The sequence below is a fragment of the Carassius auratus genome, chromosome 1 (genome assembly GCF_003368295.1).
Source record: "Carassius auratus strain Wakin chromosome 1, ASM336829v1, whole genome shotgun sequence".
Classification (NCBI taxonomy): domain Eukaryota; kingdom Metazoa; phylum Chordata; class Actinopteri; order Cypriniformes; family Cyprinidae; genus Carassius; species Carassius auratus.
Window position 1 is genome coordinate 26829002 of NC_039243.1, and position 72089 is coordinate 26901090.

Here is a 72089-nt window from a genome sequence, read left to right on the forward strand (position 1 = left end):
AGAACCAGCATATGATTCTCAAGAATGGTGACAGAGAGCATGATGGGATCCATAAATAAATTTTGATTGGTGACACCCAGAATGCAGTGCAACACGTTTTTTGATGGTCACCATTGTTGAGGTTCTCAGGCTGATTCTTGATGTCTGTGTGCCTAAATACTTTTTTTTTTATGTCCAGACCTTTTGCTGTTCAAACATAGGACAACTGTTGTAAGACAAAATTAACTCAGAAATCCAGACCAAATGCTGTCAAAACAAGCAACACCACCTGATCTTACTCTTTGTTGGCTTATCTAGCTGCAATCTCACAATTACAGCAACCAAAAAAGTATTGTTTAAAAGGTTAAGAGTCAAGATCCCAACTACAGCAAACACTGACCACTGAAATGGTAACCAAAATTTAGGTTATTCTCCTGCAGTGATTCTGTCACCAGGTGCCTTCAGTTACTCTGTTTTGGGGGCTTGACAACATAAGCTTTTGAACACGATGCCTGTATCATCTCCATGTAATCAACTAAAACATTAATTTGTGGATTACATTTTTGCGCTGTGTTTCTTAGTCACCAACTACTGGCCTGGTATGCATAACATAGTGTTCATTAGCATAGTGTTTTGTTTATCTTTCTCAAAGAAATGTTTTTTTGTGTGTGTGTGTGTGTGTGTATTTTTAAACTTAGCTTATTTTTTGTGCTATTTAACTCATTTTGAATGGTTGATTTCTAAGTATCTAATTTGATTAATTCTAATGAATTCTTATGTGTTAAATGTAATTAATAATATTGCTTGTAATCTGTTGCCACGATTTTATTAATTAAATATAGTGTATTATTTTTAACAGTGTACACCAACTACACACACATTTCCTATCATGTATGCCTATGAAAGATGGTCAAACCAATCACAATAGGTATGGGGCGGGTTAACTTGTGCAACCCCACCTCTATATGCAGGCTGCAGCTGGGTGCTTCTCGTTTTATCCAACAAAACCGATATTTTTGAATAAATTTTAATTATTTTTTTCATGTTATTTTACTCATTTTGAATAATTGCTTTTAAGCATCTCATTTGATTAATTATAATTAATTCTAATGTGTTAAAGGTAATTAACAATATTGCTTGTAATCTGTTGCCACAATTTAATTGAGTAAATATAGAGTATCACTTTTTACAGTGTATGTTGCATAAAATGACATTAAGCATAGACAAAAAACAGCCTGCATTTCTAGTTTTATTACTTCAAATGCAATGGTATTAGATGACACTTAAACCTCTGTAAGTATAATCAGGCGTTTGTATTAAAATTCCAGTTGTATTTGAGTTGTATCTGAAATCATTTTAATTTGGCATGCAGTTATAGGCATTGTCAGGTTACAGCGCCACCTTTGGGCAAAAAAAGAAAAGAAAAAAGAACTATGCTAGTATGTTATATGTGTACTATTCTTATGCTAAGCTTTGTGACAATAGTCTTATGGCCCTTTAAATAATTTTAAACCAAGCCATGTCCAGAACTGTTAATTATTCTGATGTTGCTGTTTTGATCTCAAGTTTTTTTTTTTTTTTTTTGACAAAATTGCTTGGGGAACTTGGGTTTTCATGTTAAAGTATTGCAAAAAAAAAAAAAGTATTGCAAAAAAAAAAAAAAAAATGATATATATATATATATATATATATATATATATATATATATATATATATATATATATATATATATATATATAATAAAATTATAATAATTGTAATGTAATTACCTCCTTTACCATTTTACTATATGCAGTTTTACTGACAAGAATATGTAACATATTTTCTAATTTACTAGATTATTTGTTTAAGATTTTAGACATTCTTCAGTAAATGATAAATGTGCATTATTTGTCATATCACAAACTGTCCTTACAACTTTAGAATATGTACACTATAGTGATTTTATTTAAGTAGAAATTCAGCACATTGGACAGCTCCAAGTGCTAAACATGTGAGACACGAATTACTGCATCTTCTATTTTACTTTGACATGTAATGGCTACTTTTTGAAATGAGACTCAGTGACTTACCAAATGCAGCTGACAAGTGATTTTGATAGGGAAGCCTTTTAAAATGAGACCAAGAGTCTGCAGACTTTCTTGAAGAGTTCACCCAAAGATTTGTTGAAAATTGACTCACTTTTTCGTCATCCAAAATGTAGATGAGTTTGCTTCTTTGTACATTTATATAAATGTAAATGTAGCATGACATCACTTGCTCACCAGTGGATCTCTGCAGTGAATGGGAGCCATACAAATGAGGTTTCAAACACTTTAATAAAGGACAAGTAATCCACATGACACCAGTCCATTAATGAACATATTTTAAAGTGAAAAGATGCATGTTTGTTAGAAAAAACAATCCACAATAAAGATATTTTTAACGTATGCCTAACTGTTGCTTCTAAAATACAAGACCTTGGTCCATAATATGGGTACATAACCATAAGAAAAAATTTGTCTCAGCTGAATCAGTAGAAAAAGTGCACAGATCAAATAAATATTTGTTGCAGGTATTATAAAGGACAAACTCCTCTACATCTTTGATATGCTGAATGTGAGTAAATGTTTGGCAAATTTTCTTTTTTGGGTGAACTGTTAAAATATAAGAAAAGTGACTGTCATTGAATGAAAGAAACATCCAGACCAGTTATGTTGGTTATTGCTGAATTAGTGAAAAATGCCAAATATTAAAATGGATAAACTGGAGAACCACAGTATGCCAGACTTTTCATTTAAAAAAGAATGAACTCAAATCTTATTTTGATTGCCATAAGAACACACATAAAACTTCACTAGTGCATGAATTAATGCGAGCTAGATGCCTTTGTGCAAATACATAATGATAACCAACACACAAAAGCATACAAAGGCTAAAGGGAACATTTTTGTTTGGTGAGCAATAATCTACAAGATGTTCATGTTTCAGTTTGATGATGTGCAAAAGCAGCAAATGTGAGCAGGTTGTAAGTGGTCTGAATGAGGCCTGTGGGTTTCCTGTTTTGACCTGTTTGGATGTTGCTGCATCATATCTTATTTTGACCAACTACACTAAAACAACGAAAAAAGAACCACACAGATTTTACACTATTCCTTCAGTTCAAAGCTCATTAATTTACTCATTGCATGTCAAATGCAAAGCGCATAATATTGGGCTTATCTGCGCACACAAAACATCTTTAATAATATAGAAATCTCTTTAAATAATAGTCTCTGTACATATCTGTCCGATGATGAAATGTCTTATTTTCATGGTCAGAAAGAGTCAAGTCAAGTCAAATCACTTTTATTGTCACATCACCACAGCATGTGTGCTTTAGTAAGTGAAATTCTTGGAAATGTGCGCCAGAACTTGCAGAAACAATTTACATATAACCATACCAAAGACAAATCGGAGCAAACAAATGTATATTAGGTAATGGATAAGCGGTTAATACTGGTCTCAATCTTCCTGTGTTCATACAATAACCTAATTTACTGCTGAAACCTCATGATGTGGGCCGCTTTAGGTAAAACTTTCCACTGACCTGAACCAATCATATGAGAGCATACATCTGCTTTGAGACCCTCACCAGTGTCAGTTATTGACAATCACTCACTAAGAAGGAGAGGCAAAGACTTGCTCTCATCGTACTTATATGTAAGCAAAAATACACTTCTTCAGCTGTTTTTTGAATGGTAGTAGAATTTGAAGAGCTTCATGTAGTTGTTTTGTTCAACTAGAACTGGGCATATGTCTACGTTTCAGCTTTATTCACAACAAGGCCAAAGAAAGTAGTTATGCTTTCATTATGGGGGAACCCCCAACTGATCCCAGGGCGCCGCAGCATAAATGGCTGCCCACTGCTCTGGGTGTGTGCTCACGGTGTGTGAGTGTTCACTGCTGTTTGTGTGCACTTTGGATGGGTTAAATTCAGAGCACAAATTTAGAGTATGTGTCTCCATACTTGGTGTGGCCGGTGGATTCGACATATGATCTTGCGGCAACCACATGTGATGACCCCTTTTTCCATGGTGAAAGCTGATCCAGCGATTCAAAGAGCGAAGTTGATGTATTTTCTCAGCGACCAGCACAGATCACCCCTAGGCATAGTGAAGAGGATATCATCCTCTTTTGGATTTGACAACAAAACAAAATGCATCTCCACAACATGGCAGAGGCAGCAATATTACTACAGCGAGAATAATAGTTATATCTCTTTGAATAATTAAAGAATATCTCTTTGGGTTTGAGACTTTAGTCTTTGCCACAAGGGATCTTATCTATGCATGAACAGCTTGTAACTCAAGAGAAAGGAAAATTTATAAATGCATCATATGACCCCTTTAAAACGTGTCTGTGATTATCATATAATGCTTTCATTATGCATATAATGCATATTTTGCATATATGATGATTTTTTTTAATAAGCAGCAAAGTATGCATGGCTGCAAAACCTGAAATTTTGAGTGCTCTTTTACAACTCCAAAGTAAAAAAATAAATAAAAATACAAATAAAATAAATTCCTGCTCATTTTAGTTGCTAGTCAGTAGTAAGATACATTCCTTTTTTTCCTTTTTTGTTTTCTTTCAGACTGGTGCACAATCGATTCTTAAGGACATTTAAAATAAATTGGAAATCAAGTAGACGTATATTAAAAGAAGGTTTTCTTTTAAACCCTTCTTCAAAAGCTCTTTACTGTCTTTGTTTACTCTCAAAGATAAGTCTTTTCTCATTCTCATGTAAAATGATAACCATCTTAACCACAAATGTTTCCATTCAGTTTACTGATTGTGTGCATATGAGAGAGATGTAGAGAGGACATAGGTTGGTTTGTGTCTGGAAATGCTTTTGTGGTGAATGCAATGTCTGCAAAGGCTTGATTTGCAACTGCAGACTTCATAAATACCCTTTGATGGATGAGTATATATCAATTACAGCACAGTGGACAGCACACAGTGCTGAACAACTGAACAACATCTGCATTATTGTATATGTTGTGCTTCCTGTTTGATTGAAGATGTATTAAGATAAGAGACATCTTCATTAGGATCTCACAGACATATTTAACAATTTACACCACATGTTCAGATTTTAATATTATTTTTAATCATTTTCAAATATTTGCAAACCTCAGCCAAATATAATCACCGGACTAGGATTTTAGACCCACACGTTTATCAACTAATTAACTAATGGTCACTGAGTAAATTTAATGTAGGCTGTAGTTTGTTTTTGAGGTTTTCTAAAATAGGAAAAAAAAATTATATGGTTTTCAGTGCTTACTATAATTTCCTGTCCAGCACATGTTTTACCATAAAAAGAATGGGGCATATTCATGGCTCTTCGCTTTCCTTTAATTTTCAAAAACATGTTCCTTTTATCCTCCTATAAATCTATTTGATCCATAAGGACCAGTTAAGTCTTGCTAACTGTCACGATCTCCAGCTGGAGTGCCCATGAACACCAGAGAGCGCTCCACCCCTGACTCTTGCCATCCTATCCATGTAGACTACCTGTACAATGATCCATTGCCCGGACTCAACATCTATTGCAAACACCTGTATCTATCAATCCATCAGTCTCACTCTATTTAAAGACATTTTTTCTGCCCATTCTTTGCTTAGTCTTGAAAGTGTCTCTCTGCTGTTCTTAGCCTTTTATTCTGGTTCCTTTGTTTTAGTTAATATCTTTACCTGGTTTCCTTGTCATCCTTATTGTCTAAAGTTTTCTGCCCTAATTGTTTGGACTGACTACCTTGTTTATGTCAGCAGAATGACTCTCTTCAATGAGAGGAAACCTACATACTCAATCCTAGTCTGAACTCTTAAGAGTGGAGGCCTCTGCCTAGCCACACTCAGCCTCAAAGGCACTACTGTCTAGGCGGAGCTCTGGGGAGCGGCGGCTTCAGCAGAATGACTCTCAAATAAGAGGAAACCTACAATGATCAACCCTGGCACGGGAGCTCTTAAAGGGTTAGTTCATCGAAAAATCTAAATTATGTAATTAATAACTCGTTTCAAACCCGTAAGACCTCAGTTTATCTTCGGAACACAGTTTAAGATATTTTAGATTTAGTCCGAGAGCTCTCAGTCCCTCCATTGAAACTGTGTGTACGGTATACTGTCCATGTCCAGAAAGGTAAGAAAAACATCATCAAAGTAGTCCATGTGACATCAGAGGGTCAATTAGAAATTTTTGAAGCATCGAAAATACATTTTGGTCCAAAAATAGCAAAAACTACGACTTTATTCATCATTGTCTTCTCTTACGTGTCTGTTGGTACAGAGTTCAAAACAAAGCAGTTTGTGATATCCAGTTCGCGAACGAATCATTCAATGTAACCAGATCTTTTTGAGCCAGTTCACCAAATCGAACTGAATCATTTTGAACGGTTAGCATTTCCAATACCATTAATCCACAAATGACTTAAGCTGTTAACTTTTTTAATGTGGCTGACACTCCCTCTGAGTTAAAACAAACCAAAATCCCGGAGTAATTCATTTACTCAAACAGTACACTGACTGAACTGCTGTGAAGATAGAACTGATGATGAACACCGAGCCGGGCCACATAACAAATAAAAGATTGACTCTCCTCGAGTCAAGAACCGTTTCTGTCAGAAGCGTCCGATTCGAGAACTGAGGAGCTGATGATACTGCTTTTCGATGAACTAATCCTTTAAGAGTGGAAGTCTCAGCATAACAAATATCTAAAGCGAGAGGAGACCTGGCTCAGCACCAGAGGCTGTATGTGAGGCTCAAAGAAGGAGTCTACAACTAACAACACTGCCCATGCTGGAGCTCTGAAGAGCCTAAGGCTTCAGCAGGTTGACTCTCTTAAACGAGAGGACACATAACACTCAACCCTAGTTTGAGCTCTTAAGAGTGGAGGCCTCAGCATGATGAATCTCTAGAGAGAGAGGAGGCATAACAACACTTAGCGCTAAAGACAGTTGGCTAGGCTCACAAAAGAGGAGCCTTTCGGTGATGAGAGGAAACCTACAACGCTCAACCCAGGCAGGGGAGCTCTCAAGAGTGGAGGTCTCAGCATAACGACTCTCTAAAGTTAGAGAAGACCTGGCTCCACTCATTGCCAGAGGCAGTAAGCAAGGCTCCAAAACGAGACTTCAAACTCATATCACTGCACACGATGGAGCTCTGAAGAGCGAAGACTTCAGCAGAATGACTCTCTTAAAGGAGAGGAAGACTAACACTCAACTCTCTTAGAGAAGTTCTTAAGAGTGAAGGCCTCATTATGATGATTCTCTAGAGCGAGAGAAGGCCTAACAACACTCAGCACTAAGGACAGTTGGAGAGGCTTTTCTCTTGAATGAGAGGAAACCTACACACTCGATCCTACAAAATCTACTTTCGTTACTTCAGACTACTTCAGACTAGATTCTCATCATTGGTCAGGCTCCAGGATCCCTAGTTTTGAGGGGGTGTGGGTGGTCACCATAGTGTGTGGACAGAAGGCCCCAAACGCCTTCTTCCCAAGGCCTTGCCTAGACTGGAACTGTCCCTTGTGCTTGGGCGCAGACGTAGACCGGCGTGGTATAAAAGATTTATACGCTGCCGAGCGCCCCTTTGTGTCCCTGAATTTACAGACCACCACCTCAATGGATGTGCCAAACAATTCAGAGGGCGAAATCAGCGTATAGAGAAGAAAACATTTTTCCTTTTCCCCGATGACAGCCAGGTTCACCCACAGGTGCCTCTCCATGGCCACCATTGCCACCATTGATCTACCAATCGTGGCAGCTGTCTGCTAGGTGGCCCTGAGAGCCAGGTCTGTGGTGAGGCACAACACTGCCAACGCCTCAGGGGGAGCATCTGATCCTGGTCTAGGTCCTTCAGAAAATCAGCATGGTATGCCTGCAGTACAGCCATTGTATGCAAGGCAGCACCCGCCAGACCTGCTGCTGCATATGCCCTACCAAGATGTTTCTTTCAGCTTCCTGGATGGCAAGGCTGGAGCCTTCAACAAAGATGTCATCCCATCTGAGAGATAGCTTGCAAGCATCTCTTTGATAGGGGGCATCGACACATATCCTAAGCACATAACACAAAGTTTGTGTACGCCTAATACGCCTAAGATTAGACATTTTACTTACACTAAAGAACAAACAGCCCTGAAGACAAAAGAGAGGATGATTTGTTCTACAAGTGCCCTCCGCAGTTTACATCCGCAGTCGCTCATTTGCTCACGTCATAGGCTTCCACCTGCCAATGTCAAGTCACGCTGACAGCTTTCCCAAAGTGACCTCTAGAGGATGCAGTGTGAAGTGCCCTTTCGAACTCTTGTTCAGTGCAACTTTTCAGCTATGATTGGCCATTGCATTCTTAAGTTCAACATAATTGTGTGTGATTTATTTAAATGCTCAGAAGTCAATTTAACGCCTTATATATAAGCAAAAAAAAAAAAAATATATGTTTTGCAAACGAAAATTTAAGTATTGAGGAAAATAAATTCGCTTTTTGCAAACAAAAATTTAGAATTGCGAAACATAAATGAAACAGCGCAAAAGCAATGATTTTGCAATACATATTTACCATGGTCATATCTATTAATTCATTTGCAACACTGATTTTATCTTGCGTGTCAGTCTAGTTTGAGCTTGTGATACCATTTTCCTTTGCGCTTCACTTTTTTGCGTGTCTTGCTTTGTGGCACTGTTTTGATGTAAGGGTGGAGTCAAGGGAACATGCCTCCCTGGAAGTGACATCATCGGCCCGAGACGCAACTCACTGATCCAGATACTGTCATGATAAGCAGAAACTTTCGATTGATCCTTTCTTTTTATTCAATAGCATTAAAACATTGATGTTTTCGTTTTATTAACCTTATTAACAAATGTATATTAGCAGCATTGGCTCAAGTTAAAGAAGTTGTTACCATGAACATCTGCTGTTTATTTCTCTCGATGTGCAAACTTTTGCTGTCACATAGCATAATCAAAGCTTTATTGACATGTCAGGCTTTTACAGTAAAGGCTATTTTTTACAAAACTCTTCAATTTTCAATTTTCATCTGAACTAATGTAAACAAAGAACGCTTCAGTGCGCTGGCATCCTCCCACAAGTTAAGAGATTTTAAACAAACACTTGCAGTTAACCAAATGAAACAATATACATTTTAATGCTATAAAAGTTTTGCATTGAATAAAAACTATTGAATAAAAAGAAACAATCCACTCGAAAATCTCCCTTGACTCCACCCCCATGTCAAAACAGTGCCACAAAGCAAGACGTGTAAAAAAGTGAAGCGCAAAGGGAAAATGGTATCGCAAGCTCAAACTAGACTGACACGCAAAATAAAAGCAGCGTTGCAAATACATTAATAGATATATCTATTAAAATATGTATTGCAAAATCATTGCTTTCGCGCAGTTTTCATTTTCCAATTCTTAATTTTTGTTTGCAAAAAGCAAATTTATTTTCCTCAATATTTTAATTTTTATTAGCAAAACTTTATTTTCTTTATTTTTTTTATTTTTTTTGCGTATATATAAGGCATTAAATTGACTACATATCAGTGCTGTAAAAAGGTGTCTGTCTTGGCTCTGCGCCAGCCAGCAAACACAGATTTTAATTTTGGGGGAGTTATTGTTAGCCAGCACCTTGAGCTGAGCTGAAACACAATTTAGACATGTTAAAACAGGAAACCACAAGCTTGTGTTTATATGCACTAGTAACTGAATGGAAAACTTTGTGGTTACAGCCAGAAACAAATAAATTTCATAACCCAGGTCAACAAACATCTTTAAGTCAGTGCATTCTTTCACAACAACACCCTCACACATACAGGAAATTCGTAGATGGAGCGATGAAGTTACAATCATCGTACTTGTCTGTAAGTCCATATTTGTTATTTTAAGGGTATGCTATACTTATGCTAAGCTTTGTGACAACTGACTTAAGTTTTTGGTGATATCATGTTTTTACAATTTCTTCAGGCAAAGTTGCTCATTATACTTGGGTTTTTTATCTTTTTCAACTACTTTTTTTGTACATGTAGTTTCCATGACAAAAATGTTCCGTGTTAGGTAAAATTTGTTAGCCTGAATGCACAGTAAGTCGTTTTGGATAAAATCATATGCTAAATGCATAAATGTAAATGTAAAAACATCTAATAGAGTTTCACATTTACTGGAAAATTGGTTTTAGACAACAAGGAAACTAACTGCATATTAGACATTCTTCAGTAAATAAGAAATGTATGCTTTCTTGTCATATCACACACTGACATTGCAATTATAGAAAATAGTGAATTTAATTAGAAAAGTTTTTTTTCACCTTTTGGATATGGAAAACCGGAAATTCAGCACATTGGACAGCTCCAAGTGCTGAAAGGATTAAATAAAGCTCCAAGTCCACTTTGATGAATGACTCGTTTGGACGCATATTTTCCGGGATTTTTGATAACACAAATACTGATGAATGGGACAAGATCTGGTTCAGCTAGAGTAGGCAATAAGTGTTATCACTATGCTAGAGACATGCTAGCTTTCCCAAGGCAGACAAACTTAGAGTGGTTACAATCACCCGGGTTTAAATCTTGTTCAAATTGATTTGTTTTTGATGCCATATTTAAACTTAAGCTGGCAGACGGCTATCTGGTAAGGGGCATGACATTTATTCCCAAACATGCACAAAGTGGAGCCAATCACAACAGACACTGGCCCAGCTGACCAATCCTGGCACATTACGTATTTCAAAAGGCGGGCCTTCATTTGATACAGGAACTAAAAAAGAATGTGTTTTTCGAACAACCTAGTATCAGAGCCTATTCTGGTACACCCCAAAACAAATCAATACTATGAAAAAGAGCATAACAGAACCCCTTTAAACCACATCTGCATTATAACCTCACAGACATAGCAAATAATCATATTCAGCTCTTATCTGACAATTAAAAAAAAAATCACACATTACTGTGTATTTGCCCTTATGAAGTGCATTTGCCACATACTTTATTGGGGATGACCTGTTTCAGAAAATTAAGCATTATAAAATTGACCTTTATTCCTTGAAATGCAGGAATTGCTTTAATGTCTTTATTACTTTGGAACATAATGGTAACTTTACTGAAATTATTAGAAAATATATACTGTATCACCTGTATGTGACTGACAAATGCTGCATCTAGAAAATGCAGTCTTCAAAAAATTATACTTCTCCATTTGTTTTTATTATTATTATTATTTTTAAACGTAAATACTAAATGAAAAACAATGCTGTTACTGTGAATATTTTGTAAGGCAGCATCAATTGAAGTGCTTTATACAGATATTTTATGCTTTTACAGGTGTTTTGCTGTTCAGTCAGATTGATTGAGAAAAAATGGAGATGAAAGTCTGACCAGGAGACAACATCACTCTCTTCTGTGATCGCTCTGTAACTTCTGGTTCCCACATTGTATGGTTAAGAAACTGCACTCATGTAAATCATCACTCTTTTTTTGAACAAAGTTTTTGAATAATATAAAAAACAAAAACAAAAACAAAAAATAAATAAAATACAAAATAAAAAAAGCTTCAGTATTTACAGTGTTGTATCAAATATTATTAAAACATTTAAAATAACTCTAATTTGGTTTAATTTATTGGATTAAAATCAATCAATCAATCAATCAATAAATAATGCATCCTATGTTCATCTCAATAATCCATCCTTCCATCAATCCATACATACATGCTTCAAGCCTTGAATTGGATTTTATTAACATTATTTTGTTTTTTATCAGTATGCCCTTTTGTGCCATTAAGTTAAATGCATAAAACATACTGTATAATTGAGGAACAGCAGCTTAATGCAGATCTAAATGTAACTCTAGCACTGAATCACAATTACTTTATTTGTTGTGCAGCACTCAGTTTTCTGGGTTCTTACAGCTATGAAGACAACAGGTATAGCATTAACATGAGTAAAATGGGCATCAATATGCAACAAAATGAAGAGCCTGTTGATCAACAGGATGTTACAATGGTTTCTCTCAACTGTTTGCTCGCTCTCTCTCTCTTTCTCTCTCTTCTTGTGGTCAGCTGTAAGTACCTACCTCAAATGTTTCCACAGTACCCTAAAACAGACATTTGTCTGTCTGTTATATATATTTTGCAGAAACTTCATAGCATTAATTCAATTTAGATTTGTCATTAAATGCTCCAGAATCGACTTTTGTGGTGGATTAATTAACAACAAGTCAACACAACAGGAAATAATTACAATGCAAAGCAAAACAGTCTTCAACTAGTAGCTAATATTCAAAGTCTGTTCTTTCAGGTGCACTCAGAAATGTATCTTTATTAAAAAAATAAAGAAATAAGTAAATCTACATATAAAGTAGAAAATATGTCTAAACATGAGATAACAGTAATAGCATTTATATTACATGTAAGTCCTGACACTGTTATTATGATAATATGAGTAATATTAGAATGTTAAATTTGTATATGTATATCTAAATTTCATATTAGTCTGTATATATGCCTTTTGTTTCAGTATAATATATCAAATGATAATTTTATCTTTTTAGGTGGTGTATATATGGAACTAACAGTAATTTATGTGAGAATTTGGCTATTGTAAGTTTGTCAATTGCAAAGATTCAGTTACATATCATGTGTTATGATAATTATTAAAGAAAACAGTGATCAAGATGTATATCCACATGAAGGCTATTAAACATTATAAAGTGGTCTTTAGGGGCCACAGAATGTAAGAAGTGGTTTGTTGTTTAATGTGTGAATTCATTCTTGTTGTGTGCACAGGTTATATTTCCAGTAAAGAGAGTCCAGCATCTCTAGAAGTTCTAGTAGTTCTTTAGAAGTGTTGTAACAACTAAAAAGTGTCCAGTGGTATTTGTGACTGGTATTATTTTTGCTAACGATATGTTTAAGGAGTAAGGTAAGCTCTTCTCTCAGAAAGAAGCACAGGAAACCACACCTTGTGAATACATGTGTGCATTTTAAAGTGCAATATCTGAGCTGCTTGCATAGAGCCCACAAGTGTAATGGAACACACACACACACACACATATTACAAAAAATTCCATCCCTTAAGTTTATCAAAAATCTTTAGCAGAAATACCTCCCACCGCAGCTAATCAAATAAGAGCGGACATCCACACTGAAGACCCTCACCTTTATCAGTCACTGAGATGGAACGAGCAGGAGTTACAGTCATCATACATGTGTGTACGGCCATATATGTGTTTTTAAATTAGATATTTTATGACATTGTATTGATTAGATTTTCAGTCCTCTTTCATTTATTTTAACTTGTATTTTCTTTTGCATGTGTTTTGTTTCAGCAGAGAGCCTTACCCACAAACCATTTCATCAGGCAATTATACAGAAATACTTTGATGACAGACTTTGCTTGGACATTTCAGAATGATCATATAACAACATATCATATGCGGATCAATATCGGTCCGCTGGTTAGTTAGGATTTACCATCCTGGCCTGGTCTTCAATGGCAGGGCAGAGACAGCATTTGCTTGAGCAGACTGATATAGGTATATATCGTAAACATTGCATGCTGCATTACAAGATGCAACAGGGGCTTTTTGATGCAACAGGATGTAAGAAGTGGTTTTCTTGTGTGAATTCAGTGCTAGCTATTCACAGAGTCCAGCCTTCTCTTTTTTTTTCTAAGGTAACGTTTAAACCACAAATGTTTCCAGTGGTCATTGTGATTGTCCTCTTGCAAATATTCACTTCTTTTTTGGTCATTTTAACAATCTGTATATAAATTAGTTTATTTTACAGTTTTTTTTTTTTTGACAAGTTCACATTTTTTTTTTATATTGATTTATTTTTTAATTAATTCAAATTATGTATTTTAAATTGAGTAAATATATAAAATAAATATAATTTTTATTGGAGCATTCAAAATCCATGATAATCTAATTATTATATATTAATAATTATTATAATTTTATATATTATCATACACACATTACATATTGCTAAATTAAACTGACATACAATGAAAAACATAAAAGATTATATTAAGAACAATAAGGATTGCAATCTCATTAATATAAAGACATGACAATGTTTGTTTCTGCAGAACCGTGTAATTTTCCTCAAATACATTGAACATAGCAGCATGTTTAATTATGGCTGTCATCATGCTGTTCACTGTCTCTGGTGCTGAATCTCTTTCATTCTATTTAAATATTTTCTTCACTCATAATTTAGTCTATTGCTGCAAAGAATTTAAGGCTGGATTTCTCTGAAGTGGAGTGAGTTCTTCTACCATTTCTGGGAGCTGAAACACAATTTAGATAAGCTAAAACAGAAAACCACAAGCTTATGATTACGCACACTAGTAAGTGAATGGAACACTTTGTGGTTACAGCCAGAAACAAAAATAAGTTTCTAACAACAAGAAACATCTTCAAGTAAATGCCTTATTATACAAATAAACAGAACACAGGTACATTAATTCTTGGAGGTTTAGAAACCAATGAAAAAATAGCCATGTAGCTGGAATATGCAATACAGGAAACCCATAATGACGATCAGCACTTTAGGTCTTCTCCATCGTCACATTAAACATAATAATATTGTCAAAAAATTTAATAAATAAATATATAATAAATAATAAACAAAAAAAAGATCATGTTTGAATGTATGGCTTCTCTGCCTCTTTTAAAGTTTTACACAGTTGTATTTAAAAAAAAATGAGCACTTTAACATATTGAAACATATACAAACTATTTAACATTCTGTTACATTGAAATGTGTAGTAATTCAAAATGAAGTTGCCAAAGAAGTTTTTTAATTGGTGGAGAAAACCTAAAAGAGCTTTTTACTTGTTTAAAAAAAAAAAAAAAAAAAAACCTCCCCTCCCACCACTATGAACCAGACCATTCACACTAAAGGTCCTCATCCTGATCTGTCACTGAGATGGAGCGAGCAAGAGTTACAGTCATCATACTTGTGTGTACGTCCCTATTTGTGTTTTTAATTTTTACATTTTATGCCATTGTATTGATTTGATTTACAGTCCTCTTTCATGTATTTGAACTTGTATCTTCTTTTTCAGGTGTTTTGTTCTGTGAACAGCAGAGAGTCTTTGGAGCAGAAGTGGTCAGAGTTAAAGCAGGAGACAGCATCACTCTCTACTGTGACTGTGTCATGCCATTAGGATCACTGATTGTTTGGTTGAGAAACTGCTCACATGAGCATCAACCATCTCTGTTAATAGAGACTGAAAACATGTTCTTGGGGACGTTTCCACGTTTTAGGTTCGTGCTCAACAGCTCCAGTAACTCTTATGATCTACACATTACAAACGTCAGTGTCTCTGATGAGGGAATATACTACTGTGCGAAAACAGAAAATAAAATAAGTAAAGATGTAAACGGCATCATAAATAAAAAATCTGAGTACGAGTATGGAAACTGGAAAACTCGTCTATCTGTCTTGGGTGAGAAAAATTTTCACTGTTGTTCATGTTGATTCGTTTTTTGTTAAAGAACTTCTTTCTTTTATTTTCATAATATTTTTAATATAGTTAATGAAAAGTCTTGCACATATACCGTACTTATGCTGACACAATCCTGCAGTCAAACTTAGAACTGCAGGAAACTGCATCTATTAGGTATAAAAATGTTATGGCATAACATTACAATTTGGGTGCACTAATGTGCATGAATTAATTCTTAACTAACGCACAGATAATCCTGAGTTAAAACCATTCATTAATGATAACTACATCAGCAAATAATAAAGAGTCTATTTGATTCATAGATCAAGTAATATATAAATTGCTATTAATTAAATGGATCATTGTGAATTAATTCTTTAACAACATATTTTATTGTAATAGGATGTTAAAATAAAATGTATATATAAATTAAATATATAAAATAAAACATGTATCTTAAATGAATAATGTGAGACTGTTTATAAATGGCTTGTGTTTGATGTAGAGCCAGTGTGTCCTGGTTCTGAGCGGTTCAACACCTCCTCCACACCTCCTGCATCAGACTGTGTGCTCTGCTGGACGCTGCTGTTCAGTGTGTGTCCAGTGTGTGTTCTCCTCTTCTCCATCTGTGTGTACTGCACCTGTCAGAGGAAAACTACAGGTCATCTTTCACTCCTGAACTCAATTACATTACAGCTATGATGTGCCAGATGTTATTACAGCTATAGATTTGCTTTCATACAGTATCACATAAAAACTGTAAAATATCACAGTCAGAGTAATGAAAACTTTATATAATGCCTTTGATCAGTCAGTTGAGCTTGTGAAGTACAATTTTGAATCATTGCATCTATTCATACGATATTTAGGTTCTGATTGGAGTGCAGAGATGCTCACAGCGGATGTTAATAAGGTATCTATATTATTATTTGTTTTCTGTAAATTTTCAAACTTTCCCTAGTGAAAAATAAATATGCTAAAATGTAATTGAAATACATTTATTTCCAGCTAAGTATACTACAGATGCATTTACATATTTATGCACTAAATAAAAATACCCTGCAATTGTACTTTTGGTATAGTACTTTTGGTATAACTGGTATACACAAAATCTGCAAAATGTTATGATTAATCCATTTTAATTGTGCAAAAGTAGAACTGAAGTTCAAATAAAGATATAATGAAGTATATTTGATTGAGTTAAAGTGGAACTATTGCAAGTATTCTTAAGGTACACTTTAAATATCTTGGATTAAAAGACAGATATTATTCAGAAATCATACAGTCCTTATAATAGTGAAATTAATATTGAGTATGCATTGTGCAGAAGTAGTACTCTAAATAGAATTTAATTAGAATTTTTATATCAGTAAGTCTCGAGCGATATGTCAGTAAATATGTTCATAGATTTGAACTATACTTAGTATGAAATAAATGTATTTTAAATATATTTTACTAGGGTTGTCATACATTTCCTATTCATTTCAGGGGGATCCTCTGGAGAATCATCAGTGTGAGATGAGTAAGACTGGAAAGATCTGCCTTCACACTGAAGTCTCTTATAGACTCCTGACATCTGCATATCCCTATGCCAAGATGTGATCCTGCCTGCTCAAACTTCTACATACTACTGCAAAATTATTGCCTACTATTGATCACTCTTTTTGTACTAAGCAAATTCAGATGTGATTTCTGAACTTGTGTTTTTCTCAAGCATGCTTTTTATCTACAAAACCAGTCTTAAGTGTTAATTTGTTTAATTGATATTTATTAAGCATCTGACACCTGAATAAATAAGCTTTCCATTGATGCATGGTTTATTAGAATCTGACAATATTTGGCCGAGATACAATTATTTGAAAATCTGGAATCTGAGGGTGCAAAACAAAAAACAAAAAAACAAAAAACTAAGTACTGGGAAAATCACCTTTAAAGATATCCAAATGAAGTTTTAGCAATGTATATTTCTTATCAAAAATTAAGTTTTGATATATTTTTACGGTAGAAAAATTTACTAAATATCTTCATGGAACATGATCTTTACTTAATATATTAATTATTTTTGACATAAAAGAAAAAACAATAATTTTGACCAATACAATGTTTTTTTTTGGTTATTGCTAAAAAATATATCCCAGCGTCTTAAGACTGGTTTTGTGGTCCAGGGTCACATTTAGTATGCACGCACACACATGAAACAAACTTGGAACACATAGAATTATCATCTTCATCTTCATAGAATTACACATTTACATTTGTAATTACCCATAAAGCAAAACATATTCACAAAAGGTAAATCACTTTTACAAATGCTGAAAGTTGAAATAAAATATGAGCAAAATAGAAAAAGGTTTTCTGTTCTAGTTTTGGTATTAAATGTTATCTGCACATTTTCTGATTTTACATTTTATTTTCATTATAAAATAACAATAATTATATTTTTTGAGTGAGAGAAGACTTCATATAATAACTAGGTGTTTATTAGCAAAGTCAAGTCACCTTTATTTATATAACACTACAATTCAGATTACAGCTTCACAGTAATAAACATAACAGAATCAATAAAGCAAACTTCTTCAAATATGAGACAAAGTTCAACTCAATCTCATGAATATGCATTTCTGTACCATGAGTTTCTATTTCTATTTGACACTATTTATACGCAGAAATTGACTTTGGTGTTTATATGATATGCAATGGTTAGGATTAGGGGTATGGGGATAGGTGTGTATTAAACTGTATGTACTACACCAAAACTGCATATCATATGCACACCAAAGTCAATTTATAAATAGCATCCGAAATAGAAACCGAAAATCAGGCTATTGCATTTTCATGAGACAGGGCTCAAAAAGTTAGTGACAGCAACTTAATGAAGATCTCAGTGTGCGATTTGCAGTTTGTAATCTCTTTGTTTCTCATAGCAGGAACCCTGAAAAACAGGACTAATCAAACAATAATTCATTGAAATAATTATATTTATTAAATTTTTTAAAGAATAAAGAAATCTACATGAAGAAATACAGAAATGTATAGTACTTTCAGAAATACAAAATATGCTTAAGCAGTCATATCAATAGCTTAAAACAACATCAGCAACAAAAGAACCATTTCGGTCCCTTTCCCACATATCAAAATTCATATGGAGCCACAAAACCTATATGATCACAAAACCATCAAATTTGATTTGCTGTTTTATATTCAGTAAAGCTTCAGGACAGGGGAGTATCAATCATTTCAGAAGTGGGGGGGGGGGGGGGGTCACAAATATCAAATGTAATAATAATAATAATAATAATAACATTGAATCAGTTATAAAAATTATATTTGTCAAATTGATTTTTTTTATGTCTTTAAATTTTCCATTTTTATTACAGAATAAGGCAGATAATATATTTTGTTACTTCTGTAGCTACTGTAATAAATACCATGTCACTTTATCATTCATATACTTTATTTATTACCTGGAGAAGACACACAAATGTTGTTGCAATCGTTTATTGTATTCACGTTTTATTAGTCATGGTTTATGCTTGTTATTCAGCTTAGCTACAGCAATCGCTGGATGCCTTTAGGTGCATCTCAATCAGCACCCTAGCTCCCGAGCAAATTAATCAGTATATCGTGTACACAGATTTGGTCACTGGTAAGTTTCCTGACTCACTGCACATTGGGACAGTGATCACTCAAATTCCAGTGACATGATTACGTTCAACTTCAACGGACCACATAGTAGAACATCACTGAATAAACGACAGACCGATCCAATTTTTATATTGTTTTGTATTATCATTCAACACATCATTCTGTTGCATGTTCTTATAGCCGAACATGTAACATTATAGCCGAATATTAATTATAAATCTTAATTAGATTTGTTAAATTCCTGTCTAGCTACGTGTTTTTTGTTGTTGAAATATACAAAAAAAAAAGGCCTGTCTTTTCAATTCTTCTATCATATGTCTTTATATTTATAGAGTTGGCTGATGTGGTTTGTCAGAAATGTGACATTTTTTTCCAGTAAGGGAGCATAGTGATTGCCGATGCTCCATAGTTTTTGAGGTGCATTGTGGGATTTTTCAGGGAGCGAACGTTCCAGTGCACTGGAAGGATTTTGCGATTAAGAGACAGCCCTTAAAATTGCCGGCCCCTTTAAAGCCCCTGGCCTAAAAGCTTTTTTACTTCATATCTAATGGGCCACATGGGGGCAGAAATATTGAGATTAGTAGTTGGTCCCAATACCCACACATGTCTACTTGCATGACATATTTACTGTTTTTGGCCCAAGCCTTCAAGTGGGTATGAAAACTGCAAGTGTGCTTTAAATAAATATTTAGATTTTCAATACTTTAATCGCAACTTCTAAATGTCTGCCAGTAGTCCTGGTTAACATATGGCATAATTTAATTCTGGTGCTTCTAATTAAGTGATAAAAATCAGTTACAAAATGATTTACAAAACGAAATGCCCTTCACATCACAATAATAGCTTCTTAGGCTATTATTATTATCATCATCATTATTGATAGATATGCTTCTGACAATAAGGTAAGTTTTCTTCTCACCAAAGAGGGCTGGTAAGAAGTATAGGAAACCAAAACCTTGCAAATATGTATGTGCATTATTATTTGTGTGTAAACTAGGGCCTGCATAGAGTGCACTGCTGTAATGGAATGATTGGTGGTTTTGACACCTCTTCAGAACCCAGAGCTTAACACATCTCAAGCAAGTTTATTCTTGTTCAATCACAAGTAAATAATTTACATATTTAGAGACCAATATACATGCTAGTTACATAACTACAATACACAATGATACCCCACACTTTGTGTCAATCAAATAAGAGCTGACATCCGCTCTGAAGACCCTCACATTTATTAGTCACTGAGATGTTACAGAGTTACAGTCCTCATTGTGCTGGGGAACTGTGATGGTAGTGCAGTGTTCAGAAAGGATGGCGGTTATAGACCACAGGGGGGAGGGGGGAGGGGGCAGGCAGGGGCCACTTGCACTTTTAGAGGGCACACTTAAAAAATTCATGTTGACCTACTTTCAGTATTATTCTTTAAGTCATTTTACACCATGTAATGTAACATTGCAATCTTTAAGTAAGCTATACACATTAAAACTCAAATGAATGTTTCATCATGTTTAATAGTTAAATAATTTTGTATTGCTTGTGCTTGTCATGTGACACACAGCAGCTACAATGGATCTTTATAAGTGACATAGGCTTACGTTTCATTTATTTTTTCCTTTTTATTCAAAATATTCCTAAACATGTTAACTACATCCTGAAATATCTTGATTCTCAAATATGTGTAAGTAAATGCAATTTTTAATAATTTAACTATACATAAAACCCTTTTATTTATTTTTTATTTTTTTTACTTAAGTAGCTACCAGATATGGTTGTCATGCAATTAAATATGTTGAATATGACTGACTTTGTATTTAATGTGAATTTAATAAAAACATTGTAAGTTACTAACTATAACACTTTCATGGTACAGAAAGAGAGGAAAGAACATTTATATTATCAAAAAACATTATCACTGACTTCAGCATAGCCAGAGTTAAATCCCTCTTAAAAACTCCCATTAAAATCACGGAAGCTATTTATATTGTCAAATTAATATCTTTTTTACATTTGCATGCAAATCCGCACTTTGTTGTTTATGATGAGAGAAGGCAACTTTTCAGCAATGACTCATCAGAACTGCTCTAATTACTCCGGGATATTGATTTGTTTGAACTCAGAGGGAGTGTGAGCCACATTAAAAACGTTAACAGCTTAAGGCATTTGCAGATTAATGCTTATCTGAGACGTGAACCATTTTAAACGATTAATTTTGATTTTGTGATTTTCGATGCTTCAAAAAATTCTAACGGACCCTCTGATGTCACATGGACTACTTTGATGATGTTTTTCTTACCTTTCTGGACATGGACAGTATACCGTGCACACAGTTTCAATGGAGGGACTGAGAGCTCTCGGACTAAATCTAAAATATCTTAAACTGTGTCCCGAAGATAAACAGAGGTCTCACAGGTTTGGAACAACATGAGGGTGAGTTATTAATGACATAATTTTGATTATTGGGTGAACTAACCCTTTAATAATAAATGCAGGTTTTCTTGTCATATCACACATTGACATTGCAATTATGGAACAGTGAATTTAATTAGAAAAATGTAACCTTCTGTATGTGGAGAACCGGAAATTCAGCACACTGGACAGCTCCAAGTGCTGAAAGGATTGAATAACAGTCATCTGCCTAAAATTTGATCTGATGTATGTGAGTTTCTCCACAAAATCATAAAAGTATTAAAGTGGCCCTATTATGCTTTTTACTTTTTCAAATTCTGTTACTGTAATGTTGCTGTTTGAGCATAAAAAAGATCTGCAAAATTACAAAGCTCAAAATCCACTATGACGAATGACTCATTTGGACTAGCACGCATATTTTCCAGGATTTGTGACGAATGGGACAATCTCTAGTTCAGCTGCACTAGAGTAGGCAATAAGTGTTATCACTATGCTAGAGACATGTTAGCTTTCCCAAGGCAGAGAAACTTGGTTACAATCACCCGGGTTTAAATCTTGGTCAAATTGATTTGTTTTTGATGCAATATTTAAATTGAAGCTGGCAGACGGCTATCTGGTAAGGGGCATGACATTTCCCAACCTTACACAAAGTGGAGCCAATCACAACACACACTGGCCCAGCTAATCAATCCTGGCATGGTGTATTTCAGAAGGTATGCTTTGATTTGATACAGGAACTATTCCAGCAGTTCATGCCAGATTGGAGAGAGAGGTGTTGCAATAATGTAAAATATGTGAAAATAATGTGTTTTTCGAACAATCTAATATAAGAGCCTGTTCTAGTACACCCCAAAACAAATCAAGACTTTGGAAAATAACATAATAGGACCCCTTTAAACCACATCTGCATTATCCCCTCATAGACATAACAAAAAATCATATTCAGCTCGTAACTGGCAATAATAAATCACACATTGCTGTGTATTTATCCTTCTGAGGTGCATTTGCTGCATACTTCATTGGGGATGACCTGTTTCAGAAAATGTATTCCTTGAGAGGCAGGAATTACTGTAATGTCTTTATTACATTTGAACATAATGGTTACTTTACTGAAATTAGTGGAAAAAAATATATATACCGTATCACCTGTGTGTGACTGACAATGCTGCCTCTGGAAAGTGCAGTCTTCATAAAAATATAATTTTTCATTTGCTGTTATTATTATTATTATTATTATTTACAAATAATTACTAAACAAAAATGCTGTTACTGTGTATTTTTTAAGGCAGCATCAACAGAAATGCTTTATATTATTATCTTATGCTTTTACAGGTGTTTTGCTGTTCAGTCAGATTGATTGAGAAAAAGTGGAGATGGAAGTCAGACCAGGAGACAACATCACTCTCTTCTGTGATCGCTCTGTGAATACTGGTTCCCACATTGTATGGATAAGAAACTGCTCTCATGTAAATCCCCTTTTTTTTAATGAAATAAAAAAAATTAAAAAAAAAAAAAACTACATAGAAAAAGCTTCAGTATTTACAGTATTATATCAAATATTATTCACACATTTAATATAACTTTTTGATTTAATTTATTTGATTAAAATCAATCAATCAATCAATCCATCCTTACTTTGTTATTTATCAGTATGCCCTTCTGTGAAATAAAGTTAAATGCATAAAACAAACTGCATAATTGAGGAACAGCAGCTTAATGCAGATCTCAGTGTCTCTTTGCAGCCCTGAATCACAATTACTTTATTTGCTGTGCAGCACTCAGAAAAAACTCAGTTTTCTGGGTTCTTACAGCTATGAAGACAACAGGTATAGCATTAACATGAGTAAAATGGGCATCTTTGCTGCAACAAAATGAAGAGTTGTTGATCAACAGGATGCTACAATAGTTTCTCTCCACCGTTTGATCACTCTCTTACTCTTTCTCTTTCACTCTCTTCTTGTGGTCAGCTGTAAGTACCTACCACAAAGGACCCTCAAACATACACTTGTCTGTCTGTCATATATATTTTGTACAAGATTCATAGCATTAATGCAATTTAGATTTAGGTGGATACAACAAACAACATACTTTTCTTTGATTTCCTATTTTTATGTCAATAAGACTCACATGTTTTATGTTTCATGTATGGTACAAGCTGTACTTAAATCATCAACCCCTTTTTCTGAGATTCCTGACACTGTATGATAATATAAGTAATATTAGAATGCTTAAATTGTATATGTATATTTTCACAATTTGACATTAGCCTGGATCTATGCCTTTTGTTTCAGTATAATATATTAATTGATAATTTAATCTTTTAGGTGGTGTATATATGGAACTAACAGTCATTAATGAGAGAATTTGGCTATTGTAAGTTTGTCAATTGCAAAGGTTCACTTACATATCATGTGTTTTGAAAATGATTAAAGAAAACAGTGATCAAGATGCTTATTCATGTAGATATCACATGAAGGCTAGTGAACATTATAAAGTGGTCTTAAGGGGCCACAGGATGTAGGAAGTGGTTTGTTGTTTAATGTGTGAATTCATTCTTGTTGGGTGCACAGGTTACATTTCCAGTAAAGAGAGTCCAGCATCTCTTGAAGTTCTAGTAGTTCTTTAGAAGTGTTGTTCCAAATAAAAATGTGTTCAGTGATATTTTTGACTGTTATTATTATTTTTGCAAAGCATGTTTTTAACATGCAATGTAAGCTCTTTTCTCAGAAAGAAGCACTGGAAACCACACCTTGTGAATATATGTGTGCATTTTAAAGTGTTTTAGCTTTATGTTTGATGTTTGAGCTGCTTGCATAGAGCCCACAAGCGTAATGGTATATATATATATATATATATATATATATATATATATATATATATATATATATATATATATGTATATATATATATATGCATTTTAAATTATTTGTTTAATTTAGAGGCAGTATCTATACATGAATCCACCACCATTGCCACACTTCCTGCATCAGACTGTGTGCTCTGCTTGACGCTGCTGTTAAGTGTGTGTCCGGTTTCTCTCTTCACTCCCGTCCTCACTTTATATATTTGAGAATTTATTGTAAATTACTTTTAATAAATATTACGATTATGCAGATCATCTAACTGTTTGTTCTTAATTAATTTTAATTATTTAAAAATAATTATAATTATTTATTTTTTTACATGTTCTGAATTGTATTCAAAGCTTCTTATATATCAGCCCGACTATCAATCAGATGTCCCAAACAAGTGTAAAGTATCATAAGTGTTTGAGTTTATGTGCAGATATAATATGAATATATATCTCAAAATAAATTTGGATATAATTGGTCAAATTATTGCTGTTCAACCAGTAATGAGCACATGCTTTCGAATGTTTACAATGAAAAAAAAATAATAGTTTCTCTAAGTTATGATAGTGTTTATGAATATGAATACAGCTCAAAAGAGTAAAAAATGTATGATCACCCAATGGCTCCATCTAGTGGCTAATAGTCCAAACTAGTCTGGTCTTCCTTACAATTACAGACGATGACGTCAATATCAGTTCCCAACAAACCATTTTATCAGGACCGATTCTTGCCTAAAAAAACATAAGTCAGGGAATGCTTTTATGAAATATAGACTTACAAAAAAAAAAAAAAAAAAAAAAAAAAAAGACTTACACTACAGCCTCTTTTTGGATGAACTCTCATAATAATACTGAAACTTACTGGCCTGGTCTTCAATGGCAGGACAGAGACAGCATTTGCTTGAGCAGACTGATATGGTGAACATTGTAAGCAGGTGTTATATTACAAAATGCAACAGTGGCTTTAACAGGATGTAAGAAGTGGTTTTTGTGTGTGAATTCAATGCTCACAGAGTCCAATCATCTCTTTTTTCTAAGGTAAAGGTCTAATCACAAAAGTTTCCAGTAGTCTGTGACTGTCCTCCTTGAAAATGTTTACTTTATTTTTGGTCATTTTAACATGTTCATGTTTTGTCAAGTTCAAATTATTATTAGTTTTTAATATTGATAAATTTTTCATTTATTCAAATGATGTATTTCTAATTTCATAAATATGTATTTTATTGGATCAATTAAAATCCATGATAATTTTATACATTATCACACACACACTTCATGTTACTAAATTAAACTGACAAAAAAACAATACGGAGTTCACTGTTAAATTACAGTTTTTCAAAAATCTCTTATTCTGCCTCATAATTTAACATAGCTAATTTCATCTTGATGGACATTTGTCAGTGTCAGTTTAACCACAGAGCATTAGCAGAAGTTATTTGAGCAAGTACTTCTCTCTTTCAAATATGTGTAATTGTGTAATTGTGTTTCATTGTAAGGACCCCCTTGAAAACGAGATGATACATCTCAAGGGGTTAATCTTAATAAATTCTAATTAATGTGCAATCTAACCTACGCTTAAAACCACACAAAGGTAATGGAAACGTGCTTGGTGACCAATGATCAACTAAGAGATGGGAAGAGAGAGTCTCATGATGTGTTGCAAATGTGAAGTGTTTGTGAGCACTCTGAATGAAAAACGTGTGTGTTTCTGTTTTGACATGTTTATACTGAACTGAACCTATGACAATAAAACAAAGAATCTCATGAATTGTGCATGTGCAGTTTGATTAAAAAGATTATACACTCATGACAGGCATGAACTGACTAGCTGATTGCGTGTAAAATGTAAAGTATAAAATGTCTCAAATGAGGATGATAATCTGCATGTCTGAAACAAAGATACGGCTGAACATATCAATCAAATAATCTAAAGTACAGTTAAATTTCAGGTCAGGTGATTGATCATAAGGCCAAATCAGAGCAAAAAAGTATATAAGGTGACTGGTGTGTGGTTAAGTTGTGCTCATGCTTCTTTCATACAGAGAGCAGCTCAGTTTACTGCACTGTAAAAAAAAATATGCCTCTCCAACATAAAAATTTCTAGTGACCCGTTGCACCTAAAATTTTTAGTTGGCCCAATTTAAGTTGCGGAAACCAACTTTTTTGTGTTGTGCTGACTACCCCTGCATGTAGACTGAACTTGAAATAGAATGTTGTGTCAATTAAATATTTTCTGTTGACTAAACATAGCTTGTTGGGCCAACAAGCAGACTCAAATTGAAATAAAATGTTGTATTAAATATTTATTCTTGGTCAAAATAGTCTATTTTTCATTATTTCAAATAAATTACACACTAGGCTTTGATAAAAAAAAACATTTTATTTATTTATTTAAATACATATGAATTTGCCTGTTATGCTCAAGTAAAATATTACACAAGTATTCAACCAGTGCCGAAACAAACATCATGAGGGAATTTGTGAAGTCTCCCAGATTGTCCATGACAACTTCCTCCTCCACTACTACAGCCACATTGACCACTGTGGGATAAGGTCCTGAGTTGGTAGAACTGTCAGTCACTTCATTTTCATGGCCTTTGTGTGTGGCCCCAGTGCCTCAGTATCCTGTGAAACACAATAAATGTCTTTTAGTGTCAGACTGAAAGCATAATGTCTTATGCAATCACTACTGCATCACAAACAGTAATACCATAATAAAGATATTCAAATTAATTACCTTAATAGTCTTTGAAATTGAAGCTGGCTCTCTCAAGTACAGGGGAAGACCACTAAGAACAGCAGACCTTCAATGAGTAGTTAGATCTGTGGTCTGCCAAAAAGACCATCAATAAGACATTATTAAGTCGCTTAATTAACAAAGGGGTTACACATATACTCTACCAACAGTTTAGGATCACCTACTCTTTTCACCATTGGGCGTCATTTCAACCAACTTCATGAAATAGTTTCCTGAAATACAATCAAGATTACAATCTGAGAGGGATAATCAGCTAACAAGTGCAGCAAGTCTACAGATCCCTTAAAGAGATACTCCACCGAAAAATGTAAGTTCTGTCATCATATACTCATCCTCATGTTGTTTCAAACCTGTATGAATTTCTTTCTTCTGCTGAACAGAAAGGAAGATATTTAGAAGAATGTCAGTGGGGTATCCCTTTAAGACTGTTTGAATAACATTACCAGAGTCTACTTAGGTTAGATACTGAGAGTGGTTTTCTAACAGTCCTAAAATAGGTCTCAAACATGCTGTGCGCACGATGGCTGTTTTTTTGTTCAGTCATATTGACCAAAAGCATGTCAGGTGACTTTCATGAGGCTGATCAAGATTAACCAATGGTGAAATGAGTCAATTCTGCCCAGTATGTAGGTGCTGGTCAAACGGAGCTATATGATAGGAGAAAAACAGCTTAATACTACACCAAAATATTTCTCTCTAATGCATACATGTTGATCTCAAGGTCTTAATCAGGGAAGTTGACTGCTTTGCCCATTTTGTTATCCATACCAATTGAAACAATAAAATAGCACCATAATCAAAATCTCAACCAAGGTTCCATGTACACTCCATGTAAATAAGATAACGTAAACAATACGTGTGGCATCCCACAAGCAAAAAAATAAGCCATCATCTCTGAACGCCATTTATGGCATACATAATATTATGTATTTGCGGGATTTGTACATGTATTGTAGATCATCAAAATCAAGTATACATTGAACCTTTTTGACAAATTCTGATCATATAATATAATTCTATTGTTTACATAATGAGCAATGGATAAATGTCACAAGACAATTATCAACTCAACTGCCAGAGACCTTGAAATTAAAATGTTGAGTTTTGCAGTTAAGTTTTTGTGGATCAGTGAGCTGTTGGCAGTTTGTTCTCTTAAACAGGTATCAGTAAATTATGTTACACTGTTTAACACTGTTATATTTTATACAAAGAAATGATTAATATACCTGGGCATCCAGTTGTTCCAGAAGTTCATCCAAGTTGTTCCACCTTCCCAGTCTTGCTTTTGGCTCTGTACATCTTTAGCAACCCCTGGGTGTGATTGTCCAGCGATGTCAGGAATGCTGACTTCAGGTCAATACGGTAGATGCGGAAGAATTCAGCACAAACCCGTGGGTAATGAAAGATTCAGAAGCAAACAATTAAAAGCAAAGCAAATTATTTCTTAGCCTAAATTATCAGTCACTCTGTGATAGCAAAAGCACAAGTTGTCAAGACTAGCTGTCTGTTACAGTCAATTATCATATATATCATAAGCCAAAATGCAAATGGAATCTGAAAATATTGACCATTAAAAATATTAAACGGAAACATGTAACCGTTTGGAAAATTGATAAAGTTAAACAGCTTACAAATCTGATAACATTAGCAGCTATTAATTTTCGTGTTAGCACAACTCTTTATTTATTTTTATCAGACTGAAATGTTATTTCACTCTTGCAAATTGAGGCTTTGTGCAAAGTACTAGCTGCTAACACGAAGGCACATGTGCTTTGAATGCCACTAACAGTTAGAACTAACGTTAGCCTAAATTATCAGTCACTCTGTGATAGCAATAGCACAAGTTGTCAAGACTAGCTGTCTGTTACAGTCAATTATCATATATATCATAAGCCAAAATGTAAAGGGAATTTGAAAATATTGACCATTAAATATATTAAACGGGAACATGTCATGCTTAATAACCGTTAGGGTCGACTTTAAATCACATGCCAGTTGGAAAGGAATGCTAAGCTTTATGAGTTAAACGTTATTTTCCAGCACTGCTAATCACTGTAGGTACTCACAATAAAGCTATTTCAAACTTTGTTGATAGACAATCGATATATTATTAACCTAAATTTGCTCATTAACTCGCAGCACAAAGTACTCACCAATGCAATGTCGTGACTCCAGCCTGCTGCAGCGCTGCCTGGTAGAACTCTTTTGCGCATGCTCAGACGATTGACGCTGTTCTCTCTTGCTCGGCCAACATAATACTTTTTGTGCAACGTTAAAAGTTATCTCAACATAATTATTTATTTTCTCTTGATGAACATTTTGTAGTACAATCATGGAAATCATGCAATCATTGACCAAACATATTTTTCTTTTTTGACACAACCATTATGTTGAGCCAACATGTATTTCCTCATTTGTACAACTTTTTGCATCAGTAATTTTTTACAGTGTGCCAGCCCCTCATGACTCAGGCCATTTTAGGGGAAACTTTCCATTTATCTTTACCAATCAGATGAAAGCTTACGTCTGCATTGAGACCCTCACCAGTGTCAGTTATTCACAATCAATCACTGAGATGGAGAGGTCAAGAGTTGCTCTCATCATGCATCATGTGTAAGTAAAAATATACTTTGTCAGTATTTTTGATAGTTTTTTGAACAATAGTGTCACTACTATGGATATTTTTTTGTATAATTATGTTTTACAAGTAGTTTTGTTCTTTTACAGTTTTACTGTTCCATCAGACAAGAATCTATGGAGAATAAGTGGAGATGAAAGTCAGACCAGGAGAAAGCTTACTTTCAGAAATGCACAGTATGTTCACTAAACAGTCATTAATATCCTAAAAGCTGTTTAAATTTACAGGTATAACGTCACCACATGGGGGCAGAAATGTTGATATCTGCAATCTGTCCCAGTACCCACACTTTTCTCTTGATCGCTTGTTTACTTACATGACATATTTCCTATTTTGAGCCCAAGTGTTGAAGTGGGTACACAGCAAAACAATCTGAGTGAAATTAACTCTGCTGGGAGTACATGTGAGACCACACTCAAGAGTGTGAAAGTGTTAAAATAGGAGTGTTAAATTAACACTGAAGCAGAGTTAAAGTTAATTAGATAATTAAGTGATTAATTGAGTGATGATTGACCATTATTGACGAGACCTGATGTTAACATGCAGAATCACAAAGACGAAAATCACTATTTTAATGGTGTCACCATTATAGTGGTCAGTGTTTGCTGACCAGCTTCACACACCAGCTACAATAGTACTTTATAACGGATAAAGGCTTATATTGTATTTGTATTTTTTTTATTTGAAATATTCCCAAGCATGTTAACAGGTACATCTAAAAAAAAAAGAATATCATGGATAAGTAAACTTTCTTATATTATAGATTAATTGCACACAAACCAAAATACATTTTAATTCTGATGATTATGACTTAAACATTAGGAAAATAAAAAAAAATTGTATTTCAAAAAAATATAATGAGATCAATCCAAAAAATATTTACAAAACAGAAATGTTCAAGATCTCCAAAGCAGGTTTAATTATGCACTCAATACTTGGTTGGGGCTCCTTTTGCCCCAAATATTGCTTCAGTGTGGCATGGCATGGAGGTGATCAGCCTGTGGTACTGCTGAGGCGTTAATGAAGCACTGATTGCTTTGATACCAGTCTTCAGCTCCTCTGTATTGTTTGTCAGATTTTCCTCTTCACAATATCCCATATATTCTCTGTGAGGTTCAGGTAGGGTCAATCAAGCTCAGTAATATCATGGTCAGCAAACCACTTGGAAGTGGTTTTGGCACTATGGGCGGGTGCTAAAGTCCCTGCTTTCCCAAGTTCTTGAATCAGCTATACCTGACAATCTTCCCAAGGCTGTTGTCATCCCTGTTGCTTGTGCACCTTTTCCTAAAACACTTTTTCCTTCCAGTCAACTTTCTATGAATATATTTTGATACAGCACTCTGTGAAAAGCCAGCCCTTTCAGCAATGAACTTCTGTGGCTTACCCTCCTTGTGGAGTGTGTCGATGATTGACTTCTGGACTGTCAAGTCAAGTCAGTATACTGTGGTTGCTTGTTCTAAACTAGCACAGGAGGTACCCAGTATTTATACTCAAGATTAATCAAACTAATCAATCTTAAAATTGAATATAATTTTTTTCTGAGATATTGCATTTATTTTATTTTTTTTTTGAAAAATTTAATAATTTTTATTTAGCTTTTTTTAAATAAAATTACAAAACATAAAGAACTTTTTCATGATGTTTTTTTTTTAAATGTACCTGCATAATATGTGTAAGTAAATGCATTTTCTACCTTTATAGCTTATGTTAGTTCATCAGTAATGGGCAATGGGAAAAGTAGCCTAATAGTGTAATCTATTAACAATACACAAAACACCATCTTTTTACTTAAGTAGCTAGCAGATACGGGTGTCATCACATTAAATATTTTGAATATGACTGACTTTGTATTTAATGTGAATTTAATTAAAACAATAAAAGTTACTAATTATAACCCTTTCATGGGACAAAAAGAGAGGAAAGAAGATTTATATTATCACTGACTTCAGTCTATCCAGAGTTCAAGTACTCTCAAAAACTCCCATTGAAACCAATGCAGCTGTTTGCATTGTGAAATTAATATCTTACTGAAATTCGTATGCACATCTGCACAGAGAGAATTTGCTAGAGAGCATAATACAGTCAGTGAGTACCGCACTGAACAAGAAACTCTGGTGTTTCAGTGATGACTCATCTGAACGCCTCTGATTGGCCATTGCATTCATAAGCTAAACACAATTGTGTGTGACTGGCTTTTATTTGCAGTGCTGTGAAAACGAATGCAAATTTGTATTTTGCAGCTGGTGATGTGTTTTTACATTGCTGCCATCCACAGGACAAACTTTGCATTGCACCCAAAATTGTGTGGTGTGAAAGTGAAAGTGACGTGACATTCAGCCAAGTATGGTGACCCATACTCAGAATTTGTGCTCTGCATTTGACCCATCCGAAGTGCACACACACACATTGTGAACACACACCCGGAGCAGTGGGCAGCCATTTATGCTGCGGCACCCAGGGAGCAGTTGGGGGTTCGATGTCTTGCTCAAGGGCACCTAAGTTGTGGTATTGAAGGTGGAGAGAGAACTGTACATGTACACCCCCCCCCACCCACAATTCCTGCCGGCCCAAGACTCAAACTCACAACCTTTCGATTGCTAGTTCGACTCTCTAACCATAAGGCCACGACTTTCCCTGCCACGAAATTTGGATAATGTTCAAAATTTAGGGGGGCTGGGTATGTTGGGGGTCAATCTTGTTGACATGGCCCCCACTCAGCTCCGAGGATCCATTCACTTCAGATACCTCATGACATGCCACCAGAGCTGACTTCTTCTGTCCCCAAATGATAAATTTGGTCCTGGTCCGCTTAGGATTAACACTGGCATTTTTGACAACGAACCTAAATGGAACCTAAAAGCGTAGTGATATGTTCACTCCCTGATTGGTCTGGTTGAATGACGTATACATCATCAAAAAGGTTTGTTTGACTTGACATACAGTGATGCACATACTGATCGATATATGACATCAAAGTACCCATTCACGATCAGTCTTTTTAGTGCTGCTTTAAGTTGAATACACCTAATGCCGTCTACTGGACTAAGCACGCTCATTGTTGCGTGTACCGTGATTTTATTTTCACAATTTTTTTTTCATCATTTTGTTTGAGATACACCGCCAATTGGCATTGTCAAATAATATCGCAAAAAGACTCATTTTTTCACTACTTCCTGTTTTTGGTTTGTTAAGAAGTATTTGGTACGTGTTGTGTTCATGTTAAATTTGGACCACACCAGTTTAGAACTGGACCGAGGCCACTTGTTTGGTGTGAAACAAGGGTCGCATGGCAGCGTACACACATACTCAAATGAACTGCATTAACAGGGCAATCGCATCAGAGTTAGTTTTAATCAAACCAAACATGTCAAGTGTGAACACACCATCATGGTTGTGCAGAATTAGTGGGGAAGAGAGTTTTTGTGAAATAACCCCTTCCAAATCCTGCATCACGGAGCCCAGACACATCTCACTCTCAACAGCAGTAGTATGAGCAGAGCTCTAGGTAGTATGAGAAGGCTCTGACCAGTGGTTAGATGTTTTTAGCCTGCGCCCTGAGCTGAGCTGAAACACAATTTAGACATGCTATAAAAGGAAACCACAAGCTTGTGTTTAAGTGCACTAGTAACTGAATGGAAAGCTTTGTGGTCACAGCCAGAAACAAAAAAAAAATTTCCAACAACTTTTCGGAACCCAGGTCAACAAATGTCTTTAAGTAAGTGCGTTCTTTTACATCACCCTAACATATAAAGGAAATTATCATGGTTTTAGTTGTTGATGAAAACAATAGCCATGTAGTTAAAAAGATTCAAAACAGGAAACCCATTATGGTGCTGAGCACTTCAGGTCATCTCTATTGTCACATATTGTAAAAACAAACAATTATATGTCATTATAATTTTACCATTTGTTTGACTATATGGCTTCTGAGCCTCTTTCAAAGTCTCACACAGCTGTATTTGTAAAAATGATCACTTTACCATACTGAAAAATAACATGAATATTTATATTGGGTTCACTCTTCTAAATTCAGTCAAAGTGTGTTTCAAAAGGAAGAAATAAGTGGGACAAATGACCAGAATGAGAAAAGCCTCAAATCTCAACCCCAACAAGAGATTTCAAAGCCCCTTTGGCATAAATACCTCCCACCAAAATGAACCATTCACACAATGTCCTCATCCTTTTCAGTCACTGAGATGGAGCGATAAAAAGTTACAGTCATCATATTTGTGTGTGTACGTCCATATTTGTGTTTGATATGTTATGTTACATGCCATTGTATTGATTTGTTTGACAGTCCTCTTTCATGTATTTGAACTTGTATTTTCTTTTGGAGGTGTTTTGTTCTGTGAACAGCAGAGAGTCTTTGGGGCAGAAGTGGACATGAGAGTTAAAGAGTTAAAGCAGAAGACAACATCACTCTCTACTGTGACAATGTATATATATATATATATATATATATATATATATATATATATATATATATATATATATATATATATATATATATATATTTATTATAGTAGCATAATTGTATTTAATATAACTTGTAACAGGAGTAGTTATATATCAGTGGTAAATAGCCTTTTTTTTTTCTTTGTGGTGCTGATACTGCTGACTCGTGTTTTACTGTTCGTGAAAATGAAGGTGAGAGTACAAACCACAAATGTTTCCACTTGAGCATGCAACAGTGAACATCATGAAAGTGTTTGTGTTTGACCTGGTGTGGCTGCATGCTGGACATACGGATGAATGTAAGTGTGAATACAAACAAAAACAGAAAGAAGCATGTTGAAAAAGGTTAACTGCAAGGTGTTATAGTTTTTCTCAGTCACTTTGGTGCATTTCTCAAATCAGAAATGAAATTCTTAAAACTAATTGTACAACCTCCACATCATCTAGTCATTTATACACATCATAAAACCACTTTATCATTCTTTTGAACAAGTTTAAATTGCTTTAGTACATTCATTCATCTATCTACATGCTCTGCTGGATGCTGCTGTCCAGTGTGTGTCCAGTGCGTGTTCTCCTCTTATCCGTATGTATGTACTGCTTCTGTCAGAAGAAAACTACAGGTGGTCTTTCACTCCTGAACTCAATTACATCACATGCCACAGCTATGATGTGACAGATATTATTATAGCTCTCGATTTGCTTTCATACAGTATCACACTAAAACTCTAAAATGTAACAGCCAGAGTAATGAAAACTCTATATAATGCATTTGATCAGTCAGTTGAGCTTGTGAAGTAGAATTTTAAATCTCACTTAATTTGATCTGAACCAAGTTGACTCTTTTGCTATTATAATTTCCTGTAGATTCTGGTACTGAAACGCAGACTGAGAACAAACATGTTGAGGTATTGTATTATACAGTATGTGCACAGCCAGAAGATTTAAATACAATTTCTTTACACTTGTTTGGCATTTTAAAGCAACATAAATTACATCTGTATAATATAATATAATATAATATAATATAATATAATATAATATAATATAATATAATATAATATAATATAATATAATATAATATAATATAATATAATCAGAGATGTATAGTAACTAAGTAGAACTACTTCACTACTGTACTTAAGTACTAAAATGCAATGGCGTCATTGGCGTTGACTGCACATGGGCTCATAACATTAACACAGAATCAGTTCAGAATCAATCACCAAAAGAATCAGTTCGGTTCCAGACGCTCTGTGTGTCGGTTTGCTTCACGCTTAATCACACATGCGCAGTATCATCAGCTCCTCGGTTCACGAATCGGACGCGTCTGACAGAAACGGTTCTTGACTCGTGAACGAGTCATTATCTGGCTCGGCTCGGTGTTCATCTTCAGTTCTCTCTTCACATCAGTTCAGTCAGTGTACTGTTTGAGTCAATGAATTACTCCGGGATATTGGTTTGTTTTAACTCAGAGGGAGTGTCAGACACATTAAACAAGTTAACAGCTTAATTCATCTGTGGATTAATGCGCATTGGAGACGCGAACTGTTTAAAACGATTCAGTTCGATTTGGTGGACTGTTTCAAAAAGATCCGGTTACATCGAATGATTCGTTCGCGAACCAGATATCACAAACTGCTTTGTTTTTAACTGTCTTACAACAGACACGGAAGAGAAGACAATGCTGAATAAAGTCGTAGTTTTTGCTATTTTTGGACCAAAATGTATTTTCGATGCTTCAAAAAATTCTAAATGACCCTCTGATGTCTTACGGGTTTGAAACAACATGAGGGTAAGTTATTAATGACATCATTTTGCAAATTGGGCTAACTAACCCTAGTAACCGTTTTTCGTTTACAAGAAGTTACAGTCAAAGGAATTGTGGTTGTCCTTTAGGTTAATCATTTGAAATAGTAAAAACAATATGTTCAAACTTTTGACTACTTTCTTTAATAGCTACATAACACAATACTTCTACTTTTACTTTCAGTACTTGAGTAGTAAATTTTAAAATTGACTACTTGCAATACTTAAGTACAAAAAATGTTGAATACTTTAGTACTTCTACTTAAGTGTGGTGCTTAAAGAGCACTTCTACTTCTACTCAAGTCACTTTTTTGATAGAGCACTTGTACTTTTACTCAAGTATGGTTCTCTAGTACTTTATACATCTCTGAATATAATATAATATAATATAATATAATATAATATAATATAATATAATATAATATAATATAATATAATATAATTGTTACGGATCACTCGGGAGGCTGAGGAGTAACAGATAAAGATGTTTATTGACACAGACACAAGCAGAGGAGCAGGAAGTGAGGGATGAGTGAATGGATGGATCCGTGCAGGCTGGGTGAAGAAGTCCTGGGGTGAAGGTGAACCACACCCACGCACATTGGGGATCTGTGTCTTCGGAGAATCGCTGGAGAGAGGTAAGTAGAAGAGGAGTTAGTCCTTAGAGTAAGCATACAGGAATGACCTTGTCGCGAACGTGACCGGACAATGATTGAGTGTGTGTTTGTGGTTTTTTTGGTGCTGAGGTGATTGGATGGTGATGCGGATCAGGTGGGTGTGATTAGAATTCCGATGAGGGTGTGCATCGTGATTGCGTGGAGGTGGAACCTGGCATGTTTGTAACAGTACTCCACTCCCCACGGCCCGCTCCTGAGGGCTGGGGACCCCGACAACGTGGTGGGCGTCCTCTTCCCCTGGGAGCTAGTCGGTCAGGGTGATTGGAGTGGAAGGTATCGAGTAAGGTAGGATCCAGTATGTCGTTGCGTGGGACCCAGGAATGTTCCTCTGGACCGTATACTTCCCAGTCCACTAGGTATTCCAGCTGCCCACCACGCCGCCGGGAGTCCAGGATGTCATTGACTGTGTAGACTGTGCCGTCATCTAGGAGGAGTGGAGGGGGGGCTTCGACTTTGCCAGGTTCTGTGGAGGGAGAGACAGAAGGATGGTGAGGTTTAAGAAGGGACACATGGAATGTGGGGTGAATCCGGTACTCAGGGGGTAGCTGGAGTTTGTATGTGACCGGATTGATCTGCTGGATGATGGTGAATGGGCCAATGAATCTGGGACTGAGCTTGTGGCAGGGTAGACGCAGGCGGATGTCCCGGGTGGACAGCCAGACCTTCTGACCAGGTTGGTAAGTCCGGGCCTCTGATCGGCGAAGGTCGGCTGTTGTTCTCCATCTGCGCAATGCCCGTTGGAGTTGGTGGTGTGCCGCGTCCCAGACCCTCTCACTCTCCCGGAACCAGTAGTCGATGGCGGGGACATCCGAGGATTCACCTGACCAGGGGAATAGAGGTGGTTGGTAGCCAAGTACGCACTGGAAAGGAATGAGTCTGGTTGTGGGTTGACGGAGGGAGTTTTGTGCATACTCTGCCCACCGAAGGAATTGGTTCCAGGAGTTCTGGTGGCCATGACAGAAGGTACGGAGGAAGCGTCCAATCTCTTGAACCTTCCTTTCCGTCTGCCCGTTTGACTGAGGATGGTACCCGGAGGATAGGCTGATGGCCACACCGAGGAGGGAGTGGAAGGCCTTCCACACCCGGGAGATGAACTGGGGGCCTCGATCTGATATGATATCTTCTGGGATTCCGAAGTACCTGAAGACATGGTTAAATAGCAGTTTAAAGGGCTGTGGGCAGGCCCTTTAAATGAAGAAGAAGGCAGGATTTAGAAAATCTATCCACGATGACTAGAATACAGGTATTGTTATCTGAAGGCGGGAGATCCGTAATGAAATCCACCCCTAGGTGTGACCACGGGCAGTGGATGGAGCTTGCCTGATGGAAGATGGCGAGGGCTCTTGGACATGGCGCAGATAGTACATCCATTCATGTACCTCCTTACATCCGAGGCCATGTTGGGCCACCAGAAGCATTCCTTCAGCAACGAGAGGGTTTCAATGACCCCCGGGTGACCAGTGCCAAGTGATGTGTGAGTGGAGTGGATGAGTGGAGTGCACCGTGTCCTGGGGATATATTGGTTTCCTGGTGGGCAACCCGGCGTCGTGTTGGTAGTTGGCTCGTTAGGAGGAAGAGTCTCAGAGGACCAGGTAATAGGAGAGACAATGATACTTTCAGGAAGAGTGGTTTCTGGAGATTCAGGCTTTTCTTCGAGAGTGTAGCGTCTGAATAGGGCATCAGCCTTTATGTTTTTTCACCCCTGGGCAGTATGAGATGGTGAACTGGAAGCGGGAGAAAAATAACGCCCAGCGGGCTTGTCTAGGGTTGAGTCTTTTGGCTACTCGAAGATACTCTAAGTTCATATGGTCAGTGAGGACCAGAAAGGGGTGTTTGGCTCCCTCTAGCCAATGCCTCCATTCCTCCAAAGCTAGTTTGATTGCCAACAGCTCCCAGTTGCCTATGTCATAATTAACCTCCATCGGGTTGAGTTTCCGGGAGTAGAAGGCGCATGGATGGAGGTGGCTGGGATTCCCCTGCTGCTGAGATAGGACCGCTTCCACTCCGGTGGTTGAGGCATCAACTTCTACTATGAAGGGCTAGTCAGGATCGGGATGCACCAGGAGTGGTGCGGTCGTAAAGGCCTCCTTCAGGATTTGGAAGGCTTCAGTGGCGCCAGGAGTCCAGGAGAGAGACTTAGGTTTATTGTGGAGGAGACTGGTGAGAGGACTGGTAATGGTACTGAAGTTGCGTATAAACCGTCTGTAGAAGTTGGCAAAGCCTAGGAACCACTTTAACTCTTTGATGGTGGTTGGAGTGGGCCAATCCTTGACGCTGTTTACCTTCCCCTCTTCCATCGGTATTCCACTGCTACTGATGTTATAGTCAAGGAACTGCACTGAGGGCTGATGGAAGGAGCATTTTTCAGCCTTGAGGTATAGCTGGTAAGCCCTCAGGCGTTGCAGGACCTCCGCAACATGGCATTGATGTTCTGCCAGGCTCCTGGAGTAGATGAGGATATCATCGATATAGACTAAGATGAACTTATGGAGAAACTCCCGGAGCACCTCGTGGATGAAATCCTGGAATACGGAGGGGGCGTTAACAAGACCATACACCAACGATTGCACATCTAAGGACAGAGCACTGAGCACTAGAACGACCAGACACAGGACCAGTTTCTTCCCTCAGGCAATCCATCTTATGAACAGCTGATAATAATGGCGAACATACTACACTTTATATTTATATACACATACACTTTTTTTATCTGACACACATACTTAGTATACACTTAAATTTTGCACATTATATATATGTACATACATAACTGCATTTTGTAATATACCTGCCTACAATTGTCATTTGTATATTGTCATTCACTATCTTCTTATTTGTATTTTTTATTCTTTTATTATGTGTTTTATGTTCTGTCGCTGTCATTCTGTTGTACTGCGGAGCTTCTGTCACGAAAACAAATTCCTCGTATGTGTAAACATACCTGGCAATAAAGCTCATTCTGATTCTGATACGGCATAACACAATATTGGGTTGGAGGTTGTAGGCGCTGCGGAGGTCCAACTTGGTGAATACAGTGACACCACAGAGATGTTCCAAAGCAGCTGGGATGAGGACAAGTGGATATCTGACCTTTACAGTAATGTTATTGAGAGCCTGGTAATCAATGCATGGTCTCAAACTCCGTCCTTCTTCTCCACGAAGAAGAGAGCTCGAAGCAGCAGGGGAGGTCGATGGACGAATATAACCATGGGCCAGCGCCTCCTTGATGTAAACCTCCATGGCCTTCTCCTCAGGAATGGATAGGGGTTATATCGTTCCCTTTGGCACTGGTTCACCCGGCAGCAGATCTATTGCTCAATCCCACGGACGGTGTAGAGGCAGCTTGGAGGCCCGTTTGGGGCAGAAGACGTCACTGAAGGGGGCATAGCAGTGAGGGATTGCGATGGACTGGTTTTCCACTGGGCTCTCTATTGATGTGGAATAGACTAGAAGAGGTTCAGGGGAAGGTGTGACTGGAACTGGATAACCGGAGATACATGACTTGAAACAGGCCTCGCCCCACTTCAGGATCTCGCCTGTTTTCCAGGAAATTACGGGGTTGTGCTGCTCCAGCCACGGGCGCCCTACAATCACTTCAGCGGTGGATTCCTCCAGAACCAGCAGATGGATTTCCTCAAGGTGGAGTAGTCCGGTTTGGAGGGATATGGGGCCCACACTATGGCGCACTCACCTGGTAGGCTGATGGCGTTGCCGTGATAGGGAGCTTGAGCTGACGGCAGAGGGCACCGGAGATGAAGTTGCTAAGAGGCTGAGGAGTAACAGATAAAGATGTTTATTGACACAGACACAAGCAGAGGAGCAGGAAGTGAGGGATGAGTGAATGGATGGATCCGTGCAGGCTGGGTGAAGAAGTCCTGGGGTGAAGGTGAACCACACACACGCACATTGGGATTTGGGTCTTTGGAGAATCGCTGGAGAGAGGTAAGTAGAAGAGGAGTTAGTCCTTAGAGTAAGCATACAGGAATGACCTTGTAGCGAATGTGAACGGACAATGATTGAGACAATGATTGATATATATATATATATATATATATATATATATATATATATATATATATATATATATATATATATATATATATATATATATATATATATATATATATTATAGTAGAATAATTGTATTTAATATAACTTGTAATAGGAGTAGTTATATATCAGTGGTAAATAGCCTTTTTTTCTTTGTAATGCTGATACTGCTGACTCGTGTTTTACTGTTCGTGAAAATGAAGGTGAGAGTACAAACCACAAATGTTTCCACTTGAGTATGCAACAGTGAACATCATGAAAGTGTTTGTGTTTAACCTGGTTTGGCTGCATGCTGGACATATAGATGAATGTAAGTGTGAAAACAGACAAAAACAGAAAGAAGCATGTTTGAAAAAGTTAACTGCAAAGTGTTACAGATTTTCTCAGTTGCTTTGGTGCATTTCTCAAATCATCCTTGACATTTGCAAAACAGTAAGTGCATTTCTCAAAACAACTCTTACAAAATAGCAAAACACCATAGATTAGCTGCAAAAGCCTGCGTGTTTATTACTACAAATGCTTAGGTATGACACTTAAAGCTGCAGTAGGTAACTTTTGTAAAAATATATTTTTTACATATTTGTTAAACCTGTCATTATGTCCTGACAGTAGAATATGAGACAGATAATCTGTGAAAAAATCAAGCTCCTCTGGCTCCTCCCAGTGGTCCTATTGCCATTTGCAGTTATACCATCGCTCCCGGTAAGAAACAACCAATCAGAGCTGCGGTCCGTAACATGGTTTGAGTTGAAAATGTAGAAAAATATATATAATAATAGAGTACACCATGAATCCATTTTCCAAACCGTGTTTTTGGCTTGTCCTGAATCACAAGGGTGCACCTATAATAAGTGTTTATATTCGGACTATTTTAGATTGCTTCGGGGATACCACGGCGGAGTAACCCAGTACCTTTGTGATTCTTCATAGACATAAACAGAGAGAAGTAGCTCCGGCTACAATGTTCTTCCGCAGGACGCAAGCAGTTCTGTCTATTAACCGCTAAAGCGTCAAAAGTTCCCTACTGCAGCTTTAAACTTCTGAATATAATAAGATTTTTTTTTTTTTTTTATCACTTTCTGAAAACATAACTGTTTTAGCAAAAAAAAAAAATAATAATAATGAATTCATTTTTTTTGCTATCAAGTGCCACTTGTATGCTATACTTATGCTAAGCTTTGTGACAAGTGACTTACTGCCTTTTAAATAATATAAAATATGCCATGCTGTTTTGATCTCAAAGTTTTTGTTTATATCATGTTTTTAAAACGTATTTAGGCAAAGTTTCTTATTAAACTTGGGCTTTCAATTAAAACAGGTTGAAAATTAAAACAGTGTTGAAAAATCTAAATTATTTTAAAATGTTATAAATGTAATGTAATTACCATCTTTTTCAATACATTTTTTTGTACATGCAGCTTCCGTGACAAAAACATCTAATGGAGTTTCCCATTTACTGGAAAACTTGTTTAAGTGCATATGAAACATTCTTTAATAAAAAATTTACATTTTCTTGTCACATCACACACTGATCTTGCAATTATGGAACACAGTGAATTTATTTAGAAAAGATTTTTCACATTCAAGATTTGGAGAACCAGTATAGAAATTCAGCACATTGGACAGCTCCAAGAGCTGAACGAACTGAATAACAGACATCTGCGGAACATTTTCAGATGTATGTGAGGCTGTCTCTCCAAAAAATCAAGAAAGTTGCATTATCACCTTACAGACATAGCAAAAAAAACATATGCAGCTCGTATCTGACAATAATAAATCAAACTTTGCCAGATATTTCATTACACACACACACACACACACACACACACACACACACACACACACACACACACACACACATATATGAATTGACAAATATAAAGATTTTACATTAGTAATAGTGTTTTACTTATAAAATAAATTATGTTTCCATATATGGAATATTTTCCTGATGCCACTGTGGTGGCGCTGGGGTTTGTGCCCATCATCTCGGCTTGAAGCTATATTTGGATTTTAAAACATGAAATGCATCCCATTAATATGAACTACTGCAAATTTTATTTTATTTTATTTTTTTAGAAGAGATTCAGCACACTGGACAGCTCCCAGTGCTGAAGACCCTGAACAACAGACATCTGCCTAATTTCTGATGCATGAAGTAGGCCTATATGTGGTTGTGCTTCCTGTTTGTTGAGGAATTATTGAGAAAGCCACATCTGTATTAGCACCTTGTGTTCATCATGTTCACATGTTCAACATGTTACTTTGTTTGGAAAACAACTTTTGTCTAGTGAACAGGCAGTCTTAAAAGTATCTTAATACTATAATGAAAAAAGACAGATGCCCATTTTAGTTACTAGTTGTTTTTGTTTTTTTTCCTTCAGACTGGTGCATGTTTAATCTGCCTGTTTACTAACTGTACATTTGATTACAAGTTACAAGTACAGTTACAATCAAATTGGAATCAAATCACACTAAAAATCAAGTATTCAAAGCATCAGATTTTCTCTTCAAAGGAGTTTTACTTCATTGTACTGTTTGTGTTATTCTCAAAAAATGGTCTTGTTTAATCCTCAGTTAAAAAGATATAAATCTTAACCACAAATTTTCCATTTAGTTTAGTGGAGGGATGGAGTTTTGCAGAGTTTTGTTCAAACCCTGCTCTAACTCGCATATCATGCAGTTTTCAAATAAGCCTTCGTTAGGTGTGTTTAATTAGGGTTAAATCTAATCACTGCAGAGCTCCAGCCCCTGTTTTAAGGTATGATAATGCATTTTCACTTGGCCATGATCTGTTATCATATTTCTGAAATCTACTCATTTTGTTGGTTAGATCATGTTTTTTTGTAAAATCTGTGAAAATGTCTAAAACATATCCAAATGTTTGTTACATTCCACAAATTTTTTGAATAATATTTTTAAAGCACACATCTATGTGAAAGTTACATAACAATTAAATAAATTGTAAACTGGTTCTCTCTTCCTAATTGTGTTTATCAAATCATTAAAGTCTTAAAAGATATATTAACAAAGATAAGTATAAAGGAGCATATGAGGCAGGAGCATATTCATGTATTGTTGTTGTTTATGGTGTAAGTGGGTATGTGTGTGTGTTTCTGGGCCTATTAGATATGTTATTGAAATGACCAGTAGGTGGCGAATAGTTTCTACAAAAAGTGTTTTACTCTTCAGTCCAACATAAAATCCATTCCACACTTTGCAGAAACACTAGTCTGACAGAGAAATCTAGATTATAGAGTTATTAGAGGGTTATTGCAGTAATTCTGTTTGAAGCTGAATTAAGGTGTGGGTGATATTGAGACATTTAGACTAATAACCCATTTATGTAATTATTGTTCTATAACTAAAGTATCTCATCTCCACAATTTCTAATGCAATAGATTTTCAAGAATTTGCTACATAATATCTGGGTTATTATCGTTAACTAAAACTAAATCTACAAAACACAAAAATAACAAAAAATACTTAAAACTAAAATAAATGTTCACAGAAATATAAATGTATAAGAAATATAAAGTAAAGAGTTCAATTAAATAAAAAAAAAAAAACATTATTTTGATTCAGCTAGTTGTATGACACCATTTCTGAGTTTAAAGTTGAAGTAATTGAATATAAATAAAAAAACTGAAATAAATTACAAAATGTCAAGTAAAATTCAAGTTAAATCAGAGAAAAAATCTATTTAAAAATATTAACAAAAATTATATTAGTATGTCAAGTATACTAAAATAACACTGCATAAAATATATGGCATGCCTTATCTATTTAAAAGGATAGTAATAATATTAATAAAATATATCAGTCATGTAGTTATACTTGTGTTTGTTGAATACAGCTGTTTTGCTTTATACAATTGTTCAGTAAACAATTAAGTCACCTACTGTATATTTTAGTATTGCCAGTTACATTTAGTCTAATTTTGCTCCTCCAAATTAGTTCCAGTTAATTTCAAAGCAGATCTGGAACTCTGAGCACAGTAGTGGAATTTGTTCCTTAATCCGCATTTTTGAATGAATTGATTGATTCTGTGACTATACAATATATGTGTCTACTGTCACATAGGATATGCAGTTTATACTAATATACACATTTTTTACTTTTGGGGTTTTCCAAAAAGTAACAACTTTCTTTCAGTATCACGAGTCAAAGAAAGTTTTGTCTTTGAGAAAATTTTTGGATTGCACAGCACAAAAATATTGTTATAAAATAATGTCATAAAATACATATGTAAATGACATAAAAAAACATACTTTCAGTGCTCTCTTTGTTAAAACCTTCATGTCTGCACCACAGGTCAAAGAAAATATCATCTGAGGGAAAAAGGTTGTCCCGTTTAAACACGCACAACATATTAATATCACTATAAATGAATATAAAATACATAAGTTACTATAAATGAGATAAAACTTAATGTTATTTTTATTTTACTTTTATATGTGTAACTGAGATACAGTATCTCAGAAATATATATATATATATATATATATATATATATATATATATATATATATATATATATATTTTTTTTTTTTTTTTGATTAAATAAAAAATATTGTGTTTTCTGTCTGTTGTGTGTCTCTGTGTGTCTATGTATGTATGTATGTATGTATGTATGTATGTATATATACTGTATGTACCATACTGATGTACAATTAGTAAATTAAGTTTAAGTTACTGCAATTACAAAATGTGGAGTATAGTGAAGTGAGATGTGGACAAGTATGGTAACCCACACTTGGAATTTGTGTTCTGCATTAATCCTATCCAAGTGCAAACACAGTTAAAAAACTTAATGTCTGGTTTAATTGCTTCTTTATGTAAAGCAGTGGTGCTATATTGCACCTCAACCTCCCCAAAGAACTGCTGAAGAACCTTTTTTTTTTTTTTTTTTGTACGGTAGAGCATTAGACACAGTGCTTTAAAAAAACTTATCTTGTGCAACACATAAAACCACAATAAGGTAATGGAAACATTTGTTCCTGCTGACCAAAGATCAACTAAGAGAAGTGAAGAGAACGTCTTGTGATGTGTTGCAAATGTGAAGTGTTTGTAAGTGGTCTGAATAAAAGGCTTGTGGGTTTCCTGTTTTTAAATGTTTCGATGTTTCGATGTTGAACTGAACCTATTTCAATAAAACAAAGAATGAATTTTGCAGGTTCGATTCGAAATATTAGACACTCATGAAATGCATGAACTGACTGACTGATTGAATGTGAAATGTAAAGCACCTTATTTATATTTGCATTTTGTTGATGCTTATCTGCAAGTCTGAATCAAAGATATTGCTAAAAATATCTATCAGATAAACAAATCTTATACATTTCCACTTTGAACAAATCAGGTGGCTGATCACAAAGCCAAATAGGAAAATAAAATTCTATAAGGTATCTAGTGACTGGTTAAAACTGCTCTCACTCTTTGTACGTCCAAACAACAACTCAGTTTACTGCCAGCCCCTCGTGATGCAGGCCGCTTTAGGTAAAACTTTCCGCTGACATGAACCAATCAGATGAGATCTGACGTCTACATTAAGACCCTCACCAGTGTCATTTATTCACAATCACCCACTAAGATGGAGAGATTAAGAGCTGCTCTCATTGTGCTTATGTGTAAGAAAAATTATAGTTCTTCAGCTGTTTTTTAAATGAAATGTCATTACTGTGCATATTTTTATATAATAGTACAATTTGAAGCATTTTATAAAGTTGTTTTGTTCTTTTACAGTTTTACTCTTCCATCAGACAAGAATCTATGGAGAAGAAGTGGAGATGAAAGTCAGACCAGGAGACAACATCACTCTCTACTGTGATCGCTCTGTAACTTCTGGTGTAGTCATTGTATGGATAAGAAACTGCTCTCATGAAAATCAACCCTCTCTCATAATAAATTTTCGACAATGGGAACTGAAGATATTTCAGCGTTTCAGCTCTATCTACAACCGCTACAGTAATTCTTTTGATCTACATATTTCCAACATCAGTGACTCTGATCTGGGACTGTACTACTGTGCAGAACTAGAGAGAAGGGTAAACAAAGATGACAAAGGCATCATCTCCTCATCAGAAGTGTATTATTATGGAAACCGAACAACTCGTCTCTCTCTGGAAGGTAAGAACATTTTTTTGTATTATTACATTGTGTAGTTCTAAAGAACTTTAACTTCCTCTGTGAAAAATCAAGATGAATAGAACAAAAATATGTTTATTAACATTCATTGATACATTTGTGTTAATCTAGAACAAGTGACTTCCTGTTCTGAACCCTCCGCTCCTCCTGACTGTGTGCTCTGCTGGACGCTGCTGTTCAGTGTGTGTCCGGTGTGTGTTCTCCTCTTCTCCATCTGTTTGTTCTGCCTCTGTCGTAAGAAAACTACAGGTAATCTTTCACTAATTCACAAACCATTGTGTTTTCATCAGCCTTCGGCAATTAGCACAATTTGGATGAGCAAAGCATGCACACAAAATTACCAAAATTGCATAAACTTTAAACCTTGTATGTAATTGTGGTTCTAATTTAACAATCCATTGTAGATGCTGTGACAGATCAAAAAGACAAGTTAAAAGGTAGAAATACAGCTGAGGTATGTAAAACATGAATATCAAAGACTCCTTCTCTCTCTTTAATTATTCAATTCTTCAGAGACTGCAGTACTTTACAAATGCAAGCTTTTCTGAAGATTCCGGATTTTATAAAAATTGCATCTATAACATTTTACTGGCATATTCAAAGCGATAATGTCAACATATAATGTCATATTTTTGAGTTACAGGATTTTTAAATAACAGCTATGTCATAATTATTCAACCCCCAACACTGCTGTTTTTAAGTAACAATTTTTTTTTTTTTTTTTTTTTTTTTTGGCGGGGAACAAAATTTTCCTAAAACACAATTAAGCATTTTGAAACTACTAAAAACAGAATTAGCTTGAGGTGTTACACATGCATACATACATACATACAGTACCTGTACAACCCATGCATATGCTGCCGTGAGTAGCAAAAATGAAAATTCAACAGTTCTCTCTAAAAAGTCTACGGCTACAAAAATATTGGTTGCACTTTATTTTACAGTGAGTGTACTTATACGACTTATAGTTTACTTACAAAATATTTCCAAGACATTCAAAGTTACTAAAGACACTGCATGGCAGTCTTATCCCTTAGCTTAAAATGTGCTTTACAAGAAAACATTTGAGGGTGTTGAAGAAAAGCACAGTATCATAATAAATGTGATCATAGCAACTGAGACAAACCTGCAATGTAAAGCTAAAGACCTGCAAGATGAAGGAAGGAAAAACATTTCCAATGCAGGGTATTAGAAGAGCACTAGACAAGAATGACCTTCGTGTTGGGGCATCTTGCCGAATGCCACTCTTGACCACAAAGAACATAAAAGGCCAAATTCAACATGTTGAAATTCATGTGGGTAGAACTGTGGAGTTCTGGAAGAATGTTTTATGGAGCGATGTGAACAAACTGGAACTTTTGGACCCATGGATCAGCCGTATATCAGTACAAAAAATCTCCATGATCCATGATCTTGGAAGTGGACCAGTCATGTTATGGGGGTGTTTTACTGTTGCAAAAAGTGGAAATCATGACTGAATGAAGGATATCATGGATTCTTTGAAGTATCAGACCATTTTGGCAAGAATTTTGATGCCTTCGGTGCAAAGACGGATGCTGATGATCAGTGGACTTTCTTGCAGGACAGCAACCCCAAAGTATACATCCAAATCTACTTATGCTTGTTCAGGGATCATTCATTGGATGTACTTGAGTGGCCTGTCCAGTCTCCAGATTTAACTCTCACTGAAAATATTTGGTTGAATTTGAAGAAAACAGTGTTAAAACCAAAAATTATCAGTGATCTGAAAACGTTATCCGGCAAGGACTGAGCTAAGACTGCAGTAGAGAGGTGACAGAAGCTTTTAAGCACTAATAGGCTGCATTTATTGATGGTTTTAAAGAATAAAAGATTCTGCACAAAATTTGACTTTTGGGGGTTGAATAATTTTGAACATGAACGTTTAGACCCAATTTGACTTTTATCATGATTCATCAATGTTATTCTCGGAATTAAATGTGTATTAAGAAACTTTCTCTAATAGTTTACTGATTCCCTTGTTGATTTGTTTTCATAAAATGTTGTTGTCTGCAGCAAAATGCATTGCATGTCAAGGGGGTTGAATAATTTTGATTGCAACTAAAATGACATTATATATATATATATATATATATATATATATATATATATATATATATATATATATATATATATATATATATATATATATATATAAAAATTTTTTTTTTTTTTTTTTTTTTTTTTTTTTCATTTTAGTGCATGGATGAAGAGGTGTGTTATGCATCTTTGGATGTGATCACCAAGAGACAAAAACAACGCAAGACAAAGCGAGTGCAGTGTTCTGACTTCAGTACTTATGCTCAGGTCAGAACGGAAGCTGAATAGACCTAAAATAGAACTGAAATGGATTATAAAACTTTTTAAATATTAGAAAAGTTGCAGATTTTATTATTATGTAACTTCATGAAGGTAAATGATATGTAATTGGATACTTTAGATTTTTTATAAACTAAAACAAGTCTGATTAGTCTGATATTTGGTACAGTACAAGTCTTTCCCTCTCTCTAATAAAAGGACTTTAAAACAGTCTTTGTGGGCACACAGTGATGGCCTGAATAACAGGATGTAGAAGTGGGTTTCCTGTGTTATGTGATGTTTAGTTTAATGTTTGTATATTTCTCTGAAACCGAATGACTACAGCATTTATCTGACTCAATTTTACAATGAGCCTAATTTCCCCAAAACACACTCTAGGTGTGGATAAGAGCTTTTGACAAGTGCGAAGACAGATGCCCACTTTAGTTACTCCTTTTCGTTTTGTTATTTTCCTTCAGACTGCATTTTTTATCTGTCCATTTACTAATTTTACATTTGATTTAGTTGAACCATTAAAACCAAATTGAAATCAAATCACACTTTAATCAAGTATTCAAAGCATCAGATTTTCTTTTCAAAGGAGTTTTACTCAGTTGCACTGTGTTTTTTTTTCAAGAAATTATCTTATTTCATTCTCAGTTAAAAAGATAATAATCTTAACCACAATTTTTCCATTCAGTTTAGTGGCTGTGTGCTTATGAGACAGAAATAGGTAGGACAGAGGCTGATGTGTGCAAGTGCTTATGTGGTGAGTTTGTGGTAAATTTGGTTTGCATGCAATGTTTGCAGAAGCCTGACTAATAGCAACAGCCTCTCAAAATTAAGCAAAATTAATCTCAAAGAGCAGGTCTTTGCAAAACAACACTTTGGACTTTTGTCAAATCAGTAACTAAATCAGCATACTATCATCAGAAGAAAAAAAAGAGGAGATTCTTTCCAGTCAGGACTTGGAGAAACTTGTTCATGCCTCTATCACCAGCAGGGTGGGCTATTGTAATGGTCTTCTTACCTGCCTTCACAAGACGACCATTAGACAGCTGCAGCTCATCCATAACACTGCTGCCAGGATTCTGACTAGAACCAGAACATCTGAGCATATCACACCAGTCCTCAGGTCCTTGCACTGGTCTCCAGTTACATTTAGGATTGATTTTAAAGTACTTTTACTCTTTTATAAATCACTCAATGACCTAGGACCGAAATACATTGCTGATATGTTCACTGAATAAGAACAGACCACTCAGATCATTAGGATCGAGTCTGTTAGAAATACCAAGGGTTCACAAAACAAGTCCGCCTTTAGTTAATTTGCCGCTCGCAGTTGGAATCAGCTTCCAGAAGAGATCAGATGTGATAAAACATTAGTCACTTTTAAATCTAGACTCCAAACTCATCTGTTTAGCTGTACATTTATTGAATGAGCACTGCGTGATGTCCGTACTGAATGCACTGTATTTTACATATTCACTGTATTTTATGTCAAATCATTTTTATTTTAATTTTTTTACTTTAATTCATTTTAAATAAGTATTTTTTTTAAATCATTTTCAAAGATTTGCTTATTATTTTTCTTCATGATTATTTTCCTTTCTTTTATGTAAAGCATTTGAATTACCATATGAAATGTGCTATAAAAATAAACTTGCCTTGGCTTGCCTTGGTAGTGCACACCTCATGGAAACTCACATGATGTTCAAATATTGCTCAAGATAATAATCTCATACCATTAAAAAAATAAATAAAAATGTGCTTCTTCTACCTATACATTTCAAATGTCACTGTATATAATGGATATTGATTTTTTTTTTTTTCTAAAGCAGGAGTGCCCTGCAGTGTTTTTTCCAACCCTGCTCCAACACATTGGTTAGGTGTGTTTAATTAGGGTTAAATCTAAACTCTGCAGAGCTCCAGCCCCGGTTTTAAAGTATGATAATGCATTTTCACTTGGCCATGATCTGTTATCGTATTTCTGAAATCTATTAATTTTGTTGGTCAGATCATTCAGTGTGTTTAGTTTTACTAGTGGCCAGAAGAGGGCAGTGTGGGTTTGCTTTTGGTAAAATCTGTGAAACTGTCTAAACGTGCTTGATACATTCCACATTTACTTGAATAGTGTTTTTAAAAGAACATATCTATGTGAAAGTTACATTGCAAATAAATCAATTGGTTTAAATTGGTTCTTTCTCCCTAATTGTGTTTGTCAAATCGTTAAAGTCTTAAACGATATATTAACAAAGATAAGTATCAAAAGAGCATATGAGGCAGGAGCATATTCATGTATTGTTGTTGTTTATGGTGTGAGTAAGTGGGTATTTGTGTGTGTGTTTTTGGGCCTATTAGATATGTTATTTTAATGACCAGTAGGTGGCGAATAGTTTCTACAAAAAGGGTTTTATTCTTCAGTCCAACATAAAATCCATTCCACACTTTGCAGAAACACTAGTCTGACAGAGAAATCTAGATTATAGAGTTATTAGAGGGTTATTGCAGTAATTCAGCTTGTAGCAAATAAAACATAAATATATAAAAATAAAACACTGAAATAATTTACAAAATAAACAATTAAAAGAAAGTGAAAAATGAAAAATGAAAGTTAAAACAGAAGAAAAAAAAGGTAAAAATATTAATAAAAACTATATTAGTATATCAATTATACTAAAATAACACTGCATAAAATATATGACATTAAATATCTGCCTTATCTATTTAAAAGGATTGTGTGTGTGTGTGTCTCACGTAGTTATACTTGTGTTTATTGAATACAACTGTTCAGTTCAGTAAACAAGGTAAGTCACTTATATTTTACTATTGCCAGTTATATTTAGTCTATTTTTGCTTCTCCAAATTAGTTCCAGCTAATCTCAAAGCAGATCTGCATCTCTGAGCACAGTAGTGGAATTTGTTTCTTAATGAATCAGCATTTTTGAATGAATTGATTGATTCAGTGACTCACTCACTCACATTATATACTGTATACTTTATGTGTTTACTGTACACATAGGATATACAGTACAGTACTAATATCAATTTTTACTTCCTATAAGCAAAAGTATTTGTTTGGAAAACCGTTCTGAAATCCTCAAGCCATGATTAAAAGGAATGGCTATACGACAGCTGGTAGTCCATTTTTCATTCTGCTATCTCAAAACCACTTGAGACTTCATCTTTGAGACTGGAAGCTGGGAAGGCATCTCCTGCTGAAAAGGTAAGCCTGTTTTAAAAAATATGTACAGTATGTACAAAAAAAATGTGTGTTATCTGGCCTTTGTTATAGATCAATATGGACTCTGAGGGAAATTAAAATCTTCAGTTTAAAACAATTAATACACACGCAAACCTAAAAACAACAGCAATAATATAACTTGACCTTAATATGAATTTGTCATGAATTGCTTTTCCCTTGTGGCCTTCATTTCTGTTTCCACGTGAGTAGATATCAGACATTCTTCTAGCAGTAGTCAAACATAGACAATGTCGTAGTCAGTCAGTCAAGGAAAAGATTTCCTCCTTGGTCGTGCCAGCTGATGTTGAAGTCATGCTGAATGTGTGTGTGTGTGGGTGGGTGTGGGGCAAGCATGCTAATTGCATCATGTCATTCTTGCCCTTAAGTTTTAAAGGGATAATTAACCCTAAAATGAAAATTCTGTCATTAATTACTCATTACTAAATCATCATGTAGTTCCAAACCTGTAGAGCAGGGGGGTACAATGCACGTGTGTGATGCTTCTGATTGCAGGAGCCAGCATTCTGATGTAGAACCAGGATGTGCTGTGCCTTGTTTACAAGCATAGGAAGACTGACACAGAACAGAATAAATTGTTGAATAAAATCATTCTGCTATTTTTGTAGCTTCATAAAATTAAGACTGATGTCACATGGACTATTTTAACAATGTCCTTACTCACCTTTTTGGGCCTTGAAAATGGTAATTGTTGTCTGTCTGGATGGATGATTTAGCTGCTGGCACCATCTTCTGGGTAGATGTGGCAATACATTCAGTGCACAACTTTTACAGTGGATTATGGGTATTCATAGCCTTTGAGCATACATTAGTTGTACACTTGTTATTGCTGCGCATTGTGGGATTGATTGAGTGCACTCGATAGTATGCACTAAGGTTTCGGACACCACTAAAAATGGCTGTCCACTCAAATAGTGCCCTATAAGGGATGATTTCGGACACAGATGTGGTGTTTGGGTGACTGTACAGTACAAAGCATGTGAATGGGTGACATGTGATTGGGTGTCTATTGCTAAACATATAGCTGTATCTATGCTTAGCGCTAACAAAAGCATTTCTAATTAAAAATCTCACATTAAAAGCAACAATAACTATGCATCTAAAACGCAACTGTGAAACATGTCTTAACTGGGGTTAAAAGTTGGGTTTTAAATTAGATTTAACTGGGGTTAAACACAAAGTGTAAAGCCCCTTCCTTGATTTACTTTATTCAAATGTATCTTAAAATTTTCTGTTTTGTGGGCTCTTACTTTTAAGCATTTTCATGACTAAGCTGAAAACACTTTAAGATATTTTAGCCATCAGTAACTTTATGCAAAATTTGTCTGTGGTGGTGGTGCTGTTTTGGACCAACTAAGCAGCCTTTCACATCCTGCGCTCTTTGCACATGTTGATGTTAGCATTTTATGACAGTGCTGCACAGAGAAATACATGCATAATATAAAAAAGAGATGAAGTAACAGTCAAAAACATGCTCACAGCCTTGGTAACACTTTTCTCTTTTACTGCAACTGTGTGTTTTAGGTCTGATGGGAATATATAACAGGACTGTCATTTGTTAGATAATCATCTGAACACAGCCATACATTATTGTGTAAGGAGTCTCATTTTCCTATCAGAAATAAATACACCTGCGCTTGATTCCTAACAGCTGTTCTCAATATACCGTGCACCTCAAACACTCAAAAGTTATACTGACCTTATCTGAGAATCTCTGATTCAGGTTTGGGTAGAGATTTAGTGAGACAGACACTCATAAGTGAAAGAGGAGGTCTGAAGAGGACAGTGATCTAATACATACAAGTGCTACAGGGGTTGAAAGGGCTGCTGTAAAAATAGAAGCAGCATTTAAACTTAAGTAGCATTTTCACTCCATCTGATCACCTATAAAGTAACTGTACATTGAAATGAGTTTCTCCATGCGAATATCCGACAAAAGGGAAAATCCTTCATTTTAAATTTAGCCCCAAGTAAACCTTGAGTATTTTCTGAAACGCTGTAATTTCACTTTCTGTAAATTCAGCTAAATGGTCTGTTCAGTAGCAATAATATTTTAAAAGAATAACAAATGCCTTTTAAATACTTATTAGTGACCATGTTGCGAATGACTGCACCACAGCGGCACTTAATAAGAAAGTAGCCATATCTTAATAATACATTTATCTATAATTAGGAACCATTTCACTGCTGCGGTATGAGCTAGTTCTTGTATAAAACAACAAAGAGTTCCACCTTTTTTAATGAATCATAACTACCCAGTGATCTAAAATAAACTTAAACATATATATATATATATATATATTTTTTTTTTACTTAAATGTATGTGAAAACTAAAATAGATTTTAAAACTACAGTAGCTTTTTTTTGTTGCTTTGCTGCTTTGAAATCATTATTTCAGAATTTTTCATTTCACAGTTCACAATTAAAGAACAGCACTATGAGTTAACATATCTGGCAGGCATCAAACTGAACTCAAGTTTTAACTCAAGTCTAATTTGTTCTTTAAGGGAAAAGTGACAATCAGACCCGAGGTGTTGAGACATAAGAAACTATTAAAAGGGCTGTGACAGAAACTTGTTCTCTCACTGAACAGATGTTTTATCACATGAAGGATTTGTTTCAGCTGGCTTGGAGAATAATGGCTATTTTAAGTAAAGGGATGGTTCACCCAAAAATTTAAATTCACTGAAAATGTATCTTCCCTCAGGCAACACCAGATGTAGATGTGTTTGTTTCTTCCTCGGAATAGATTTGGAGAAATTAACATCACATCACATGTTCACAAATTGATCCTCTGCAGTGAATGTGTGCCATCAGAATTGGAGGAAACAAACTCATTTGAATCTGTATTGCATAATATTCAAGGTGAAAACACTCATTAGATAACAGTTCTATTACATTTTCCAATAGTTTTCTGACATTCCATCCAGGTCACTGTGTGGGTGTAGTGTTTTCTATGGTCCTTCATAAAAGGAAGTCATGTAATCTTAGGACACAAGCATCATGTGTGGGGGGATAAGAGTAGGAGAGTATGGCCTAAGGATTTTTAATGAGAACTAAAGTACACGACGTACACACTACTGATGCTCCACTAAAGAAACATTCACATACCAGTTTGCTTGTGAATGCAAACTCATTTCAGAGGAATGCACATTGTAAATCCCTGTTTTGTGTTCAAAAGTATCGGAGACCATTTTACAGACATATTTCATTCAAAGTGACTTTCAGTACACTAATTGAATTAAAGCAGTGTGGGATTTGGCGCTATGCTCCAGTACATATTAGTAATAGAGAGCATTTTGATCCCCTACCTGAGATTGAACCGGCGCTGTTTATGTCAGCAGCTCAAAACTCTGAGCTTTAAAACAGTGAGCACACACACACCCCGAGTCACTAAGGATGCTTTCAGTTTTCTAGGTCAGCTCATCTAAAGCCTGAAGGTACCACAAACCAGTTGCTTCATGCTATGGCAACACAAAAAACTAAGCAGTTCAATTTAATTATATGTCGACTTAATTTGTGCATGGCACTCTGCCAGTTGCCTGCTTCTGTTGTTGTGTCTGGTTAGAATAATAATTGCAGTTGTTGGTCATGTGGTGTTTCCATCATTTCTCCTAGCTATACTGTTACTATTCAAGACTTTAAAAATCACCGCTGAATGCATTCAGTGACATAGCAGATGCATGGAGTGAATGTGTTTTCTTTTACACACAATCATTATTGTATATAATGCAGAATGTTGTTAATGTGTAGTACTTTGACAATCTATTGGAATATTTATCCATTGACTTAAATCAAAGCTTCTACACAAATCCAGATAACAGAAAGGTTACTGTAATTTGGAAATCATAGAATTTACATTGGTTTATGTATTTATCCACAGCAATTGAAATTGCTTTCAAGATAGAGGGTAAAATAAGGTAAGATGCAAGTAAAGATGTGACTAAATCCCATCTCATTGAATGTTTATGCATTTATGAATCTTGAATTCTCATCTGATTTCACATTTGAGAGATTTATTCCACCTAAAAAGTACTGAGGTTAAATAATATATATATATATATATATTTTTTTTTTTTATTGAATAATAGTGGTCTGTGAATTTATTTTTATGGATGATATCAGATCGTCTCTATTTGCCTGGGTTGAGTTAACCGTCATTATTTGTCCAAGTTGCCAAAATGCACACATTTATATTTGATTTTGTATATTACACATTACATAAACAAATAATTATTAAATTAGATTATATTATCAAAATTTCAGATGACTAAATTTCAATTAATAATACTTAATAATCATACTATATATGCTAAAAACATCCAAGTATGCTAAAATTGAGCAGTGAAAGCAAACTGTTCTTAAAGGGAGACTCTTTAATCAGTGTACAGTATTCCCTACCATTGAACCCATGATGTTGCGCTACCACTCTACCAGCTACTGGAAACCTAAAAGAAGAACGTATAAATTAGAGAAACAAAAACTAAAGATGAAAGAATAGAGGATAAAGGGTAAAATAAAACGACAAAATGAGCCTCTTATCTGCTTCCTAATCGTCATTTCAATTTTCTCATGCTTCGGGCTCCCTGTGGTGTTTTTTTATTCTTGTTTGATTGCCCTTTTTCCTTGCTACCAAAATTAGAGCGTTCTCTCTAGCTCATGTCTTTAAGGTCAGGCCTCACAAGTGTAGACACTGCACAGGGGAACGATGTTCGGGGAGATAACGTACGCGTGTGTGTGTGTGAGTGTGCATATTCTAGGCTTTTGGGCATGTTAGACATGAATCCAATTTGATGTGTAATTTTGCATTCTGATAATTTAATTAAGAACGGCCGTGTCACATTATGTCTTACCGATGGAGGAGAGATAACAACATGAGGGGTAAGAGAAGAAAAAAAAAACATAAATAGGAGTAGAGGGAGAGAAGGGTATGTCTTGGCTGAATAAAAGAGGGAGATATTGAGCAGAGAATCAAGAAAGTTAGAGGTGAGACCATTTCCTCAGGCAGTGGATCAGTTATTGGCTTACGCACACACATGTTGCCAACTCCTGGGGCTCAGCTATGTGTGTGTGTCTCTGTGTGTGTGTGTTTTCACACATGTGGACCTCTGACCAGAGCCTCAGGTTAAATCTGAGACAAGTGGAGATAATTAAAAGTAGGAGAGTTATTGTGACAACTCCCTGTTCTGTTGTCCAGACATGTTATTGAAAAATACATTGTTTTTAACGCATATGACTGTTTCAAATGCACCATGCCGACTCATCTCCCATGGCTGTTTTTTTTTTTTCAGGAACATTTGTGCAGACGGTTTATTTAAGACTGTAAAGCAATGCTGTGACAACCCACGGCTTAACCACAATGTAGCGCAGGGCTTGTATCCTCAGACAGCTCTATTAAAGACAGAAAATGGAGCATCCGTGTTTGTTTTATGCACCTCACTGGAACACAGGGATAATTAGTGGATTTTAGGTCCCGGAGATCCTGAGGTCAAAGTAAAAGTCAGCATGAAATTTTAGTTGCAATTTTCTTTTTGGCCCTGTTGGGGCGTATCTTTGAGTGAAATGAAGGGCGGGACTTGATTTTGTGCATTAGAATTTGATTGGATTATTGAATCGCTGTCATTTGCAAACAATTCTTACAGTTTTTAAATCATAGGAACACTTCAAAAAATTCCTAAATACATTTTCTTGAGATGCAAAATTATTTTAAGTCTTGTTTTAAAAAATTTTGGCAAACTTTCGTAAGTTAAAATTTTGAAAATGTACCAAACAACAATGTTGGTGTCTTAATTTTGATAATGTTGTCAGAAAACAGGACTTTATATACAAGACTTTGTCATTTTGTTTATGAAGTATTTGTATCTTAAGAAAGTATAAATATTTAACTGAAAAATAAGACAGAATACTAAGACATTTTTTTTTTTTTTTGCATTCTTCATCTTCATCTTCTTCTAAATAATCATGTGAAGAGATTATAATGGACACTGCAATATTCCATTCAAATAAGAATGGTCAATTTTGATTTCATGGATTACAGCCAGGGCCAAATAATACGCTGAACATGAGAAAAACAGAAGATATTTCCATTTGCTTTTCAAAGATTGCAGGGGAAACAAAATGATAAAGGTAAAATACAAACAGCTAAGTAAAAGTAGTGAGAAAGATGTAAATGTCTGTTGCGAAAGTCACTAAAAGCCTCTTTTGTAATAGCAAGACATGGCAGTGTGTGTGTAATGTGTCACAACGTTCAGTCAGGCAAAATCACGTATCCGAGGAGCCACAGGAGACAAAGAAAGGTTTTCTATTACTGTTAGCAAAGAACCTTTCAGTCCCACTAGCTGATAAAGACAAGAAGAAATGCATGAAAAATGCATGAATGAAATCTTCCTCTCCCTTTCTCTCTCTAGCTCGTTCCCTAAATCACTGTTGGATTAAATGAAAGGGGGATCTAAGATGAGAGTGCGTGAGAGAGGCAGACGCTTTATTTATTCATTGTCTTAAGTGGTTGAGTGGGTTAACCCAGTGTAAAACCCCTCTGGCACAACCCCATGCACACACACACAAATTCTTACCAACACACACACACACACACATGCATGGACTGGTGTCAAACATCCCTCAGGGAGCAGGCTGTTAGAAGTGCATTTAACATTTGATATGATGTGGTGAAATTGCGGACATTTGGGGTAAGGGGATTTTGACGGACTCTGTGCACGTATAGTATATGCGCATGAAAAAAACCCCTTAGATCTTGAAATTAGTGCATTATGGTGTCACCCTTCTTTAAATCTAAAATCAAGGATGCTTTGCTAATTGGAGAAGGCCAAGGGAGCTGGTGGGGGAGGGGTTGTGCTCTGCTTGTGTCAGTTAAAGGAATAGTTCACCCCAAAATAAAAGAAAAATAAATCGCTGAAAATGTACTGACCCTCGGACCATGAAAGGGTCTAGATGACTTTGTTTCAAAATTAGAAAAGATTTGGAGAAATGTATCATTAAATCACTTACTAACTACTGGATCCTCTGAATTGAATGGGTGCCGTCAGAATAAGTATCCAAACAAAACATTACAATAATTCACAAGTAATCCCCTCAGCTACAGTCCATAAATGAACTCTTGTGATGTAAAAAGCTGTGTGTCTGTGATAAACATCAAGTTTATTTTAATAATCATTTCTGGAGGATCCACTGGTGAGCAAGTGATCTAATGCAAAATTTCTTCCAAATCTGTTCAGAATCAGAATCAGAAAGAGCTTTATTGCCAAGTATACTTGCGCATCCAAGGAATTTGTAGCTTCCAGTACACAGAGAGAACAACAGCAATTTAAAATATATATATATATATTTAAATTGTATGAACAGTTGTGCTATAGATGGTAATGGAATAAAATAGAGTGAGATGAAGCGATGTACTATGGGAAGTCGTGGCCTGACGATTAGCGACTTGGACTTGCAATCATAAGGTTGTGAGTTCGAGTCCCGGGCCGGCAGGAATTGTAGGTGGAGGGAGTGCATGTACAGTTCTCTCTCCACCTTCAATACCACGACTTAGGTGCCCTTGAGCAAGGCATCGAACCCGCAACTGCTCCCTGGGCGCCAGGCGCCGCAGCATAAATGGCTGCCCACTGCTCCGGGTGTGTGTTCACAGTGTGTGTGTGTGCACTTTGGATGGGTTAAATGCAGAGCACAAATTCTGAGTATGGGTCACCATACTTGGCTGAATGTCACTTTCACTCACACTTCACTACTGTACTAGGATGGAGGTGGTAATAAATAAAGGATATTGCAACTTTGTGTAGTATAAGTGGGGAACATTTAACTGCTTTTTGGGGGGGCAGATTGTCTGGGGGAAGAAACTGTTCTTGTGCCTGGCTGTCCTGGTATTTGCGGCTCTGAAGCACCAGCCAGATGGCAGAAGCTCAAAAAGGGGATAACTTGGATGTGAGGGATCCAGAGTGATTTTCTGAGCCATTTTCCTCACTCTGGATGTATACAGTTCTTGAAGGCTGGGCAGGGGAGCACCAATAATCCTTTCAGCAGTCCGAACTGTCTTCTCATGTCTGATTTCATAGCTGAACCAAACGAGCTACTGTGACAGGTTAAACTTGTTCTGATGAAGTTTAATGAAAGTCAATAGGGACAAGAATTGTTATGGATCACTCTTACTTTCATTGCTCAGACACAAACAGTTCTTCAAAATATTTTCCTTTGTGTTCTTTAGAAGAAAGATTTTTGAGTGAACTATCCCTTTTTTTGAGTTTGTGTGCCAGAGAGTGTGATATGCTGTTCCCGTCGTATTGGTGGGGTTGAATGTGTTTTTGTGATAGGGAATTTGTCTGGGCCTGGTCTTTTCAAGAAGCCGGAATGGTGTGTGCTCTGCTAATCCACTCTGTGGTGTCCTGCATAAATAATTCAATGAAGGGTTTTGTGCATGTGTGTAGGAAGGTGTTTGGTGGGTGTGCAACCATTGTTCGATGATTTGAGTCTCACAAGGTCGTCTGCTCAAACATAACTTCCAAGCAGCTCCATCGGGTTGAGAGTAAACACGCGGAGCCATGTTATAGTTTTCTGCTTTTCTACAGTGTGTCAGGTTTTAAAGGATGATCTGCCTGGGTCAGCATTATGCTTTCTCTATCTGCACAGTCCTGGTGGCCTCACATACATAAAGCTTATCAAAGAAAGAGAATGAGGAAAAAGGAGGTAATAGAACAAGAATACATGAGAAAAACAGTGACATACTGTATGTTTTTTTTTGCGAGAGCCTTGCTGCACAAACAGCATTGAGATATAAGTGCTTCAAATTTTCATTTTTATAAAAATAAACTAAGCGTTTGCTTTTACAAACAACATGACAAATGAAGTACAATGGGATGCTAAGACATGGACCCACAGTTTTACTGCTTGGTAGAAAATGCTACATTGGCCCCTGTTGAGGGAGAGAGAACAGCGGAGAGCCTGACCATATCACGCTAATGATTAAGATGGTGTCATCAAGAACATTTACTCACTGTCTCACTGGTATTCTTGGAGCTTGTCAAACTGGGCTATCAAGACTTGGTCATTAGATTTGTGGTGTCTGGTCCACAGCAGCCCTCTCAGCATCTGCTCATCTGTTGTCTTCAGCCAGCAGCCACCCTGTTCATCGTGACAGGGTAATTAATTATGAAAATGTGACTACCGGTATTGAGAAAACCAATATGGAATTATTGTCAGATCCTGACAACCATTGATTATTTAGTTTTATATAGTTTTTGAAGACGATAATAGATTTTTTTTAAATGTTCTGATTCTTAAATTTGGTTGGTTGAGCAGCATTTTAAAGTGTGCAGTTGAACAGCACTGAGTCTTTTTATTTCTGTGACTCTCTGTGCAGTTAACATTGCTGTAAGTAGGTAGCGACAATGTGACATTAAAAAGGTGTTGATTAATTTATTCATCCAACTCTGATTCATTCAGGAACAAAATTGTGAGAATTTTTTTGTCGACAGATTGATCATTTATTTCCTATGGAGAATAGTATGGGAGCCACATGGAATTCCGATTGTATAAGTATGAGGAATGTTTGGATCTGACCTGAGCTTAAAACCAAAATCAGAAAATTTGCTTCCCCTTTGAAATGGCGTTCCTTCTGTTAGTTTGACTGATCCCCTCATTTTCAACCGTCATTCTGCTCTGAGCTGGAGAAGGAGAGGAGATGTGCTAGAATCAAGCATAACCCTCTTTTATTTATTTATTTAATCATTCAATATTTTGTTTCACTCTGAAAGTGTCGCAATACTGAATTCAAATCAGTTGCAATCTCCGGGTCACACTGAATTTACATTTTTGTTTATTGAACTGTTGTAAAACAGCAATATCACATGGGCAGTTGTGATTATCTGAACCTGTGCTGATAAACAGAAAAGGGCAGGTCTAAGCTTCATTTAAAAAAGACAGTATAAACAAATGAACAACAAATAAAAGACAGTAACCTTGATTGTGTGGTATCACTAATATCAAAGAGAGTGCTTATAATAAACAAAATGGAGATCTAATGCAATTTGTGATTATTGCTGATTGCAAAATAAATAAATAAAAATCCACTGTAAATGCAAAATGTAAATAATAACCTTTCCTACAGGTGTTTTATACAATGGATTGTTTTTTTTTGATACAATACTGAGAACTGTATTGGGTCTGTTAAAACTTGCTATATTTTCCAAGAGAGTCCTAACACATCTAAGGTCATGGTCACTATGCACCACAACAAACATCCGAAAGTATAAATAGACTGGACACTATCACTGAGGGCTTGAGCTTGTCTGTAGATTACAAGGTCATTGCCACAGATTCAGTCTGGAATACAGAACCTCACATTGAGATTGTATGTGACTTGTTTCGCCACTGCTATATACCTTCATAAGAGAGAACACAACATCACATTAAGGCATTTCTGAAACAGTAATTGCTTTTGTGTAATGAGATGCACTTCATCTAGTCAATTCATCAAGTCAAGTAATTTTTTATTTATATAGCACTTATATAGCAACTTTATTTCTATGACATTCATGGAATGTTTTATTTCTAAAATGTTTAAGTTAGAAAAGAAAACCATTGAACATCCAATAGTAACATTCTCATGATGTTTGAAAAACTATAAAATGGATTGTTCCCTTAGCATTATGAATGTACAGAGACATTCAGAAATACCATTTTCATAACTTAACGATAATCATAGCTAAAGGTGAACTTATTTTTGTTACCTGGGTTCATAAGAGTCATCATATTAGGTAGGTCCACTCCAGTTCCCTATGCCTAGTTATTCAGTCACTTTTTAATATGCCCATGCCCAAAATGTTTTCCCCTCAACAAATATAGACCTGGGACCTCATGTAGAAATGTTTCCATGGATTTTCTGATTTATGAAAGCCACAAGATCTCCTTTGTAAATCCTCAGTAGCATAATATTGTATGCACATATACACAAGCTTTATTTTCTACCTGGTTTCCTCCATGAAGCAACCAAAACAAAGCTTTAAACAGCTTTTTAATTTCTTTTCATGACTTCATCTGCATATAAATCCTATGTACATGGACATCCAGATGTGCATTAACAATTACAAACCAGCATTAACAGACCTAGAAACACAAGAGGGTATGCATGCTGCAAATAAAATCTGTGCAGGGATTAAAACACATCATCTGATATAATTGGATCACTGCAAAAATTTACATTGTGCAAAGCTTATCCATTCCTTTTTCATTATAAATTCTATCCTGCCAGGCATTTCACTACAATGCAAGTCAGAGTCAAGTGCACATCACATATTGAATGTTTGATCATGTAAAAATTGCTTTGTCAGGACACTGTTTTTACAGTTTACACTTTTGCAAGGTAATGGGTCTTGGGAATCAAAATCTGCTCATAAGCCATGAACGTAAGCCAAGAAATCCCCATGATTCTTAATAACACAATCCATGGATGCAAAAGGTGCATGTTTCTCAAGGATTTATTGGCTGTTGGGATAATTAATATTATTTTTTTTGCTTAATATTTTTTTGGGAAACCGGATTTTTTTATGAATTACTAAACAGTTCATTGAACAGCCTTTGTTTGAAAAATAATTATTTTAGTAAGAGTAAAAAAGTCTTCACTGTTACTTTTGATCAATTTCATGCATCGCTGAATGAAAACAATAATTACAAACTTTCAATCAAACATACACATTTCTTGCTGTATTTTTGGTCAGATAAATGAGCATTTTAGAATCTTCACTGAGCATCATAATCTTAATTATTCCAGACTTTTGGCTGCCATTTGGACTCATGATCTTGGTGTTGTTGACACCATTCTCTACGGTTACGGGAATATATATATATATATATATATATATTTTTTTTTTTTTTTTTTAAAGGGACATACGTTTTAAAAGACTAATGTCTAGTGCAACCCTGTTGTAAAAACCATTTTTTCCAAGTGGTTTTGGTGGTGCCAATATAACTTTCGAAGATTATCACTGTAAATAATTACGTTTGAACAAACTCCTAAACTTAAGTAATTAAAATGTTTGTGCACAATTCTTACCAGATTATTTGTGTTTTAGCAAATTGTACCTTGTTGAGGAGAGGTGTGCTATTTTTGAGGCCTCTGGGAACCCGGCCATATCTCAGCTTTTGTTTTAGAAGAACAAACTTTGTACAATACTTTTTAAAAATGAGAACAAAGAGTTTGTTTGACCAAGATTCCAAAATTCCTTTACCCTTATATTAGGCTGAGGTTCAGTTTGACCCATTTCAGTAGTTAAGTTGTTGGAGTGGTTAAGCTATATCAACCTTGAAAACTATATTTCTAATTGTTTAAATGGCGTAAAATATGAACCACATATTACAAAAGACCAGACTTTTTTTCTTGTAATTTCTTATAATATTAATTTCTCGACCACATTCTTGGAATATTAACATTTATGCATTTGGTAGATACTTTAATAAAAAAAAAAAAAAAAAAAAAAAAAAATTTTTATCAGTCTATGCATGTTTTGATTCTGGCATTGCTAGCATGCTCTATTTGAGTTTATAGCTAATTACACACAAATGTAGTTTTAAATAAATAAATAAATAACAGTGGTGGGTCGTTATCGGTGTAAACGTGCTGCGTTAACGCGAGACTCTTATCGGGCGATTAAAAAAAAATATCACCGTTAATCTATTATCAAAGTTTGGTTGAGATCTGGGTCTATACTTAGCAAGCTATGATGACTTTCACCTTGATATCTTATATAACCGACTGGCTGAGGCCAGCCTAAAAAGATGCTCAGGACAGTTGACGGACCACTGCTGCGCATCGTCACGAAAGCTTATCTTTTACACGTGTTTTTAAGCTTGACCGCTTGTCTATTTAAACATTAAAGCATCCAAACAATAGACGCGGAAAAGCTGAACAGAGTAGCTGGTTACTCTCGCGCTGTGTTCGGTGCGGAAAGAGAGAGAGAGCCGCATATCACGGACAGCTAAAAGAAAAGAAAGGCGTCTCAAAACACTTGAACATCGAATTTGCTCATTTTTGCTCTTGTGTCGACAAATACATAGCCTACAAAATATGTCAAAATATCCACCTTGGAAATTATGCTCGAAAAGACTTTCAGTTATTTCTTAAGTTATTTCTAAGAAAAAATGGGATGTGTAGCCTATTATATTGGACGCGTTCATAGTCTCTTAAAGGGACTGCGTCTAATTTAGCTACTGGCTGCTGTAATGTTAATCCAAGAAAATGAAAATCACTCACTGAATTACTTTGTAGTTTTAACATTCAAACCAAAAATTATTCAGACACCAGATATAATTTTTTTATTTATATATAGCAAAACTGTAATAATGTGAGAAATGTTAAAGGTGTCTGAATAAATGTAGGTTTGATTGTAGATTTCATTTTTACATTGAAGACTACAGGCGTAAGGTTGTTTGCACCTTGTGCAATGTGATATTTTTCAAGCATTTTGTGATGCATTTTGGAAACAGGAGATGAGCCCCTTTTTTCTAATGCACCACCTAGCTTGATAAACCCCTTCTCAAAAACTTACTGTTTGTCAATTTTATTTGTGTAACACAAATATTCTGAAAAATATTAATATTAAATATTATGCTGTACAGGTAGGCTACAGCATCAAATCTTGAGAAGCAGAAGTACCTGAAATTGTTTGTTGATGATTTAGTGATCTGAAAATGAATCAAGGCTCAGATCCCTGTGGCAGCTTACTGTGTCTGTCCATAACCAGGCCTCTGGTCTCCCGGTACAGATAGATTAATTGCATAGATGTTTAAAAATCTATGGCTTTTGATTCAAAGCGGTTCATATTTACTGTTTATAGAGTGTTCGAAGATAGATCCTCTAGTAATTTGTTTCAGAAGAACAACAGTTACTTTTACAAACAAAGGAGACCATGGGGAAATAAAAATTGGCAGTAATTTTACAACTTGGAGCTTGTTACAAAATTCTGTTAAATGCACTACAATAAAACCATATCTACAACACTGAAGTCTTCAATATTTATAATATACACTCTTATAAATAAAGGTTCCAAAGTGAGTTTAACAGTGATGCCAAAGTAGAATAACCATTTGGCTTCCCAAAATAACATTGCAGTGAACAGATATTAAAATAATTTTTCCATATATATATATATATATATATATATATACACACACACACACTCACTCACCTAAAGGATTATTAGGAACAAAATACTAATACTGTGTTTGACCCCCTTTTACCTCAGGACTGCCATAATTCTACGTGGCATTGATTCAACAAGGTGCTGAAAGCACTCTTTAGAAATGTTGGCCCATATTGATAGGATAGCATCTTGCAGTTGATGGAAATTTGTGGGATGCACATCCAGAGCAAGAAGCTCCCCTTCCACCACATACCAAAGATTGGGTTGAGATCTGGTGACTGTGGGGGCCATTTTAGTACAGTGAACTCATTGTCATGTTCAAGAAACCAATTTGAAATGATTCGAGCTTTGTGACATGATGCATTATCCTGCTGGAAGTAGCCATCAGAGGATGGGTACATGGTGGTCATAAAGGGATGGACATGGTCAGAATCAATGCTCAGGTTGGCCATGGCATTTAAACGATGCCCAAGTGGCACTAAGGGGCCTAAAGTGTGCCAAGAAAACATCCCCCACACCATTACACCACCAGCAGCAGCCTGCACAGTGGTAACAAGGCATGATGGATCCATGTTCTCATTCTGTTTACGCCAAATTCTGACTCTACCATCTGAATGTCTCAACAGAAATCGAGACTTAGACCAGGCAACATTTTTCCAGTCTTCAACTGTCCAATTTTGGTGAGCTCGTGCAAATTGTAGCCTCTTTTTCCTATTTGTATTGGAGATGTGTGTTACCCAGTGGGGTCTTCTGCTGTTGTAGCCCATCCACCTCAAGGTTGTGTGTGTTGTGGCTTCACAAATGATTTGCTGCATACCTCGGTTGTAACGAGTGGTTATTTCAGTCAAAGTTGCTCTTCTATCAGCTTGAATCAGTCGGCCCTTTCTCCTCTGACCTTTAGCATCAACAAGCCATTTTCGCACACAGGACTGCCGCATACTGGATGTTTTTCCCTTTTCACACCATTCTTTGTAAACCCTAGAAATGGTTGTGCGTGAAAATCCCAATAACTGAGCAGATTGTGAAATACTCAGATTGGCCCGTCTGGCACCAGCAACCATGCCACGCACAAAATTGCTTAAATTACCTTTCTTCCCATTCTGACATTCAGTTTGGATTTCAGGAGATTGTCTTGACCAGGATCACACCCCTAAACGCATAGAAGCAACTGCCATTTGATTGGTTGATTAGATAATATATTAATGAGAAATTGAACAGGTGTTCCTAATAATCCTTTAGGTGTGTGTTTGTATGTGTGTGTGTGTGTGTTTTCATCTGAATATAAAAAAAAAAAAAAATCAATGTAGAGAATGTATATTTTAACTTATAACTTGTCGAAAAAATGTATTACACATACAAAAACATATTTGTAAGGGTCAGATATAAATGTTAATGAATGGAATTGTTCCAATTTCTTGTTTTGTATATGTTTTTACTTTATATGACAATATATTTCAGATGGAAATGTTTTATATGTAATTCTATTTCAGTTATTTATGGGACAGCTCTACATAAGGATGAGTCTAAATAAAACTCACAAACATTGACAGAATCTTACTCAACATTTTAATTCAACCTAATCTTTTTAGTTCGATTAAAGCAGCTGCCTTGATGTTTTGAAATTTCGAGGGCATGAGTAAGCAAATCTGAGCATTTGTTTGATTTAGTTCCATGCAAATGGAGATCAGCCAAATAAATTACTGAACAGGTTGGGTTCAGGTCTTGTGAGGACAGTAGAGCAGCTGTTCAAAAGCAAGGAAACAGCTCTTTGATTGTAATTATATCATAACCACTGAAAAAAAAAAAAAAAAACACATTAATAATTCCATTGATGTTTGTTCACTTCGCTAATTTTAGAACTATTGCCAGTGCATAAAAATAAAAAAAAACTTTTAAAATGGTTCTAACTTTTAATTTTATATTAATATAGATTTATTAAGCAATTATTATTGCTTACATTTAAATAACTTTGCAGATTTTATTTTATGGTTATTTTAAAAGGAGTTGAAATCTAATTATTTTTCACACCTAGAGACACATATACCCTTGACGCCACAAAGCACACATTTTTAATTTAGTTCAGCTGATACAGATCTGAGACATTCCTGATACATGCCCGATAGTGTAAGGGGGAGATAAACTCTCCCTGCCCTATTTTACCTCTGCTAAAAACATAACAGCTGCACCTTTTGGCAGTCTCATTTGTTTTTAGTCTAGCTTGATTTTTTTTTGTTTTTATCCAAGTTTCTACTAGTTTGGTTATGTAAACTACTACATTAGATTTATTGACTTAATTAAATATGTTCATAGAAAATAACTAAAACATTTGGTAAGAAAACCGAAATGTTTTTTTTTTTTTTTTTGTCTAACAAGATAAAGATGTCATAAAAGTCGGATATTATGATTATCAGCACAGTTTAGCCTCATTATAGTTATCTATGCTTTGTTTGCATAAGATAAATCTGATATTGGCAGACTCTCGGATATCAAAATCGCAATAAGAAAATCTGTTCATTTTTTAGTAATTACAGCAATTACACAAATTGTATAGTGACATTTGTCACAGTCACAGATATTTGCAAAAACAGGGTTTTTTATTGACCTTCTCTTTCTAGATAGTCACTCACCCATCACATTAGAAAGACTGTGAGAACAACTGCACAGAAGATTAAACTCGCCTGAAAGATTTCATTCACACACTGATTGAACCTGAATTGCAATTGCAGTTTGGTTAGGGCAGCGCAGTGAGCTGTCTCTGTTGTGATGAAGACTCGTGATGTGTAGTGTGTTTTTGAATGGGACACGTCACCGCTGGCCTTTCTCTCCCTCTGCCTTCTCCCACTTTGACCTTTCATACCAGGACAGCTGACAGACTGCTACATATTTTTCCTCTCTTTTTCCTTTCTCCACATAATGAAAAGGTAATTAGCCTTCAACTTGTTGCCTTCACAAAGCTACACAAATGAGGACACACACACAGGGACAGAGAGAGAGTATGACTATAGAAAACACAATTTTCTAGATTGCTGCTCAGTACAGATCAAAAATTCCGTCAAGCTGCATCAGCTGATTATTTTTAATGAATGATGAATGTTTTTCATTCCTGGGTATTTGAAGGGATGAGTCAGCAAATCTCTGTCACATACAGTCTAAATATGAAGATGATAAAAATGGAACTAGGTTTATTCAAAATTACTAAAAATAAAAAAAGCCACATGTGAGACAGCATGTTACATAAGGACAATACCAGACAAAAGAAAGGTGAAAACAGAGCAAATTATGCTGGGCATACTAGGGAATATACCCTACTATCTGAAGGGCAGTAAAGCCCTTGCATTACCTTGTAATTTATTGGCTGTGTACTGTTTTCTTAGCGTTTATTCATCATTACATTTATTCTTACTTTTTGTGTATTGCTAAATTATTCATTAGTGTGTTTTTAAAGCCTCCTGTGGACAGGTCTTGAAAATTAGCCAGTATGCTTAAACACTTAAGCAAATGCATATGGTTTGTCCAATGTACACTGTAATTGTGGTTTTTGAGTAAACAATTCACCGACTCGCGGTCTGTGCAGTTGTTTTGATTTGTGAGTGAATTACTCTTTCAACTTTGTCTGGAAGTGAGCTACAAACCGGAAGTAAGATCATCTTTAATGCGCGAGTGTTTGGAGGATTTGACTCGAATGACAAGTAAATTACTAAAACAGCCAATCATGCTCTGGAAACATGTTCACAGCTCACTTATTGTAAAAACATACTTAATTACTTTGTTTTTAATAATTATAATAGCATAGCCTATTATTTTAATTACGAATGGCATGCATTACACAGAGTGTAGAAGTTTTAATAATTTTAGGTTATGATTATGAGCTAAACAACTGCTGCTGTAAAATGACATTATTTGTTTGGCCATGTAAAAGTTGTTTGTGTTTTAGATACCTGTACATACTGTACATATAGATAACTTGAAACTCCTGTGTGGGTTACTAGATGAGCACCTGTAAATGAAGCTAAAGTTGCGTGCAGTTGGCTAATTTGTGTTGGCTGATATGAAGGTGGTCATGGACAGCAGGAGACATGAATGCAATATAGTGCAAAAACAGTTTGGCTAATGCAATTCTAGAAAAATGCACTATTTGCAATTAGACTTGAATTATTTGAGTAAAAATGTGCCATAATAGGCATTTTACCAAGATAAAATAAGCAGTAAGCTATGTCAGGTGGTAATGCAAAATAAACAACTCAGGCTAATGTGAAAAAAAATTGCAAATTGGTGAAAGCCCAGTGACTGGCACTAAAAGTGATTAAAGTTTTATCTGAAACAGATAAACATGAACCTGGCAGCATTATTATGCTGAGTGTTGTATATGTTGCAGCAGTTTCGAAATGAAAAGTCTAGTGATTGGTGCTAAAAGGTCAGTGCTCTGTTGTGTTTGAAAATAATGAAGGCCTACCACCTACAATAAACTTTTATTTAATTAGGCTACTAGTATGATTTGGGTCTCCTCATCCTAATATCATGTGTACACATTTTTCTTTGAATTTAAATAGCTATCGATTTTTATTAAGAAGTAAAACATTTAATGAGGAACAGTGACTAATGGCATGAAAATCAGTGTTTAAAGGTTGGGTGAAATGCTGGTTTTCACTCAATATCCTGTTAATCTTGAGTACCTATAGAGTAGTACTGCATCCTTCATAACTCCAAAAAGTCTTTAGTTTTATTATATTCATAAGAGAAAGATAGTCTGTACCGATTTTTCCCGGAAAATCAAAACCGGCAAGAGGCGTGAGGTGTGGGCGGAGCTAAAGAATCACGAGCGCGAGTAGGCTTTTGCGTTGAGAGCGTTTGGAAGTTGTGACATTACCGTGAGGAAAAAAAAAACATCATCCAAAACAAACCATGGCTAACAGTCAGATTCAGCCGTTTATTTATGATCCAGAATCAGACCCCGAGGCTGAAACTGAACGAGAGCAGCAGCAGCAACGTCTCGCTCCAAGCGGGGCTCGAACCCGGGTCTCCGGCATGGGAGGCAGACGCACTAAAAAGGAGGCAGAGATATTTGAAGCAGCTTTACTCACCGCCTGCGGTTCCAACACACGATCGTGACCCTTTTTCGTTGGGATTGCATCATCCTTAAGAAATAAACGGTGTGCAAATCCGTCGTCAAACTGGGCCTTGTTTGTAAAACAAGCATCTTCGAAATGCAGGGAACAAACAAAAACACTTGCACAACTCCGTTGATGCTCTGTAAAAATAAACTCCATCCACTGGTCCCTTAATGCTGTTTTTTTTTTTTTGGTAATCTGTGCAGGGTTGTCTTGCCCTGGCAACCAAAAACACACTTCTTTTGTGACTTTTTGCGACGCTCTTGCTCTGATCAGTGAATGTCTCTGCTCTCAGTGCTGTGCTATACAGGAGCGCGCGCTCTTCCGGCAGACGTGCCTTAGGACCCATATAAGGAAATTCCGCTCCATCTAACGTCAC

General features: G+C 35.6%; 1 protein-coding gene and 1 long non-coding RNA gene across 3 annotated transcripts; one reads left to right on the plus strand and one right to left on the minus strand.

The window, feature by feature from the left end:
* Positions 1 to 26767: 26767 nt before the first annotated feature.
* Positions 26768 to 29304, minus strand: LOC113106079 (uncharacterized). 2 transcript variants are annotated; one of them, XR_003292449.1, is made up of 5 exons: positions 29255 to 29304; positions 28328 to 28448; positions 27266 to 27313; positions 27081 to 27173; positions 26768 to 26968 (listed from the first exon to the last, which is right to left on the minus strand). It is a non-coding gene; the product is annotated as an uncharacterized LOC113106079 (long non-coding RNA). The 2 variants fall into 2 exon arrangements; XR_003292448.1 differs by lacking the exon at positions 27266 to 27313.
* A 17013-nt stretch (positions 29305 to 46317) lies between these two features.
* LOC113067038 (uncharacterized) lies at positions 46318 to 49576 on the plus strand. The gene is made up of 5 exons (XM_026239632.1): positions 46318 to 46360; positions 46476 to 46859; positions 46989 to 47126; positions 47282 to 47331; positions 49095 to 49576. The coding sequence occupies exons 1-5, from the start codon at positions 46324 to 46326 to the stop codon at positions 49221 to 49223; spliced, it is 738 nt and encodes a 245-aa protein (XP_026095417.1). The 5' UTR covers positions 46318 to 46323; the 3' UTR covers positions 49224 to 49576.
* Positions 49577 to 72089: the final 22513 nt, after the last annotated feature.

Coding starts and splice junctions, on each gene's coding strand:
- LOC113067038 (XM_026239632.1), top strand. CDS start 46,324: ATGGAGAGATTAAGAGCTGCTCTCATTGTGCTTATGT. Junction 46,361..46,475: donor TGCTCTCATTGTGCTTATGT/GTAAGAAAAATT, acceptor GTTCTTTTACAG/TTTTACTCTTCCATCAGACA. Junction 46,860..46,988: donor AACTCGTCTCTCTCTGGAAG/GTAAGAACATTT, acceptor GTGTTAATCTAG/AACAAGTGACTTCCTGTTCT.